Below are 72089 nucleotides of genomic sequence, written 5' to 3'. Positions count from 1 at the left end.
CTGTCTGTGTGAGCTTTGATCGTATTGCCAGTCCTAAGTCCGGATAAAAAAAGAGGATTGTGGTAGGTTGACAGCCAACGTAAAACTGATCAATTTAGATACTGTTGTTATTGACTTATTGTTTCTCGAATAATGACCAATTTATTCTTCTAGTATCTTCCTTTTGGAATTCCAGGCTTACACAAAACAATTGGAGCAAGAGGTGTTAGAGTTGAGGAACACTAACAATTGGCTGAAAAAGCAAAAGGTGACACACTCAAATTTTCTCGGACTTTACTAGTTTATTTGCTAAACTAGTGTTTTTAGGTATAAATATGGAATCGAATATTTAGTTTAATGTTTTGTGCTTAACTTCTTTTATCTATTTCCCATGTGTTGGGTACTTGGGTAAAGGGATCTATGCTTTTATTAAAGAATGAAAATAACTAGCGAAGTATAATCTTGTAAAGAGTAAAAGCAATTTGCATCTTTAAAAGTTCCGTTGTAAAGGCTAGAGAATATATTCTAGAGGCAGCCTCCCGTTCTGACTGTTTTATAATGAAGTAATGAGCTTTTGAACTACAAGATTGCATGGCAAAATAAAACCAAAAAACCGAAAAGAAAGTCGAACATTTATGATAGCAGTAGCTTTTATCTCTATGTTGTTGGATTTAAATTAAATAGAAAATAAGAAGAATTAACTCAAATAGCCATCCATCCAACCGATTAAATTAAAAATAGCCGGTGGAGGTATAATATATGTATAGTTCATGTATTATATGTGTATAATCGTATATAATTAATGTATAATCTATGTATTTGACTAAAAAAAGTAAACAGTAAATATGACCGGCTAATTGTTTAAAGATCTCATAGAATAATAATGTAAAAAAAATTATACATCAATATAATTTAACCATTATAACATGTTAATATTCAATTAATGTTTAATTAATGAATTTAAGTTATTATATATTGACGATTTAGAAAATATTTACGTAAGGTTCTTATAAAATAACTACAGATAAAACTTTTTTTCAAATTGTTGATAGTATATCTTGTTGTAGTTCTATGCAGAGTATTATTTCCTATTTGATCCATTTGAATTCCGTTTTCAAAGTCGTGATCGGATCTATCCACTAAAAGAATCTCTTCAGTACATTTCTTATGTAGTCGTGGATATTATATTGAATTTGAATCATATTTTGGATCAATCTATATTAAGTGACTGCCTCCATTTTGTTGTTGCTAGCAGATACCATTATTTTTAGTTTTGAATCTTCAAAATTATTACCTTAAAATTCAGGAATAGTGTAAAAAGTATTTTCTCTACCTAAATATATAAGTTAAATCCTTATTAAATAAAGTTACATATAATTATTTGTAGAATTAATCTAAATAGCCACCTACCTAATTATTTAAACTAAAATAGGCTATAAATATTAATATATGTATAATTCATGCATAATACGTGTATAGATTAATGTATAATTTATGTATATTGATTAGAAAAAGTAAACAGTGGATCCAGCCGGCTATTTCTGCAAAGATCTCTAATTATTTTACGTAATCTAATTGCTTAAATAGTTTTGAGAAAACTACCATCTATAGCCCCTCAAAATTTTAATAGCCCAGTTTTTGCCCTATGACTTAAAATGGCCCTCCTGCCCAAACATATTATATCTAATAGCCTGAAATGTCTAATTTGTATATTATTTGAATAGTGACAGCCTATTTTGTATATTTGTTGTATAGTGACAGTCTATTTTGTATATATTTTATATAGTGACAATCTATTTTGTATAGTGACAGTCTATTGTATATAAATTGTATAGTGGTAGTCTATTTAATATATTTTTGTATAGTGACAGTCTATTTTGTATATTTTTTGTATAGTGACAATCTATTTTTACCGAAAAAATACATAAATATCCATGTAAATATATACTAATGGTGGGCCTGAAATTATGATTCCCTTCAAAATCAACTAATGACATATATGTGAAAATTTATTTGGTGAAAACCAAAGGATTTCCCCAACAAAAAATGTTAGCCCAGAAAAAAATGAGGCATAATAGAGAGCTTGGGATTTTTATTCAAAGAGTGGTTGCCCCTCTATGTTTAGCCAATGATTTTCCTTTTCCACTTTTAAAACAAAATCAATAGCCCTTGAATTCCTAAAAATACGCACTACTATACAGTCATTTCTTCAGCATCAATCAACAACAACATCCATATCTCTCTTTCTCTGTCTCTGTTTCTGTGATTTTAGTTCCTCTTTTTTGCTACATAACAATTGAGGCAGTGATGATATTTTATCCGGATTCTGGGTTAACTGGATCGGGCATAGAGACTATCTGACCCGTATCTTGGCCTGGCAAATCACCAGACGGTCGGCGATTCAAAGGTTTTTACTTTGGATGCAATCGGTGATTTTGCAGCCATGGCATTGTCGCCTCTCTTTTCCGCGATCTGTCTTTGCAGATCTGATTTTTGGACTAGCCACTAAAATTACTTTTGTACTATAAAATGTATATTGTAATTTTAGGCTATCGAATATTATAAGTTTGGCCCGAGTGACTATAAATGAATTTTGCTTAAATAGTTTTATACTGTCAATGCACAATAACTCTATTTCGTTATGCTGAAGGAAATACCTTGACTGACTATTATCTATTGTTGTTAACAGGACTTGGAGAAACTTATGTGCTCAAATGTAGCTAATTCTGAGCCTAGATACCAACTCAGGAGAACCAGCTCAGCTACCTTCTGAGTCTCAATTTTCACACCAAAGGGCAAAGCCTTTCTATTTTTGATTTTATAAATCATATTTCTTTTATTTTTATCCTTATACATCATCCCTCTCAATTGTAATTTGATCTGAGTTGGCCAGCTTTTATGTATTTGTCTAAGAGCTGCATCTATCACTGCCCAACACTACCAATTTTACATAATATTCGGTCTGGAAAAATAGTGATCTTTGGTTCGTATCGTTTTAATTATTTATGATTTTAAAACAACATAGTATCGTAAAAGAAAGGAATATATCTAAGGGGTCTTGTTTTCTTTCAATTTCTTATCCTTACAATTAGAAAAAGAAATTACTACCAAAATGGAACCGAAGACATAATAGAAAAAATGCTTTCTTCTACCAAAGGAGCTTCACTTGGACTACTTTAATGATTTTTGGGATCTTTACACCAATAGCAAGTCAGATTCATTGTTTACTTTTCTTAGACAGTATCAATAAATTATATACAAATTATACATATATATACATTCACTAGTTATATTTAGTTTAAAAGATTGAGTGTGCGGCTATTTGGATTAACTCTTCATTATTTTTTTCAGCCATAAGACCGATAACCCAACCATGGAGAGGCTGCTATTTTTGCTCTCAAGCTATAATATTTGTCTTTTCTCTCTCCCACCACTCTATCTTTCTGGTTCTTTATTCTTTATTTTTTTCCCTTTTGTGAGGGGGTTCACAAAGTGAAGTTTTTATGCATAGTTGGGGCTTCAAATTAAATGAAAAGGTAAAAACGATGGGCCAACCCACTATTGGATCTCCCATTGGGAAATAAGTAGTAAGTCCAAAATTTACTTCAAAATCCACTATCCTCCTCATTGGGGAAAAATTAGAAATAATTCGATTTTGCTATGGTAATTGAAAAATAGTCACAGTTTTAAAAGTGATAAAAACTTATCCATTTTTTCATATAATGATAAAATCTGAACAAAAACACCCTTAAAAATCCGGAAAAATTCTAGCATAATATGCCGGAGTTCGAATTTTTGACATATGAGATTCCAGCATAATGTGCAGGAGTTTCAATATAATATACTGGAAGTTTGTACGCAGGAGCTCCATAATTTTGCATATTATGCTGGAACTTTTCATGTGCTGGAGTTCCAACATAATTTGCCGGAAGTTTATATGCAGGGGCTCCATAATCCAGCATATTATGCTAGAACTTTCCGTAGTGGCTATTTTTCAATGACTTTGCAAACGCTGACTATTTTTCAATTATCAGTCTGAAAACTGGCTAACCCGTGCTATTTACCTCGCTCCACTATGTTTGCGTGAATCCAAATGTTTAACACTATCTATTTTTCAAATACCCATTATCTTCAAATTTTTGAATTTTCTATCTTCGCTTTTTCTTATCTTTCTTTCCAACCATTTTTCTTCTTCTTTCTACCGTAGCATAATTTATCTAAAGGGAATGAATAATCTCTTTTTCACAGGTTTAAATGTTAAATGAAGTTGAGTTAAAGGGGTGTAGTGTATGGACCAAGTTAGTTTAAAGAGTTATCCATAATGATTTCAAGGCAACTGAGAGGGCATACATCATCACAATTATCTATCCATACGTTTTCTTAGAATGGAAATAGATGTGTTTATATATGTAGGGATAGTACAAAGACTTTTTGAATTATTAATTATTAGACGATTATTTATCTTATTTTTCACGTTAACAAGTCATATTTATTTACCTAGCTACTTTAGGGGTATGACCAATTTTTATGTACTATAGAATTGACTTTTAAATAATTTGATAGTGTAAGAAAATTACTTTTGTTATTAATGTATATAAATTAAATTCATGTACAAATTAAAAGAGCTTTAGTCTTGGGGAGCTCGGCATATTGGGGTCATCCCGATGATTAACCCTTTTGAGTTCTCTTAATATCAAAGCACCCTTAATAACATACAGTAGTACTAGTAGTATTTATTAACGTAGTCTGGGTCAAAGTAATCATACATATAACATAAAGTAGTACTAGTATTTAAGAGTCGTGGAAACAATCTCTTGTAGAAATGTAAAGTAAGACTGCGTACAATAGATCCTTATGATCCGGTCCTTCTCCAAACCCCGCGCATAACGAAAACTTAGTGCACCTGCCGTCCTTTTTTTTTGGGTCAAAATAATACCATAGTGGATACAAAAATCTTTACCTATCTTCAACAAACCCATATAATATAATCCGTACTTCAAATTTCAATATTTAAACTTGAATAAAATGTCCGAGGGATACAACTACAATTAAAAGATAGCTCAGGGACCAATGTAAAATTATCCTAAAAGTAATGGGTCGAGAAGTGGGACCAAGGGGTGGCAGCAGTAGGAACAAAGCATTAGATTCTGGTTCCTTATTTTCTCCGTTTAATCAAACCTTTGCGTATAACTCTCTTTGCAAATACCATTTTCTCTTTTCTTTCTCACACATCTTTCAGGTAACAGTTTTCTCACTCATTTTACTTTCCCAGAAAATGTTTTCTGTAGTATTCAACACCTAAACTTTTTTTTTCTCGCCATTTTCTTTACAGCTTTTACCCGAAAGCTTCTTTTGTTTGCAGAAGAAAGTAGGTTTCTCTTTTTGCCTTTGAATTTTTTTTCTTCGAATTTTCTTCGTAGATCTCAAGTTTAGAGTTGTATGACTTCCATTTTACATCAAGTACACATAATTAATATGCTTCATTTTACTCAATCCTCGTTTTTTGAATGTTGTCTTAGCAGTTCAAAACCTTAGTATATTTCTGGGTATGTTATGTTTACGATTTTCATCTCAAAAATTTCATCATTAGTATTGGTATATGGCTTTTTTAATTGTGAAAGATATTTATCTGAACGGTCAAGTCTTATATGATTGGCAGGTGTGGAAAGAAAAGTACAAGTGCCGTACAAATGGAGGTCATGCTTACCAACACTCTGCTAACGTGCGCTCTACCCACACTTTTAGCCTCCACCCAGGTTACTACTCCAGCTAAAATTAGCAGTTCGACTTGTGTTAATTCCTTGCAATTTTAACCTGGAAAAAACTTACACCCTGTGTTTTTATATGCTAATAATATTATCTTACTTTACCATAATCAGGTGTGAATTGAAATACAAAAACTTATTAATTAATGGTGGTTAAGTAATTACAAATTGTGTATACTCTCCGGTCTAAGCAATATTTGATTTTTTAACTTTTTTTAAAAAGTTGTCACCGGAGTAAAGAGCTTAGGAGTATTTGTTGTATTTTTAATAAACAAATTAAGGTTAATATGATCAATTTTATTATTAATTAATGTTAAAAAATAAATTTTTTAATATATGTAAAAATAGTCAAAAATCAATTAAAGTTGACGAGAGAGTGCATAAAATATCAAAATACACATTTATCTGATCAGTGAATAAGTATTTCCTGAGCTCTCTATCTATCTGTTCTTTTTTTATCTTACAATACAAGTATCTGAATGTTCATTGGTCGTGTGCTTCCAAAATATTTCATTTTGTGGAATTAGGAGGTTTTCTCTCTCAGAAATCTAATGGTTTTGCTTTTTTTTCTTTTCTTTTTTGTTTTGGATTAACCCCTCAACAAAATAATTTAGCTGTAGAAATTTTATTCTCAATAAGTAAAATTTCAGAAACTAAAGAGAAGGGTGCAAAATATCTAAAAGAGGAGTTATGGTGTAAGAAATAGTTTTTTTTTTTTTTTTTAGAGTGAAAATATGAGGAGGAAGTAGCATTTATTTTCTCGTACTCTTTTTAATGTTGTGAAGTTACTAACGTGCGCCTGTAGGGTACTGGTTTTCAGTGTCGGAACTGAAACAGAACGTTAATTTGGATTATATGCCATTTTGGGTTCCGGATTAGTTGATACAGCAGGGCCCCACTAAGAATTATATATTCTGCCACTGGCCAATTATGTTAGTTTTGCAGAATAGATGCTGCAACTACTGCCTCTTCACAGTGGACTAATAAAGTTTTTAATTACTAAATTGGTATATTTGGGGAATAAACAATTCTGGATGAGATTTTTGTAATCCTGGAAAAAGCCAAGTGAGCTTTATTTTAAATAAAAAGAAACATGTTGAGTAAAATATTGTTTTCAAACGAATTGAAAAAACATGCTTTTTCTAGGTTGACTCTTTCTTAAGAGAATAAGTATTATATCCGAATATGCTATCAAGATATGATTAATTTTATGTTTATAAATTTGACTGGCCTCACATTAACTAGCATTTCATACTTCGGCTGTAAATTGTACTACGAGGTTGTCCACTCTGAACTGGACCAACGGGCTTAATGGACTTGGACAGAAATTGCCCCTTCTATTATAATGGGCCCTAAAATTTTAGTCGTATACATTATGGGCTCATTTTATGTTGAAGAATTAACCAAAGTAGCCGTTCACCTAATTTCCTAAACTAAAAATAACCGGCGGATTTATAATATATATATAATTCATGTATAATATATATATAACTGTGTATAATCTATGTACACTGGCTAGAAAAAGTAAACAGTGAACCTGACCGGCTATCTATCTGTGTTATGTCATGAGATTGACAGGCAATCCATTTCTTCACTTTGTAGTATTCCTAGAATAGTCATGTAAGATGACTGTCTTTAAGTAATTCCAGGATGTTGCTGTGCCGCTGGTGGCAATTGAGACCAAAGTCAAGGGAGATCAAAGTAGAAATGATGGGCACAAAGTAGTTGATGCTGCTGAGGAAGGTGGAGATGGAGACAACAATGTTGAGAATGGGGATGGTGAATTTGAGGATGGTGAAGATGATCAATTTTCTGATGAAGGGATTCATGAAAACAATCCCAACAAAACCAATGGCAATGCCAAGAAGAGCAATGATGAAGAAGGTGAAGAAAATGGAGATGCAGAAGATGAAGAAGGTGATGGTGAAGGTCATGATGATGACGACAACAATGATGACGACGATGATAATGATAATGATGACGACGACGACGACGATGGAGAAGGACCAGACGAAGAAGAAGTTGTAGAGGAGGAGCCAGAAGATGATGAAGAAGAGGATGAAGAAGAAGAGACAATCCAGCCCCCAAAGAAAAGGAAGAAGTGATCGAAGTTTTGTGATCACTTTGAAGCATCTGAGTTTAGTTTTAACTTGAGAGGGAGAGTTACTTAATATGCTTTTCTATTACCTTTCATTTGATGTTTTAGAGAACTTTGAAGCTTTTAATCCCTCAAGGTAACTTGTTTTCCAGAGTACATATCTTAATCTGTCTTTCTTTACTTTAGAAGTCCATTGTCACTTCGGCTCTTGGTAATCTGCAATTCTAACGAAGTAATTTGGCGTGGTATAGCCATTTTTTTAATTGGTATTTACTTTTTAGTCAGTATTTTTAATGTTGAGCAAAAATAGCCACTACTCTATTAAAATTGATACGAAAAGTCGTTTTTACCCTTTTTTCATGAGTATTGTGTAAATACTAAGGACAAACCATGTCTTTAATATTTACGTTAAGGACACCATGTCCTTAATATTTACACAGTACTCATAAAGTTAAGGATACTATTTCCTTAACATTTACAATGCACACATGAAGTTAAGGACATCATGTTCTTAACATTTATACTACACATATGAAGTTAAGGACATGACGTCCTAAAGTTTAACAACAGAAGGTGCAAATACAAGTTAAGGATATTATGTCCTTAACATTTACACTCCACATATGAAGTTAAGGACATTATGTCCTAAAGTTTAACAATAGAAGTTGCAAATACAGGACACTTTGTCCTTAATATTTACACAACACTCAAGAAGTTAAGGACACCATATCCTTAATATTTGCACTCCACATATGAAGTTAAGGACATTATGTCCTAAAGTTTAACAATAGAAGTTGCAAATACAGGACACTTTGTCCTTAATATTTACACAACACTCATGAAGTTAAGGACACCATATCCTTAATATTTACTGCACATATGAAGTTAAGGACATGATGTCCTAAGGTTTAACAATAGAAGTTGCAAATACAGGACACTTTGTCCTTAATATTTACACAACACTCATGAAGTTAAGGACATCATGTCCTTAATATTTACACTGCACATATGAAGTTAAGGACATAATGTCCTAAAGTTTAACAGAAGTTGCAAATACAGAATACTTTGTCCTTAATATTTACACAACACTCATGAAGTTAAGGACACTATATCCTTAATATTTACACAGCACCCATGTCTAACAAAAGGGTATTTTTGTCCGGACGGGTAAAAATGTATTAAGCACTGGTTAGAGAGTAAATACATTTAAAACAGTGGCTAAAAAATAAAGACATCTCTAATTAGTGGCTATCTGTGCACTTCCCCGGTGCATCCCAATCTACACGTATGTGGGCCGCAATGACTAAAGGGCAAAATATAAAATTGGCTTGTCAATCGAAACTAATGATATTCGCTAGTTAAAAAGCGTATAAAATATGTACATATAAACAATATATATATAAACAATATATATATATATATATTGGCTATTATATATTTGGGAGCGACTAAATTTATATATTTCTCTTTGCAAAATGTCTCCCAACCCATTTTAAGTGTAAATTGGTCGACTTAGAACTTTCCTGCCGTTGGCTGTTAATATTAGTCCTATTTTCTTTAGCATCCACTTAATTTTTAAGTCAAGAATGAACAGTTCAGAAAAATCATATGTTACTGAAATTCTTCGACCGCATTCTCATTCAAAATTCATCAGACTTGGTGGGCAGCCTTCATCCATCTACAATAATACTATTAAATCCTTTCATTTTTTCACAAAAATTCACTTACGCTATTTTCATTGAGAATCACTGAGATACTTGATCAATTTTTAGATTTTGTATACAGTAGTTAACCAGCTGGCTTATGAGGTTACGTCATTTTTAGACAACTCAACAAGTTCCCCAATAATAATAACTGGAACAATGATGGAAAAAATACATTGACGAAATCCATCCATATATCTTTTTCAACTAAACGGTAACATTAAAAATGTTCAAGTATATCACAAACATCTTGGATAAGAAAGCTACATTTTTTACCCCTGCTTTAGGTACTGTTTTATTTGATTTAACATGGTCAAGACTAGTAATTAAAGTCATCTTCCCCTCCCACCCACCCCCACCACCCCATGACTATATCATGGGCCTTTACTTATGCTACCAACAACGCCTTAGAAAGTGCTGAGCGGTTACCTATAAAACTTGCTGCGGGAATAGCAGTTCAGTTTTGAGGTTTTAGCTTGTCTCGGAAATCTCCGGCTACCAGCCATAGAAGAGCTCCTTAGAGAATCAGGTTTTTACCACCTGATGACAAACAAATTTTGCGCCCCCAAGGCGGGGAAGGTTGGTGAGAGCTAAATAGAAAAGGATATCACCTGCATATTCATCTTCTAATCATGGGTGTTTGCTTGGATGCAAAGCCGTCACTCTTTCTAAAGCTGTATGAGAATATGGTAAGAGTAAAATAAAGATACTGTGGTTTCCATAAACAAAGCTAAAACCACGTTGACGCTATTTACAATTTGTGAATGTTAAACTTAGTTTGAAAACTTTACAAGCTTTTTCATCCAGGAGATTATTGTAGCTCAGAAGCATCCCTCCATCCTTGGATGTCTATGCAACACCAGAAAAAGAAAAGGAAAAAAGGAAGTAAAGTTATTTTATTATTACATCTGAAGAGGCAAAGAAGAAAATTTTCAGTGTAAAACAACAGGTATCTAAATGCTTTAGACATGCATAACTATGATGATGACTCGTGAGTCCAGCAGTTCTAATTTACTTAATACCCGTGATCAGTTCTAAACTTCCTACGGTGCCAAACAAAAAGGTCACCACTAAGATGTCTTGTATGGAAACAGCACCAAGCTAATATGAAGGACCAGAAAATTGAGTTGCAAGATTGTAAACTCAGAAATGAAGCCTGGATTAGGTTTTGCTAGTTTGGTATATATGTATTAGCAAATCACACAAGAAAGAAGACAATTCACAAATTTGTAGTCAGAATCAATCACTGATTAAGAATATATTTACCCCTAAATTTGAGAAAAATGAAAGAAACTCTATCAGGGTTTTAACTTGCACATTATGTGAATGTGGCAAAGTAGCTAAGTTTACCTTCATGAGCAATGGCTATAATTACAATGACGTAGCCATCCAAGAAGTGGCTCATTTCTTTGTTGCATCAATAAACATGGCCCGTGTCCAATGTTCAACGTCTTCAGTTTGTGATGGAGGAGGAGGAAAAGGAGGGTGCTCAATAAGATCCCAACCTTCAATTAAATTTTCATTCCTTCCTACATCAGATACTTCAGTGGCATAAATCAAACTAGCAGTAGAACTTGGAAGAGCATTGTCAAATGTATTTCTCTGCAAAGTTAAGAAAGAAGAGAAATCAAATGCAACAGCTTCATTGTAACTAATTACTTCCAAAATTTATTTACGAGAGAAAAACTAAAAAAGCATAGTTGTAACACATTATTAGGCCCAGTAGCAAAGAGTTTCATATAATTATGCACAGTTATAATAGTCACCAAAACATAAACCATCCACTAGTAAACAAAGCTGACACATCCTCTGAAATCCGCAGAAGCAATTCCAAAAGATTTTAAAGAGATTGTAGCTACAAGGTTTCTGGACTCTCTATTCTTTGCAGTTCTTACTAAATTATGTCCCCTAATAAATTTTTCTCATCAGGTTCTGAAAAATTATAAGAAAGCTTAATAAAACCAAGGCCTCTCAGTTGAAATCCAAGAGAGATTTATCTACCGTACATAAAACACTTCTTCAGCTAACTCAATTTGTTACAAATTAGTATACGTAAGCAAGAAAACTCCATAAAGATTTATAAGAATCGCCTAGGCGTATTTGAGTTATGCCAGATCCTGCTTATCATAGATATCTCTTCATTGCCGCATTACTGAGTTCGTTGCTCCCTAACATAAGGTCCTTTAATTTCTTTCAACAAACTACTGCATACATGTGAGAAAGCCAAAAAAAATGTAGACATCAATAGAAAAGGAGATGGGGTCAGCAAGAGTGGATAATGATGCATTTTACCCCTCACAAAAATTAGGCAATGGCATAATGCTCAACACAAACAAATATTAAATACAGAAAAGCTCAAGTCTTCTGCAGACATGAAACCAATACTAAAAACTATGCCTCTATACCAATACTGGCGCATGTTCACTCTATATATATTCATACAAATATTTTTAATGCCAATATATGTTATGCTGAACTGAATCCAAAGAAAGAAACTATACCAATACTGGCACATGTCCACTCTCCATCAAAGTGCTAGATGACCCGGCTGAATCTACATTCCAAACAGATTTGTTCAGTTGTTGGACTTGCTTGGATGCCCTACAAATTATAAAACCGAATCACTGAATACGGGCCACTGCTGGATAATCAGAGGTTTCAATGCCATGATAAGTAAATTTCTTTCATTATATAGTGCACAGATCTATAATTATGATACATAAATTAAGGAAATACGCACCTTGAACCAGACATTTTCAAAGAAAACACAGATCGAACTTCCTTTGAAGAAGAAAGTGTAGCCAACAATCTTGCAAATGTTTCGAAAGTAGAGGCTTCGGCAGGAACTTCTAAACATAATGTGTTGTAACAGTATGCAGTAATGCAGGCAACACTTTTCTTGAGAAGTGCTATGCCTTTCTGCAGATCCTTGTGTGATTCTATTGAGTGCAGGGAAGCAGAAGCATAGTTGAAACTACTACTACTAGAAGAATCCAACCGAGGTTTTCTATCAGATTCCATTGAGGTAACTCCAAAGTCACTTGAACTTCCAGAATTACTGCAACTTCTGTCGTACCATGAAGCTTCCCCGCCTGACGAGCAAAAGTTTTGGCGTGGAATAAAAAGTGGGTACTCGCCACTGCAATGCATGACTAACATCAGTAGGAAAGTTTTCATCTCTTTACGGCAGAAAAGGAACAATAAATTTCTACATTATAGTAAGAGAATACCTTCTAGATGACGGCCGGGCATCCCAGTAAGAATCTCGTTGCCATATTCGAGAACATGAACCCTAATGTAATGAACAAAGACACATGAGAAACTAAAAAAGATTGTTGTGCGTTCAAGATAAAACAAATATGTTATCCTAAGCCCATCTATGTACAGTGACTCTGGAAAAAAAGGCGACCTCACTCACTAAGGTCTGAAAGGCACCAGGAAATTACTTTTTGCTATTCCTCTGGCTCTGGCATAAAATAAATCGCAACATTTCTCTAATTAAAGATTTTTGTACTAAGACAGCTTTGACCAGTTCCATTAATGTACTCTCAAGCATTTGAGGCTAAACTATCAAAACAACGATAGAAGGCTGTTTGAGCATACCGCAAATCCTGAATTATGAAGTGCAGGAGCACATACGCAACGCACAACAAGGTTCAAAAGTTGCACCATATATCTGCTTTCAACCATCGAAAATAAAATCATTAGAATATATTATTATTGGCCAAAATGGCTATTCTACAAATAGACACGTAAAAAACGTTGGATAATTATATCAATCTACTCGGCATGTGGATCTGTATAAGCAGTGTTTCATTTCAATGACATACTACATAACTCAATTTGCTCTAGTAAATACTAGAATATTCTAAAATACACCAGATAAACGGTATCACTAGAAAAATGTAATGCACATGCATTTTCCATCTGGCTTTTGAAATGACTTTCTGTACACTTAAACCAGCAAGTAGCACTCTTGTTCATTTACTTGCAGATCACATAGTAACAAGCCCTTGGACCATAAGGGGATACAGTCAGTATTTCATCTTCCAGTAATCCTCTCCATAAAAGGATATCATCGGTTTTGCAATTTCTAGTTAATTTTTTGAGTTCTTGGGAAAGCCGTCTTCACTTCTTGTATAGCATAAAGCAACTTGAACCTTTACCAAAAGATCCTCAAATCCAGCCAAAAGACTTATCAACTATACTCCAATGCTTTGATAAAACCTTCCTGTAATTTTATTGGCGTGGCCCAGATAAACAACCCTCAACTCCAACCCAAAAAAAGCCCAAGTATACAAAGAAAATTTGAAAATATCACAGCATATTCAGAAGAACACCAAAACCTGAGAGTTTGAAAAAATAAATATATAGGAGCCTGACTGTAGCATCCAAAGCATAATTGCTAGCCTCATAGGGCTTATCAAAATTCCTTCCTACTTGAATGCAAAAACGCATAGGTGGCCAATAATCCACTTTGGTAGAAAAGCCATGGCACTCCAACTCATAGAGGCCAGAATTACTGGGCACTAATGTAAACATTGTTCAAAGAAAACTGCGCAAGATAATAATTGAGCAAAAAGAAAGGGAAACATCCAGATGAGATTATAAGAATAACAGAGCAAACTCATATTGTCACTTGAATAATGGCTCCGCAGATATCTACTCTTGAACGCCACACTCTATGTTCAGGAACTTAATGACTACACAGCTGGAAAAGTGAGTTATGTGATGAGCAAGCAAAAGAAATTACCCTAAAGAAGCACCCAGCTCATTAGATGGAACTGAATGAGGATCAAGTCCTCTTGGCAACCTTGCATTACAGATGCTATCATATTGGCCACTAGATGTGTCTTTTTTTTCTCCATCAACTATTACCTGCAACGCAAGATTTGTATGAAACACAAATGTGCTCCAAGTAGATAGTCAAACATATAACTATGAAGTTGAATTGTTGAAATAATCATCACGGGATTTGTGAGGTGCAATCCTCATTGAAGCCAATCGCAGGTTTCTTCCCAAAATTTCACTTCAAGTTCAAGAATATTAAGAGTTTGCTAATTTAAGAAAAAGAAGATGAAGAGCCTCACCAATTCAAAGGTAGTGATACACATATATAATAAGAAAAGCCTCTCGAAATGACTACCATATCAATATCCATCTTCCATAGTCTTTTTCAGGGACAAGATAATGTAATTCATTCCATTCTCTGTAGTTTGGATTGAGTAGTGTGTGCCACAATTATAAGCATATATAATTTCTCAAGACTTACACGACGTTGAGGGAATAACTTGCATATCTGTTTTACAACCACAGATTGTTTATGAAGAAGCTCAGAGGTAATTGCCATCTGTGGTTTCGAAAAAAGAGCATTAGTAACATGAAAATTTTGTAATAGGAGAGTTAGACAGAAGAATAATTCCTCACATGCCCAAGATTTTGAGTGCAGATGAGATTAGGATAAAACTTCTCAAGTTGTTCTGCACGATTTTTTTCCAACTGCAATTTGATTCAGTCATCAGTGGGCGGGTACATCCAACTATTCATACCAAAATGTGAAATATCAAAGAAAGACTCCAATATACCATGCTCGTCGCTGATCCTAGCAACTCATACTGAACTGTCAGATCATGAGACATCTTCTCGATTTTCGCCTTCCCTGTAAATACATGTATTAGTCTGCTCGCCAATAGGTTAAGATCTGCATCCAATTAAAATTGAACAGCTGCCATTAGTAATACAGGACCAAACACCTTGTGAAACTTGCTCTTTCTGTTGTCGAAGCTTTTCCTTTAATCTTGCCAATTTTTCATTCTGAAGCACCCTCCAACTAAGTTGATCATCGGCCTTACCCTGAAGATGACCGAAAGGTCCAAATCAAAATCATGAGATAAATAATGACCAGATGTCTCTTTTTCAGCTACAGGTATACCTTGTAACCAATTTTTTTTAACAAGTAATGGTAAGAATATACCTCATTACAGAATATAAGGGAACTTATATCAGTTTGGGATACTGAATATCTAAGATAGGTAGCATCAACTAGAAGGCAAATATAATGGTAGCTCATAACCCCTAAAGTAATCTGGAAATGGCCTATAGGCAGCAAGTCAAAGTACAATCATCCCGTCTAGCTTTCAGTTGGTTAACAAGACTTTGTTCGCATTTTTGTTAGAATATTATAGCAGCCCTGACATGCATCATACTACTCTCACTTTGCTTACTATATTCTTTTGTGCAAATTAAACGCCCAACTCTAATTAATTTTTCTATAAATGTCTATTCCATTCCAACACTAAATAAGTTTTATTTTAAAGAAAAATAGGAGTTCTCTAAAACTACGCTTTTTAAACTTCACATTTATATTTACATGGATGTACAAGTCCGAAACTAGGAAAAAAAGACTTTAAGAACACTGGATGGTGTGGAACTATCAACTACGACCCCTGTTAGAGCCTTCTATTTGACTAACATATTCTCTTTTAATCTTCCTTATACCTTCATTTCAAAGTTGGGACCTAATGTGTGTAACAATAACAGTTCCTTAAACCCAACAGATTCATATCGCTCATATGATCTTTTCATCGCCCCTAGACCTACATGAATGTCGAGTCTCTAATTTGCTCAAAAGCCCTCCAGACCATGGATTCCAAGAGATTACAAGAGAATATAGGTCTTTTGAGACATCTTCCCTCTATGTGATTTTATAATTTATTATATCTCGTCCTCTTCTCTTCACCTTCAATCATCATACTCTTGCACTATAAGATGGTACATATAGGTGTCTACATAGGCATGATTAAACTATCTCAAGCAATCTTATCTCATTTACTTTCTATTGGATATGACCATATCTCATCTTATCCATTCTTGTATGACCGCATTTACATCTTAACATTTGCATCTATACGACATTCATCTTGTGGATATGTTGAGCCTTACACGCCCAACATTCACTCCCACATAAATTAACAATCTTACAACTGTTCTACAGAACTTGTCTTTGATTTTGTTCATTGACTTCCTATTTTATAGCACTCCCATAACATTCCTCCATTTTAACCATCCTAAGTTAATCCTATGTATGAATTCTTCAACTACCATGCTGTTTTCCTTGATGTAATAAACAGTATGATTAGATTCTCGCTTGTGGTATGGATAACCTGATTCACAGAGAATTTCAAATGAACAAACTTAAACCTGCATTAGATCAAAAGGGAAGGCAACTTCTTGAACAAGGTAACAAAAGCATAAGTGACGTGTCAAAGTCCAAATTGAAACCATAACAAGAGAGAACTTCATCAGGGAGTAGGAAAACCTTAGCCAAGAGTACTTCACTTAATCGCCCATAGAGTGCATCCCTCCTGCCCTTCAGTGATTTTAACACAGTGCTGTACTCATTCAATCTGCCAAAAACACATCATCACTAGAATCAGAATCCTCTACAACCCACCCCCCAAAACCCCACCCACCCACTTCCTATTGCTTTTGTATTAGTATCCAATTGCTAATGGTAACTTTAAAATCAAGGACGGATTCAAGATGTGGAGGGCTCGGAAGCAGTGAATTTGATTCTTTTATACCAATTCCTAATGGATTTAAACACAAAAACATACATATACTCATATATACACACATTTATACACACACACACATACACATACATACACACACACACACACATAAAAGGCCTCAAACAGTGGCTTATGATGAAGCAACTGATTGTTATGTAGGTCTGCCCCTGTCCAAATACAGATATCCATCCACATCAATTGCATTGTACATGAAATTTCATCCACAGCCTCAACTGAATAAGTTATGAATAACAAAATAGCAGATTGTGAAATAATACTAGGAACTTCAATTTTTGGTTGTTTTTCTACTGTAGTTAAATATTTGAATTACCTGTAATTGACGCAAACAGGACAAATGGAAGGAAGATTTGAATTCTCACAAATACCACAGCAACTCGTTTTTCTCGTCATCTTCACTGTTTCCAATCCTAGTTTATCTACACACGATTTCCAGAAAACCAGTAACTACCAAAATTCAACAATTTGATACTTAAGTTTCAATATCAATTACTACAATTTTATATTGTGTCAAACAGAAAACGAACCAATAATTTAAGGAAAACTCACCGGGATTGTGGAAAATAAACTCATGAAAAAATCGAATAGCTGCAATAAATATTAATCAATTGTGAAGTGGATAAGAACAGGAGCTTAGTTTAGGGAATACAAATAGATGATTTTGGGGTCTCAAATAAGTCTTTGTCGCCGGAGCTCTGATCAGCTAAGGTTTTTAATTTTAAAATTAAAACTAGTGACCTGGTTCCTGGTATGGTAATAACTTTGAGTACAAGTATGAAATAAATTGACTAAGCGTTTTTGTTGTAAAACTCATTCATTTCACTAATTAATTTTTACAACGTCATTAGGATTTGGTTCACCTGGCAGTAAGTTTTGGCATAATTAATACAATGTTTGGATTTTGTTTGTGGCATTAAATTTACATTTATAATTTATGTACTTCCTCCAGTCCTTTTTAATAAGTTTCATGGTTACTAAAAAATAATTGATCTAAAATACTTTTCATTTTTAAAAAATCCAGATAAAAATATTATTTTTCATCTTTACCCTTACTCTAATAAATATTTAAAAATATTAATATGGTGAAAGGTGTGGTATTAAATTAAGATCAAAGAATAAATAATACTAGTAATTTAGTGAGATCCATAATAAATGTGAGAATACGAAGTGGTTGAGCAACATCCATAGGCTCTTGCTAGTATCCATGCCCACAAGATTCAATACACACTTGTTCCACCAAAAATTCTTAAAACCATAGATAAAATTCAACCAGATTTCATTTGGGGAACCACAAAGATGCATCTTCTTAGTTGGGATGTTATTACTAAAGGGGCCTAGGAATAAGAAAAGCAAGTAAAAAAATTGGCCTTGTTTAGAGATTACTAAACTATTCACTCCGTCCCTCCGTCTCATATTATGTGTCATGATTATTTTGTGTACGCCCTTTAAGAAAAAATAATTTTTAAATATTTTACCCTTATTAAATGTTTTCTCAATTTATGTGTTATCTCAATCAATAACATTTTTCATATTTTTACTAAATGTTAATGCAATTGATTTGCTTTATAGAATATACGAAGAGGCACCTAGGATAAAATTAACAAATCAGTAATGCAAACTCTTCCAACAGATAAATGGAATTCATCTTTCCTTCAAAAAAAATTCAAAAGTGATTTGAAAATTTTCCAACTAAAACTATTCTGGACCCAAAACATTCAACTTGAAAGTTACTTTAGTTCCATTTGAAAATTTAATATTCCACGCCTAAAATTTCCTATAAAAAAGAATGCTTCACTAAATTCTTGAAATGACCTTGGATCCAACACAAAGTCATCAATTTCCATTAATCCAAATAGATCCAAAATATGCTACTGAACTTCATTTTGCTAATGGTATTAGACCATAAATTCCTGATCTAAATATTACTACAGAAATTATTGCCGACAAAAATATTGAATCTACCTAACGAAAAGTTACAACGACTTCTGTGAATCAATTGTTTTTGAATTTAAATACAGAACCAAGTTACGAAGATGATACAGTACCATTTGGAGGTATGCAGTTATCACAAGATGAGCTATCACTGCAAGAGCCAAATATAAATATTGGTATGATCAAATAAATCTGGATGTGATATTTTCATTATTTATTTACCTTGGTAAGATCATTAATTTCATTCCCTTGAGTCATAAGAGGAAGTTCTCAAAACAATTACTGCAAGTAATTGAGTTCTGATGCTATATTTTCTTTTTTAAATGTAAACAGATGAAAATTTGGATGATAATGAAGAATTGTGAGGACGATCTGTTGAGGTTTTTGTTATTTAAGATGAAATAGTCTTAAAATGAGGGTGAATGGGAAATGGAGGAAAAATGAAATTTTTGAGTAAAATTTTAAGTTTCCCCCTCTTGACAATGAAACATTGTCCCATATTGGAAGAGGAAAAGATTTTTTGTGGGTATATATATAATTGTTCTTCTTGTAGCTCTTAAAGAGTTAAGAAGAAAGCAAGTCTCGCACCGTCGTCGTCGTCGCTCGCTCTGCTCCGGCTTCGGTCAAATGATTGATTGATTAATTTTTTGGACCAAATTAATTTGTTAATAGTAAATATTAACGTAAGATTATCCGCATTTGTAACGGATATGTTCCAATCCGTGTATTGACCACCAACTGCAATAGCAGCTGCCTAATGCTCTTCCCACAAACAAGCTAGTGCATGTTCCACCATGGAGGGTGGAGGGTCGTTCATCTTCAAAGCTGACTGCTATAAATATGTGCTGCTCCAAACTGAAAATGCTCAACTTTGGCTATACATTGCACTCCTTCCTATCAGCATTTTCATACGATTTTCTGAGTTTCTACTCATTTGTTCTGCATTGTTTTAACTTCAAACAAAGCAACTGTAAGTGTGATTTGCTACCGAACTTTGTGTTCGCTGAAACACTGGGGTTTGAAGTACCACTACACCAGTGTGTAATTCGTTCTATCCTGGGAGGAAATAATCCATAACCTTGGGTACTATGAGGGGATTAAATTCCTTAAGGAAACACTGTGAATTCAGTGGGCTCGAATTAATTACTGTTTCATTACGATAACTTATATTTCCCAGAATTATTATTTACAAATACAGCAATATTGGCGGGACTAGCACGATCAAGCTAGGCATAAATATATTTAAATAATGATGAAGGACGAGCATTATATGGAATGTTGATGTATCACATAGACGGACGAAAGTAAAAGATTGTGATCAGATTCCTTTTCATAAACGAACGAGGCGTTTTACCAAAAATCCCTAAGCCCTAAAAGAAAGGAAAAGAAAACCTTTCAGAAATCTCATCCTACAATACTAGATTTAGTACTCTATTTACATAATTGAAACATCACCTAAAATGGGGAAAATTGAGCCCCATTGCCATTAGTATATCCTATAATTATTCAAAATACTTACTATTCTTGTAAATCGTGATTAACAACAAGCTTATAATTTATATCAAGTTGGTAGTGTTTGTTGTTAAAAGAGTTATGCAGGCATAACTTGGTAATGAATTTTGATTACTTTAAGGTTCTATGCTCTCGAAGATTTCAGTCATCATATGAATATTAAGATGTCAATGTCCCACATTTCACGTGAGATTAAATTTTATTGACACTAAAACTAGGATTCCACTAGTTTTATACATTAGCATGCATGATCATTTAATTTAAAATTAAAATTTAAATATTCAAAAATTATACAAAAAGTACAAGTTACAATTCTTCTCATATATTAATATAAAAAGGAAACACATTTTAAAATATTTGTCAAAGTTCACATCATTTGACTCTCGAGAAGCGAAATATGACAATTAATTTGGAATATGGGGAGTAAGATGCTTGAGCAACTTTACTCATTTGGCAGTTATCTACTGTAATAAAGCATGGGGAAATAAAATTGCTACAACTTAGCTACATTGTCAAGCAATGAACGAATAAACTCTCGGACAAATTCATATAACTTTAAACACCATATAAATTCGTTGATGATAGTAATGAACTTCATCATAAACGATACATTTGTGTATAAAATTATCCTAAAGATGTAATTGAGCTTCAACAGGAAACAAGTTGTTCCGTAAGAGAAAGGCCATCAAGTCACTGTCCCAGAATACAGAAGCCTATCATACACAAAATTCAATGTTCTATACAACCAACGATAGCTCGTGCCTCTTTCAGCAACATCCAAGTGCGTCTGAACTAAAGTCTAGGATATTTAAACATTCAGGACTATAGACAACCCCGAGATAAGGACAGTTCATCGAAGTATTGAGATTGAACCTATCAGCTTTATGTTCAATTCTGCGATGCAATCATGTGGTCACTGCATCTGGAGCTGGGACATATGCTTACGGATGTTGATGGGCACGCTGATGAATCTGGCACTGGCAGCAGTCTCGTAGCTATTTAAAAGCAAACAAATGCTCACATGAAGTTATCTAGGATCAACTTCTTTAATTCCTCCATTTTCTGAATTATTTTAGGGTTCATCAAGTCTCTGGCTTCTTTTATAAGTGTGCCTTCTCTACTGAAATGATATGCATCCACCACTGTCCCAATCCAGTTGTATAGCTGCTCTGGGGTCCTGTAAGGAGTTAAAAGTGAATATGGAAAAGAAACCAAAAATGAAAGTGAAAGGCAAAGCCTCCAAAACATGTAAAATTTCAGAGTGATATACATCTGATAGAGAGGAAATGATCAAAATGGTCCTTAATGTATAGGGGTTGGATTATTTTGGTCCTTATTATATATCAAGTGATAGTAATAGTCCTTAATGTATACAAAAGATGTATGGTTTTAGTCCCAGCCCTAAAAACTAATGGTACAAAGCAAATATACTGTTAAACTTAGCTCCTCTCCTCTGCTGCTTTCTTTCACCGTTTTTCTGAAACAAATTTCTGTTAGCATCAAATTTGATAATCATCTAATCCCTCTTGCCCCCCTCCCCCAGGCTAGCTTGTTGGGGTGAGTATTATCCGAGTTTTGTCTTCTCTTGCAACACAAACTAATTCTAGTCTCAGATTCTTGATTTAACTTAGTGGGTTACCAAGTATTAAAATTTGCTTCACATCTACTCGCATTATATGCTTGAAATTTCTTCTACCAAATGCACTGGTTAACAGGCCATCTTCTTAAACTCAGGGGGACATGGTCTAAACACCCAGTTAAGAAATTTTCCCGGTCAAGTTCCTCGGCATAGAAACGATCACTCAGCCATTACACAATCGACTTGACTCAGTGTCATGTACTTTACTGAAATTTCTCCGTATTTTGCGACCCACTATGGGCTCGGCACTTTCATTCGCTTTCTTACTGAAATCAAGAATTAGTTCATGTCAAAAGTAGATATTGCTTTATTTTCTCAGTAGCTTTGAAAGAGTTTCAAGAGCGGGTTGTTCTCTTCAGCAATTTTTATTATAAAAATAAATAGACTTTGACAGAAATATGAATAGAAGGTTGGATTTTGAGGTGAGTTGGAACCTAGAAGAGTCTGCTGAATAATTTGAGTTGATGGACAGTAACATTTTCAACTACATGAACCACAATGAGATCGTTCATGGCTCTGGTGCTTCTTTTGTATAGGGAGCTCGATCGCTCTTTCTTTGCAATGCATGTAGAAATAAAAATTTGGATTTGTATGGCACGAATTAGTGGGAGAAGAAAGGGGTTTTTTGGAAGGGAAGTGATGAGAACACACCAACAGGGGGACTGTAAGACGATTCACTTTGATCTAATTTGCTTTCTACGCTAGCTGGAGTGTTTTCAAAGCTTTGTGAATGCTGAAAGAGAGAAGAAGAGGGGTCTGTCAGGCTTTTCTTTTGATGGGTCCAGAACCTCTAGGTTAAGTTTAACAGTATATTTGCTTTGTACCGTTAGTTTTTAGGGCTGGGACTAAAACCATACACCTTTTGTATACATTAAGGACTATTACTATCACTTGATATATAATAAGGACCAAAATAATCCAACCCCTATACATTAAGGACCATTTTGATCATTTCCTCTCTGATAGAAGTGCTTCGATGTCAAGGCAACGGGTTAAAGATAGAATGCTGCGAGAAATTCTACGTAAAGAGAACAATGATTAAATATTAGATTTAATACATACGTGTATAAGCAATCTACATCTTTCCCTTCAAGTTCTTCCCCCGGTGTGAAGGCGTCTTTCAAAGTGCACAGTCGCTCCTCAGGATCCTCAATTGTGAGTAGATATTTCAGAATTCTGATTTCTTTTGGCATAAGCCTCTGAAGATTTCCTCTTGCTGTCGTATACAAGTGATAAAGAACATCCTTTACCTGAAAAAGCCAGAAAAGATTTGAAAAGCCTAACCATTTGCATGTTAGAAAAATGAATTCCTCGTTGGTGAGACGGAGAAAGAGGAGGGGGGGGGGGGGGGGGCAGTGGTGAAATACCATACTTATAAAGAACTGCGTATGGCCTTGTGAAAGTTTCATCAAAACACTACAGATTGAAACATGAAGTCATGTAGTAACTTAGATAAGAACAGAACAGCCAAATGAATATTATCTTTTACCCCTACAGCTAGGTCTATCTGTCCTGAAATCCTAAGGCATAAAACTACCACATCTAAGTTGCAGACCCTGCTATACTACCTGTAAAATTCCAATAGTAACTTCAACATAAAGGCATTCCAACAATAAGTTCTCTTCAAATGCAAGATCAAATAAGCTACGTCACAAGAGTAACGCAGTTTGGTGCATGAGCTCACAGAAGCTACTAACTATGCACTATCTTAAGAGTTTAAAATGGACATAAGCATTTTAGTCAACTTGGAGAATAACAATCACTATTCCACTATACCGACATTTGCTAAACATCATCAGTAGCACTATTGTATAAAATAATGAGAGAAATTCCCATCATTCATATCAATTAGTCATAAATATTCTGTCCCCTTTGCCTCAAACTTCTTTGTTTCTATAGTCTCACAAGTGGAGAACCAAAGAAACTTCAGAGCTGAGAGGAAAAATTTCCAACAAAATCTCAAATAGCTCCAAAAAAAAAAAATTGTTTGGATATCACTAAAAATTGTGTCATTTCGAATACCATCACTTCGGTAAGCATCCCTCTTCTTAATTAAGTTAATGCTAAGACAAAGAAAAATTGCTGCAATAAGTGAGATGCGGATGTGTGTCTGAAGAAAAGAATGATCTTGCCTCATCTTTTGTCATGTCCGACTCCTTGGCTGCTGACCATGCTTTTGTAATCATGAGCACCAATGCTGAATCAAGTTGATTTTTCTGGGCCAGATCATCTATTTTCTTGCAAGCCGCATCCACTGACGGAGAATTTATTATATCTTGGAATTTCAACTCTGCGGCATTTAACGCTTCTATACTTTCAGTTGCCGTATCATAAGCTTGCACAGCTGCCAAACACGTATTCCCTAGTTTTGCCACAGCTAATTATTAAGAAAAAGGAAGATCTTGTCAGTGAAACCTATCAAATGCAGATAAATTATTATGAAAATCAAGGAAGTGATGTTTATTGAACTCGTGGATTTTAATTTCTAAATTTACAGTAAGAGAAACTTCATACTCCCAAAGTCAAAGGTTCTACAAAGCTTCTTCTATCTCATTAACCTATCAAATGCAGATAATTATTATGAAAATCAAGGAAGTGATGTTTATTGAACTCGTGGATTTTAATTTCTAAATTTACAGTAAGAGAAACTTCATACTCCCAAAGTCAAAGGTTCTACAAAGCTTCTTCTATCTCATTGTATATTATATTGTAGCATTTGTTTACCAAAGCAAAAAAGATTTTTTTAGTTGATATTATATTCACTTCTTTCGGTTGGAACTTTGGGGTAATTTCACATGTGGCAAGGTTGTGGGGAAGAGTAAACGAGTTGATATATGGGAAGCAACATTTCTAGAATGTATATATTGCAAAAGAGTGTCTTAATGCAAAAACTAAACTGAAAGTAGTCAGCAGTACGATCGCAAAAATTATAGGAAACAGAAGAACCACATTATTTATTTTCCAGGCAGAAGGTACCATTCTGTTCCGCTACATCATCATAATAGGATTCTGCTACGGTGTGAAGATGAGCAAAAAACTCTTTTGTAAAATCTTTACGACGCCTGGCAACAATATCACCAACCTCGGATGGTGACCGCCTGATTACCTCAAGAAGTTCATTATGCCTCTTAACATCATCATCGACCTAGAAAAGAAAGTTACTGGTTGAAGTTCAATAAAAAACATACCAAGCTCAAACAAAATCCAAAAACTGTATCTTAACACGAGAAAAATATTGCAAGAAATCCTCTAATAATCCTTAATCATCCTCAATCCTTTGACCTGTAATATGTAAATTGATCATAGAAGTTCACCTCAGCCCAATGTACTGCAATTAGCAGCAACTAGACAAAAAATAATTGACTAAGTTGAGTATTTATGATTCAACTGAGCCCTTGCTTGGACTTACTTAAAGAGGAACCTCACTAAATACAAAAGAATAAGGTCTGGTCTATCATGGAATTGAAACTATTCCAAGACGAGTTTGGCATAATTGGGTCTCTTTGGAAATTGAAAGCAGTTACTAAATCATGATCTGGCATGTAGAGAATGAAAACTTCATGCTCGCTAAGGAAGCTAGCTACCTCTCTCATCTTTCTTTGAAGCCTGAGTAGCTTGTGCTTCATTCCAGGATCACTCTCACTGTCTGCTCGGTTCTGACACCGGTTATAGAAGTGGGGTCGGATATTGTTCCATTCTTTACTGAATGCTAGTAATCTTCTCCAATCAGTAGGATTGGGCTTGTCAACCAAGAAGACCTCAATTAACTTGTCGCATACTCTGATCATTTTATTCTCATCCAACCCTTCAGAAGAATCTTTCCCGTCTTCTCCATTTTCCATATCAGTTTCTTGACTAGTAACTGAATCAGACAGCTTCACAGAGGGAATTTGCTCGTTAACAGCACCATTTGGTACTGCAGTTGTATCACCCATTACAGCGCCAAGACATGACAGTCGCAACCTCACTCCATTCAGAGATAAGACAGAACCTAAAAGTTTCACAGACATCATTATTATCCAAATGGCTTCACAGAACCAATAAGCAAATTCTACTACTCCTTCTATCCCATTTTATATGAAGTTTGACTACTCACAGCGTTTAAGCTGTTAATCTGACTTATTTATTATATTAGTGATAGTGGAAGGAAATTATTAAGGGCTCGTTAGTTGCAAATAATCTTACATAATTTTGCAAGTTGAAGTGTGTTTCATAAGTTTAGGAAAGAATTTGAACCCAGTGGCTCGAATGTATATTTCAACTCAAATAAAGTTTTCCCAACTTCCATTCACAAATGTGCAACTTTTGCGAACCTCTTTTTTTTTGCAACTATCCGAACACAACTTCAACTTCCGCAAAGTTTTTTCAACTTCAACTCGAATTTTGTCCAAGGGAATACTAATTACAAGTTCAAAAACTTAGTTTGACAGAAATAAATTACATCTAAGCTAAAATTTTAAATAGCTAGATGAATTAGAGTTCTGGAAGTTATATAAATAATATAAAATAACATTCGTAATAGAAATTTTTACGTGCATTTTTGGTACTCCTTTCAATGGAAAGAGTGTCAGGAGTAATTAGCTAACAGAAATCAATTGACAAATTCTCCAAGTTGCAGAAGCACAAAAAAAAAAACAGAGATAAAATAAATGGTAACATTTGGCAGAAATAAGTATCGGTGGCTGGAAGAAAGTTTCTTACCTACGGAATTAGCTCCGGCGAGGTGCAGTTGACGATGTCGTTGTCGTTGAATTGGATATTGGATAAGCGAAAGTGGCGGAAGAGGAGAGAAGTTTCTAGAAGTAGAAGTGGACGGCCGTACAGAGAAGGCATAGCAAGGGCTAATACAAGCTGCTAACTCCATTCAACAATACAATCCCCAGTTCCTTTTTCTGTTAGATATTTTAGGGTTTAAAAAATTTAGAGGGAATGCTCAACTTGCGTACAAGGAACAAGTTTTCCTAATAAGAAAGCAGGAGAAAGAACCAGAAAATGACCAAAACTACGGACGCCGTCTGTGGTATGTCATAATTCGTACAAATATATGTTCATGTTCCTATTAATAAGAGCTGCCTCCGGTTAGAAGAAAGCTGCATCCGGTTATTCGGGTCAAAAAGGGTAACTAAGAATAAAATGATTGTATTGGCTGGCAAACGGACTTAGAAGTTGTTTGGCTAAGATTATAAACGGATGAAACTAGCTTATAAGTACTTTTCGACTTATCTATGCATTTGGTAAAGTTAAAAGTGTTTATAAGTCAAGTGATTATAAGCCAGAAATAAATTAAAAGCCATAAACTGATCACCCCCACCTTATGGATTTTTAGTTCATAAGCACTTTAAGTTTGACCAAAATTTTTACTATTTTATCCCTAAAATATTCTTTTTCAAAACAAAACTGCTACATCGATACTCATTGTCTCACGTATTTTTTCAACCTAAATCCCACGTCTCTTCAGGTCTGCAATTCTCATTGGCTATTTGAGGTAAGCAAATTCTCTATTCCTTTGCATATTTGTATCTATGTGATTTTGTGTTAATTTTTGAACTGTATATAATAAACGATGACATATCAAATTTTTGGTGTATTGGTTTCAAAGGGTTGTGGTGATGAAGATAGTGTTTCTCTTCAAATATATTATCCTATTTAGATTTTTTGTTTTTACTGAGAAACTTTTGTAAATTTATTAATTACTATAATTTATGATTATATGCTTATCATAAAATAAATTATATTTATCATAAAAATTATCTTATTTAATTACAGTTGCATTTAAAATAAAATAATAAATATAATATTTTGTATTTGAATCGATATGGAATCTAAAATTTTGAAGAGATTACGCCCTTATAAGTGTAAACATTTCTAAGGTTATTCAAGTCATTTTAACAGAAAAGGAGCTTATCAACACTTTTTTATCAAATATTGCAGCAGTTTATTATCAATTTCAGCACTTGTATCCAAACATGTAACTTTTATTTATTAAATATATTTCAGCACTTAAAAATACTTTTCAGAATGTTTATCAGCTACTTCAAATCAGCTAATCCAAATGGGCTCTTACTGTAGCCACTAGTTAAAAATTAATGGGAAAAGGGCCAAATATAACCCTTTACTTTCATATATTGTTTACATTTAACCTCTGTTATACTGTCGGACCAAATTTACCCCTGTCGTTATACTATCTTTCCAAATTTACCCCTACAATCAGCAAACTTTTAAAAATACTCCTTGATCTGTTAAGTAATCCAAAATCTTCCAAATTTCTTTTATTTAAATCATTTGTTATTCTTCTTGGTCCACTATTTTTAAAAATTACTATTGATGTGAATGCTAAAGTTACTAGACTAAACAAATTATTCATAATTTTTGTTAATTATCAATGCACCCATTTCTCTTTTTGTAATAAATAAAATTGGTTTAAAATTTAATTTATTTTTCAATCATGTACACACTATAGAATTTAGTGGGTCTATTTATTGTGTATTATATGCAGCTGATCATCATATATGTACATGTATATTCAAATATATTTTGTCATTGCATGGTTAGTATAGAGTTCGAACGACTAACTTAAGAGTGCACAATGTGTAGGCATTTAATTAAAGTAAAGTTGAATTAGACAATGTAAAGTCTTTGAGGAACTTCAACTTCAATCACTAATACTTGCAAAGTTTTCATACATTTGATGCAACGAATTCATTAAAATTAGGATGTTGTAAATACTTTTAGAACTTAGAAAAGCTACCTAATTTAGATTTTTCAATTTATTATATTCTGTTTATTCGATTGTATTATTTAATATTTTTTTCTTTTATTTTTTTCTCTAATTCGGAAAGTAGGTAAATGCCAATTATTTCAAAAATAGTGGACCAAGAAGAACAATAAGTAATTTAAATAAAGTAAATTTGGGAGATTTTGGATTACTTAACAGATCAATGAGTATTTTTTAAAGTTCTGTGATTGTAAGGGTAAATTTGACCCTATAATATAATGATAGAGATAAATTTTGTCCGAAAATATAACGAAGGTTAAATGTAGATAATATATGAAAGTAAAAAAATATATTTGACCATTTTCCCAAAATTAATTTGGGTGTGCTGACCAATGAGCCTTGCATTAACTTTTTGCGGGTAACGTGAGTGTGATATGATCTTTTTTGTGAGTCCATTATTGTCCTTATCTTATTTATTAATTAAGTTGGTCCATGCAATATGGTAAATACAATGAACTTTATGGTCTTATGATATAATGCACTAGCTCTTTTGTAACATGGACCATGTTTGCCTCATTTATTTGGATGAATCCTAATTATTCAGATCTCATACATCAATTACTTTATTTTTAAAATCTGAATCGTAATTATTCGGATTTTAATCATTAAGTATATTTATTTATTTTTACTTCACAACCACTTAATGAGTCCGAATATGTCTGTATGATTAAGATCTATAATAAAGATTTAATTTCATTAAGATGTTATCATCCACATTTATTATTAATTGTTGTCATTACCTACCATTATCAACTACCATCACAACTATCCTTTACCATAGCCGCCACCACTACCACCACCCATCACCCTTACCACCATCATCCTCAACCATAATCACACACTCAACCAAAATCACTACCAACCATCGCCTCTAGTCGGCACTCACAAGCACCTTCGTTAGCCATCACCACGACCAACTACATTTATATATATTATTGATAGAATATTAGATTAATTAGTATTTTATTTAAATGTATGTTTATTAATTTTTAAATAAAGATAAATTCTATATATTCAGATGTTTAAAAAACAAACAGTCTTAATCATTTGGTATTCAGATCTTAAAACACATCTTAGTATTCGGATGTATATTCAGATTCAGACGTCTTAAAACATATTTTGATATTCAAATGTATATTCACATTCATACGTCTTAATTATAAAAAAAAAAAATGAGACCTAACTCTTCATTTGAGATATTGCTATCAATTTGCTCGGTTTGATAGACACGTTTCCTAATAAATATGGGTAACAGCAAAAGTTGAAGTATTTATTTTCTTGCTTCTTTTTATTGGGTTTCACTTGTTCTTATATTTGTAAGAGTATGAAAATATTTGCATTTCCAACTTAATAAAATAAAAATAAATGTAAATAATTTCAACGGAATATACTATTGCAAGAGCTTTTATGAAAATTTTCATAAAGTGAAGAAAAAGAAATAGTAAGGATTTTGAAAATTTTTACATAGTGAATTAAAGAAAAAAAGCTAGCAGATGCTTTACTTCATTCAGTTTTCAAAGAAAATGAATCATAAATAAAAAGAAGAGGAAAAAAAAAACGTAATTTGAGTAATTAAACTGACAGAAAATAAATTCAAATCACAATATATACATGAAGTTTTTTCCCAAGTTGTCAACCAATGCTTTGTTGTTGTGAAGAATTATTTGGAATTATTTTTAACGTAGCTGAACTAATTGTCTACATATAGAACTTAGTCTCATATTACTATTTCAAAAACTATATAGATTAGTTATAAGAAAAAGAAAAGTAATTGAAGCCTTTAGTTTCTTTGAAAATATCTTGTAGATATAAGCAACCTTTTTGGTTAAGAAATTGTTATATCATTTTTTGAGATTACTTATACACAAACTTTTACCATGGTTGAAATGAATAAAAAATATTCCATTCATAAAATTGTTAAAATGAGATCAGGAATCAATTTGGAAAAGGGAGATTATCATAAAATAGTATCGCAGAAGACTATTCCTCTTTTTTAACGTATTCACTAAAATTGAAAGGGGTTAGAGTATTACGGTTTCAATTTTTAATGTAATTTTATCTTTATTATTTTTTGTTGAGTTAGTAATTAATAAAGGTCATTATTATTAATATTATTTATCCGTAAAACGTTACAGTTGAATTTATATGTGGTTTTAGATAAGTGAATTAATTTGATCCTGAAATAAATAAATAATTGAAGAGTTACGCAATACTTAGCCTTAAGATATAGACGAAACAACAGAAGCAACAATTCCAGGAATAAGGTTTCCGGGCACAACAACAGAAGAATCGAGAAATCAGAAGATAAAATTGGATTGAGCTTTGTATAAAATATAGTATAAGTTTGCCGAAAAATTCCCCTCTTACAATGACAACTAAGCTCACTATTTATAGCTATGAAGAAAGTCTTAGGCTCGTGCCCTTCTTTAATGTCAATTATGAGGGACATTTATGAAGATGTAACCGTGAACATAAATGTCAAATTCCTTGTAACGGATAACTGCTCTTAATGCTATGAATATTCTCTGTTGAATGCTACCGGGAGAAGAGCATTTATTACATCTTTATGAGCATTATTCTTCCTAGTGACAAACGAAACAATTGTCTTCAGTCTTCAGTTATCTCTCTGTCTTGGGCTTCATGTATCCTTTCTCGGACGGCCACGTGTCATAACATATTTTACCCAATACAAATAGTCCATCTGCTTTCCGGTGACAAAACTTTGTGCTAGCGGGAAGTTGGTAGAAACACTTTTTGGTGGGAATTACTATAATTTCATCTGAAGGCTTCTGACAGTTGATTAGACGCATATCTCTCCGCATTTAATGCCCCGAACACGTGTCTTCCCATACATTTTTTGCCGATTATCGAGGTAATTCTGTCCATGAATTTAGCCGCTAAAACTTTTACTTATATGTATCAACTTTCACCCTTATATTTCATAATTGTTCGAACTCTCTTCATCTAACTTGCATATTGTTTCTTCGTCTTTTTTCTAATTCTCTTCAAAAAAAAACCCTTCTTTCCTACAATGGCTTCTTCTTCGAAATGTACCGGTTCCTCAAAAAACAAAAACAAAGCCGAGGAGTTTGCTCCTCCAACAGTGGGCTCCATCATCCCTAGAAGTCTTATTACCACAGAAGACTTCGAAGAGAAATTCCCTAATGCTAATTCTCGTACATGGGCCGTTAGCAGGTATCCTTCTTCTATATGTCCTTCGAGCATTCCTGCTGTGAAGGAAGACTGTCGCTGTCATGACTTAGAAATTATCGCATTTTATCTATCGGAGTGAGTCACCCTTCCCAATGAGGGTTTTACATATGTTTACACGTATCCCTTTACTTTGGGTATATTTTTTTTTAGCGGAGAGCTTGACTCCATGATTGCGGATTTTTGCCTCCGTTACTAGATGTGCTTGGCACAAGTAAGTCCTTCTGTGTGGAGGACGGTTGCTTGCCTTCGACGTTTGTTCCAGGAAACTGGAGAGGAATTATCCTTAGCTCACATGATGAATCTTTGTTCTCCCAAAATCTTCCGCGGGGAATGATAAATCTCTACAAGCGTGGCCACCATGTTTTATTGTCTAGCATGGATGATGACAACGATCGTCGGTGGATGGAATGATTCGTTGCAATTGCCACCGATGATATCATTCCAAAAACGACTTCATCCTTTCCAGCCGCTTGGAACCGCACTCGTAAGCTCTTTGTTTAGTATTTCCTTTGACTAAAAATTTTTTATGGTCATATTGATCCTTCATCCTTCGTTTGTTTCAGCAACTCGATGGGTCCCATATGTGATTGAAGATTTGTACCGGTGGGTACAAAAAATCTTGGATGTTACGACGTCCGAGATTCTTTTGTGGAAAGAACTGGCCCCTAAATATGGGTGGAAGGCCAAGAATCATGGTAATTCAAACCCATCTTATTTCAATTTTTCATGTAAAGAACTTTATTAATATCTTCTAACCTGTCTATGAAATTAGGTCTACCCGCATGCTCTGTTACTGTTCCCGAGGAGGATGTCTTGGCTGACCCTACTGATGCGGCGAGGCTGCTTCAGTAGGCGCTTACTCGAACAGGTGGATCCGGGCCTGCTTCGAGAGCAAATACTTCTTTTTGGAGTCCTCGACTGGAAGACAAATAACCAAAGAGAAGACGCTCTTATGCAGCCGGGGAAAAGAATAAAAGGGCGAGGACCGATGCCCCCGAGTCATCTCCAGTAGCGATGGTGACTGACCCTCATTCCGGGCCGGTCATAGACTCCGTGTTGATCGATGATGATGAAGAAGCTAGTGATGAGGGAGCTTCTCTACATAGAAGACGATGATCTTCATTATCTCAACAGGATGCTCAACCTGTTGAGAGAGTTACACCATCCGAGGACGATGTCTCGGTACTTTGGGGAGAATTTGATTTAGTAGATAATGTCGACTCCTATTTTTGGGCCCCAATTATTGTGTCCGGTACTGCGGAGTTGAGTACCGGACCCTTGTCGTCTTTGGTTTGCGAGCATCCAACAACCAGTACTACACTTGACGCAGCTTCTTCTCACTTTTCAACTCTATCAGCTTTATCTCCATCTTCACCAACACCAGCAACTGCTATATCATCTCCGTCGTCCGCGTCTGACCACGAAGAAGATGTTCCTCTTCCACAGTCCTCAATTCATGGGAATTTGGGGCAAAATTATGCTGCCCCTTCTGAAGATCCACAAAGGAGGAGGAACGTTACTCTTTCGGTCTCTACCGGATGCAACTTTCTATCCCGGACGGTGGAAATTGCTAATTATCTGAAGTCTTTGACTTCAGAGAAAGACTGGGAAAAGATTCAAGCACTCTCGGGAGAGTGTTTGTTGAACAACGTTATGCATAACACCGCATCGGTACGTTCATTTCTTCCTTTATTATTTCTTCTATTTTTGGATGTGAACTTCTCTTGAATTTTACCCTTATTTCTTTGTAGGCCAACTTTCTTGCTTCTGAGGGCCTTCAGAGGTTGATACATGAAAAAGAAGAGATTATCTGTGCACGCGATCAGCTTTTGGCAAAGCAAGAACAACATGTCGCTCGCCTTTCGGAACTGGAAGCCAAAGCTGTTGAGGTTGTTGTATTGGAAGCTTGTTTGCGGCAGAGTGAACAAGAAGTAGTAACCCTTAGCCAAGAGATTGGCCCTCTAAGGGTTAGATTTGACGAAGCCAGGGCCAAATGGGTTGAAGTCCATAACGACGTTCTTGCTGCAACCAAATGTGAGGCTGCCTCTACTGAAAGAGTGATTAACTTAGAGGCAGCCTTGAACTCCAAAATTGAAGAGCTTGCTGTAGTGGGAACGAGACATGCCCAGCTGGAAGAGAAGTACAAAAAAACTATCGAGCATAGTAGGCTATTTAGTTCAACTGTTCGCGACCTTGATGTCAGCCTCAAATCTGTTAGGTCTGCTTAGGAAAACCATTCTACCGAGGTAACCCAACTCAAAGAAGAACTCAAGCGTCGATCGACTTCCCTCGTTGATGAAAAAACTTATGTCATGTACAACATGAGGAGAAAAACCTTGGAAGAGGCCAAAGCTGGTGTCATTGATTTTGATGCCAAAATTGCTAAGGCCCGCGAACTTGAGTTAGCTGCTAAAAGTGAACTCCCATCGAGGTCTGATGCACCTGGTCCTTTTGGTTCCGGTTCCGAGTTTTCGGGAACTGAAGAAGAATCGGAGGATGATGATGCTGAAGGCCAAACTGGTGAAAATATTGAGCCATCAGTGGATCCATCTACTTCTTCCGAAGGCGCGGACACTTCTCTTCCTCATGGTTCCGGAGACAATGCAGTTTAGCTTTTCTTTTCTTTTTCCAGTTCTCCTATCTATGCCATTTTGTCATATTTTTGTAAATAAAAACATCTTTTGCTCAAGTATTGTTTGAGTCTTCTCATTGTTAGAATATTCATACAAGCCTTTAATCTTTGCATTTTCTTTAAGAATTTTGCACAAACTTTTTTGCATCTTATTATGTGAAACTTTTGTGTGTATTCTCCCCGAAAGCATATTTGGCTCCGGGCATCAGCCTTTTCCGTGAGAGCTTTGATAAGTATTTTCGCAAGTTTACTTTTTGCGTCCTTTTCGTGGCGGCTTCGGGTGTATTTTTTTCCGATGGTATTTTTGATTTCGGGCATAAATTCTTCCAGAACTAGCCCTTTACCATGAGGGTTTTTATAAGAGAGGACCCTTTTATGTTTACGGTGCTCTTGAAGCGGACGTCTCCTATTTTATTACGACACTAGCATTTAAAGTACTTGTTAATGACAAAGTTAATTCATCGTTCAGACAAGAAACAAGATAAAAATAAAATAATTTTATTTTATTCCTTCTATTTTCAAAAAATACATAAGCATTTGCTATGCTGAAAAGAAATTGCCATTACTTGTGGCTAACTTGTACAACTTGTTTCTACGGGGTTGTTCACACATTCCCCGGTCCCAATGATATAATTACATTTTCGGTTTTTTGTTCTCGGTCGATGTGGCAGTCATTGTTGTCGTATCCTCATTTCATTCCCCCCAAGTGTTCGAATGCGAATTGGAACACTAGAAGTCTTGTATCTTCGAAGATTTCACTAATGCATTGCTAGATAATCCTTGACTTGGTAACACACTTTACTTCCCCTTAGGAATTTATGCTATCGAGCGAAGAGCTATCTAACAACCCTCTAGTGGTTTGTGCTCGTGTATGATCAGATAACCTTTGCTCAATAGCAAACTTAACTTCCCGGTGGGAATTTGCTATAGAGTAAAAGATTATCTAACCATCCCCAAGTGGATCTCTTATTGTGTTCCTTTCTATTAAAGGTCTTATTGTTGCTGTCTTCGTAGTATGCTTTCTTTTGCTGCCTCATTAAAAACCTTGCTAGAAAGACCCAATTGGGACAAAAACTGAACGAAGGGAAAAATAGTGCAACACATACTTTCTGATCGGATAATATTGATCAGCAATAGTATCTTTCGCGGTGTATCGTGTTCCAATTGTTGGGCAACTTCTCTCCATTTTGGTTTTCCAACTCGTATGAACCTTTTTCGAAGATAGATGAAACCCGGTAGGGGCCTTCCCACGTTAGACCTAGCTTCCCCGTGTTGAGCTCCCGGGTATTGTGAGTTACTTTCCTTAGGATCAAGTCTCCTACTTTGAAATAACGGAGGTTGACTCTTCGATTATACCACTCCATTCTTTGCTTTTGAGCTGCCATTCTTACATATGCCAATTCCCTGCGTTCATCGAGCAGTTCCAAGTTGACAAGCATTGCTTCGTTGTTCGATTTTTCTTCTGCCTGGAAGTATCTCCAGGTCAGTTCCCCTACTTCCACTAGGATTAAAGCTTTTGCACTGTACACGAGGGAAAATGGGATTTCCCTTGTGCTCGACTTGGCCATAGTTTGGAATGCCCATAGAACTTCGGGTAATTCCTCGGGTCAATTTCCTTTAGTCGCTTCCAACCTTTTCTTGAGGCTTTGAATAATTACTTTGTTCGTCGACTCCGCTTGACCGTTTGCACTCGGATGATAAGGGGAAGATATGATCCTCTTTGTTTTCAGATCTTGGAGGAACTTTGTAACTTTTGCACCGATAAATTGTGGCCCATTGTCACATGCTATCTCTTTTGGTATTCCGAACCTGCAAATTATATTTTTCCACAAAAAATCCACCACTTCGCGTTCTCTGATTTTCTGATAAGGACCTGCTTCCACCCACTTAGAACAATAGTCAGATAAAATTAAAAAAAATCTTACCTTTCTGGGAGCCGGTGGTAATGGTCCGACGATGTCCATTCTCCATTTCATGAACGACCACTGAGATAGGACCGAATGCAAGGGTTCTGCTGGTTGATGCACTAGTGGCGCGTAACGTTGACACTTATCATATTGCCGTACGAAGTCCTTGGCGTCTTGTTCCATGCGGGGCCAGTAATATCCTGCCCTTATCAACTTCAACACCAAGGAATCTGCGCCCGAGTAGTTGCCGCATATCCCTTCGTGAACCTCTTTCGTGACATAGTTAGCTTCAGACGCTCCTAATCATCGAGCCAGCGGGGCTTGAAAATTTTTTCTATACAATTGGCCGACCTTGAATCTATATCGAGTTGCTTTGGCACGCAACGCTTGGGATATTTTGGGGTGTTTAGGTAGCTTCCCATGTTCGAGATAATAGATAATTTCATTCCTCGAGTCCCAGACTAGACTAGTTGAATTTGCCTCGTAGTAACCATTTGTATCCAGGACTGAGTTCGTCAGTTATACTATCGAGCCAGACTCCGATCCCTTTGTTTCTGTTGATGATCCTAGGTTTGCCAACGCGTCTGTTTCTACATTTTCTTCCCTTGGGATATGGGTAAATGACCACTTTCGGAATCGCGCAAGTAGAGCTTGAACCTTTACCACAAATTGTTGCATGTGCTCTTATTTGGTCTTGAAGATCCCGTAGACCTGATTTACCACCAGTTTTGAGTCACATTTGATTTCTATGACCTCGGAGTCAAGTCCCCAGGCCAACTCGAGTCCTGCATTCAAAGCTTCATATGCTGCTTCATTGTTAGTTAAGTGGACCGTCCTGGTGGCTTGCCTCAGGGTTTCCCCCGAAGGTCTGATTAAGACTATACCGAGCCCGGAACCTTTCACGTTGGAAGCTTCGTCATTAAATAAGGTCCAAACCCCTGATATCGATTCTGATATCATCATTGCTTCATTGGTTTCCTGAGGCAATAATCCCGAACTGAAATCGGCCGCTAAGTTAGCCAAGACTTGCGATTTAATTGCAGTCCTCAGCTTATATTCTATGTCAAACTCACTCATTTCGACGGCCCATTTGGCCAATCTACCTGAGAGCTCGAGTTTATGGAAGATATTTCGCAAAGGGAAAGTAGACACCATGGCTATCACGTGGCATTGGAAATAGGGCCTCAACTTTCGAGCGGCGACTACGAGAGCTAAGGCCAGTTTTCCAAAAGTGCGTAATGAGTTTATGCTCCCGCTAAAACTTTACTAACATAATAAATGAGAGATTGCGTACCTTCGCCTTCTCAGACTAAAACCGCACTTACCGCAACTTCCGAGACCGCGAGGTAAACCAACAACGTTTACCCTTCTTTTGGTTTTGAAAGCAATGGAGGGCTTGACAAGTACTTATTTAAATCCCTCAAAGCCTGCTGGCACTCCGAAGTCCATTCGAAATTATTTTTCTTTTTGAGCAATGCGAAGAAACGATGACACTTTTCTGACGATCGAGAAATGAATCTGCTCAAAGCTGTCAATATCCCCATAAGCCTTTGGACTTCCTTCACGCTTGTCAGTTGGTCCGGGATATCCTATATGGCCTTGATCTTATCATGGTTTACTTTAATCCCCCTTTGTGATACCATAAATCCCAGAAACTTACCAGAGCTGACCCCATACGCGTATTTCTCGGGATTAAGCTTCATATTATGCTTCCTTAAAATGTCGAAATCCTCTTGCAAATGTTTAAGATGATCACCTGCATTTGAAGACTTAACGAGCATATCGTTTATATAAACTTCCATAGTTTTTCCTATTTGATTTTCAAATATTTTGTTCACGAGTCGTTGATAAGTGGCTCCAGCGTTTTTCAAACCGAAGGGCATCACATTGTAACAATATATACCGAAACTCGTTATAAACAAAGTTTTTTCCTGATCTTCCGGGTTCATCTTAATTTAGTTGTACCCGGAATAAGCATCGAGGGAACTCATTAACTCGTGCCCGTCTGTGGCATCAATCATTTGGTCGATGTTTGACAGTGGGAATAAGTCTTTCGGGCACGCCTTATTAAGATCTTTATAATCTACGCACATGCGAAACTTATTGTTCTTTTTAAGATCTACTACTACATTAGCTAGCCAGTCTGGATATCTTACCTCCCGGATCGAACCAATATTAAGTACACGGGTTACCTCTTCTTTGACGAATATATTCCAAGCTTCGGCGATCGGGCGCTTCTTTTATCTTATCAGAGGTATGTTAGGATCCAAGCTTAACTTGTGTACGGCTACCTCTGTCGGGATACCTGTCATATCCTCATGCGACCATGCAAAATAATCAGCGTTAGATTTAAGGAATTTAATAAAGTCAGACCTGAGTTCCGAGTGCAGTCCTGTCCCCAGGTGGAATTTTCTTTCTAGGAATTCCTTGAACAATGCCACTTGCTCCAGCTCTTCCGTTGTGGACTTCGTCGCATCGGTCTCTTCTGAAACTTGGAAATATCTCGGCACCTGATTATCTTCCGACGCTTGGCTAATTTCATCTAGTTCAAGAGTAGGTATCGGGCCATGTAATTGCTATGCCACGTGTTCCCTTCCTTTGATACTGGAGACCAAAATTGCATTCATCTCCCTTGCCACCGATTGGTCACCCCTTATCTGCTTGATTCCCTAGGTGTTGGAAACTTCAGCAATTGATGGTATGTTGATGGTACAACTTTCATCTCGCGCAACCATGGCCTTCCCAGAATGGTGTTGTATCCCATATCACCATCTACCACTTTGAAAAGAGTTATTTTCATTACTACTTACGCATTTGTGAGTAATAAAATTTCTCCCTAAGTTGTCACACTTGCGAGGTTGAATCCGATGAGGAGCTTTGTGGCCGGAATAATGCTTCCGGTGAGTTTAGCTTTGCTCCAATACTCTCAATTGTATGATATTAGCTGAACTCCTTGGATCTACTAAAACATGTTTAATCTTAAAATCTAGCACATTTAAATAAATTACAATGCGTCATTGTATGGTAGCAACAATCTGTCTGCGTCCTCCTTCGTAAAAGTAATGTCGTCTTCCCGGATCCTTTTGCTATGCGTTATTGATATTTTTGTCTTCTTTGCTGCTGAAAAGGTAACCCCCTTAATCTCGTTCCCTCCGACGATCATGTTGATTGTTTGACGCAGGGGATATTCTCCCTCTTTCAAGGGGTTCATGTTGTCTCGGTTACGACCATAATTGTTCTTAGCTTGGTCACTCAAGAATTCTCTGAGGTGATCATTCTTTAGTAACGTTTCCACTTCCTCCCGGAGATGTCGACAGTCCCCTGTCCGGTGGCCATTCGTCCCGTGGTATTCACACCACAAGTTGGGATCCCTCTGGTTAGAATTAGATCTTATCGGTCTTATGAACCATGCTTCTTTTATGTTTCTCATGGCCAATACCAGTTCCACTATACTAACGTTGAAGTTGTATTCTGATAATTTGGGGTAGGAAGGATCCGTGATCCTGCTACTTCTTTATCTTATAATGATCGATTATTCCGACTGTGATCGGTTCTCATGTCGATTGCGAACCTATCCATTGTCCCAAAACCTCTTCTACGGCCTTCGGTTCGTTCGTAAGGCAAGAACCGGCCCCTCGAATTCCGCATGTCCGCGTCATAATCATCTTTTAATTTTTTCTTATTCTTTTCCCGTCCTTTGGTCGACGATGGAAAACCAATATGATCATTTTTATCCTTATTTTTTATTCATACTGGTTGTGGACGTCCGCCCAGGTCGTTGCTTGAAACTCGAGTAGGCTCTCTTTAAATTTCTGGGAAGCGTCTGAACTCCTCTGATTCAATCCTTTGGTGAACGCCTTAGCCGCCTATTCATACGGGGCAACTGGAAGAAACCTTCTCTAATTCTGGAATTGGGTAGCGAACTCTCGTAGCAGCTCGGACTCTCCTTGCGCTATCCTAAATATGTCAGTCTTTCGGGTCTTTACTTTTCTTGCCCCGACATGAGCCTTGATGAAAGAATCCGCAAGCATTTTGAAAGAATCTATGGAATGCTCAGGTAATAGTGAATACCACGTCAAGGCCCCCTCGTGAGGGTTTCTCCAAATTTCTTGAGCAACATAGATTCAATTTCACGAGGAGCTAAATCATTCCCTTTTATCGTTGTTGTGTAGGTGGTAATATGCTCATGGGGGTCTGAAGTTCTATCATACTTTGGCATTTCAGGCATTTTGAACCGCTTCGGGATTAACTCTAGTGCCACACTTGGCTTGTACGGCAATTGAGTACACTTCTTCGAGTCTGGGCCTTTCAGCACTGCTGGTGCGCCCGGGATCTAGTCCATACGGGCGTTTACCTCCCTCATGAACTGTAAAAGTTCATTCTTTAAAGAATCGTTCTCGTTGTTGAGACCGGATCCGTTCCCCCTACCCCACCAGAGCCAATTTCACCCCTAAGAGTGTTGTTGTCGATCATCCGCGTTGTTTGATTCGTGGGAATCCCGGGAGGAATCAGATCTCGTCTGTTTGCATTATTTGAAGCTCCCGACAGCTTGCTTCAAATCCGTCATAACTCTATCTTGTCGCGTGAGGTGGTCTAGAATGATCGCTTGTTGCTCTTGCAAGACCCTTACCGCGTCGACAACATGCTCTTCATCAGTGTCATCGGGAGTGGTTCCCCGAACTTATCGAGGATATTGCATGTCATGCACTGGTGTAGCGTCACTCCCTTTGTTATAGGTATCACTGATTGAGTCCTCGGAATGAGGCTGATCCCCTCAAATCTCGGGGTTGTGAATGTCGTTAACAGTGTTATCTGCCATTTCTTATGATTTTTTCAAAGAAAAACGATCTAAACACGTTAGTAAAAAATGCAAGGGTCAATTTAATTACACGACTATCTAGTCCCCACAGTGGGGGTCAAACTGTTTACCCGTAAAATAATATAGTTGAATTTATACGTGGTTTCTAGATAAGTGAATTAATTTGATCCTGAAATAAATAAATAATTGAAGAGTTACGCAATACTTAGCCTTAAGATATAGACGAAACAACAAAAGCAACAATTTCGGGAATAAGGTTTTCGGGCACAACAACAAAAGAATCAAGAAATGAGAAGATAAAATTGGATTGAGCTTTGTATAAAATATAGTATAAGTTTGCCAGAAAATTCCCCCTTACAATGACAACTGAGCTCACTATTTATAGTTATGAAGAAAGTCCTAGGGTCTTGCCTTTCTTTAATGTCAATTATGAGGGGCATTTATGAAGATGTAAAGGTGAACATAAATGTCAAATTCCTTGTAACGGATAACTGCTCTTAATGCTATGAATATTCTGTATTGAATGCCACCGGAAGAAGAGCATTTATCACATCTTTATGAGCATTATTCTTCCTGGTGACAAACGAAACAGTTGTCTTCAGTCTTCAGCCATCTCCCTGTCTTGAACTCCACGTATCCCTTTCTCGGACGGCCACATGTCATAACTTATTTTACATAATACAAATATTCTTTGACGAAGGAGCTATAATACCCTAAGTTTGACATAACGAATATTAGAAGCTGTAATTTATATACCTTATATTTTTCTTGATTGCCGGAATATATTTGTAGAAAAATTAACTAATTGATGTTGGATTAATTAGTTCATAAAAGAATCTTAGTATTATACTAAATGATACAACTTAATTTTTAGCTTCAAGAGAATTGTCGTAGATTACAATAGCATTTTTAAAGAGATTTTGTTTCATGAAAAGAATACAAAAGAAAAAAGCAAGACCCGGAAAAAGCAACAAAATATTACTCTATCGATTTTAACTTATATAAATGACCTAGTTGACTTGCCATAAAGGTTAAAAAAGTCTTCTGAAGCTTAAATATGCTACTCCATGTGTCCTTAAATATTTCATTAAGGGTACACTAAATAATTTATTGTTAAATTATTAGTACTAAATATAAAAAGATGTGATTCTTTTTTGAACTGATTAAAAAAAAAAGAATATTCATATAAATTAAGACGACAAGAGTATAACTTTTGTGTAACTATAGAAATTTTTGAAACTTATGGTCTTGTGATATCATTCGTATGTTTATAAAAAAAATTCATTAAAGTTAAAATGAAAAGTTAAAGTTAAATTTGTTTTAAATATAAAATATGTCATCTGTTTAAAATCAAGTAATAAAAAAACTTTGCTGCAACAATTATTTTATCAGATTTCTGATATTTATTCTCAAATAAAATGAGATATGTGTTAAGCTTGCGCTAGTGCTAGCATAGCACGGGCCAGCCTCTTACTAGTAGAATTATAATATCGAAATTGTTTTTATTAGATTTGATCTTTTGTATTCAAAATTAGTACAGCGTGTGATTAAAATAGGTTTTCTAACACTCTACTTTTTTAACCCCCCAAAAAGATTAATTACTGTTTACTTTAAAATATATATATTTTTCAATTTAGTTATTTAATTCATATACTACTAAAATTTCTTTTTTTATTTCACATATTATATTCTGCATGAATAAATATTACTCTCTTCGTCCACTTTTATTTGTCCACAATGGATAAGAAATAATAGATGAAATACATATTATCCATGGTCTAACAGACTTAATATAGATATGAGGGCTTTTTTCACTTTTAGCCCGCGCTAGAAACTATTTATATTCGGTAGCCGAAAAAATATATAAAATTTATATAATTTTTATATAACATACAAAATGTATATACATACAGATCAACTATACAATGTCATTTTTTCAAAATAGATTTGTGAAATGAGTAATTAATGATAAGGGTAAAATAAGAAAAAAAATATGATCTTCTCTTGATTTGTTAATTTTGACAAGTAAAAGTAAAAATAAATGTTAATTATGAACAATACATAAATGTTCACCCAATTTATGAACAATATTAATTATGCCAAAAAGACAAACAAGAATCAAACAATGTATTAACGATGCTAAGTTTAGAATAACTACCAACCAAGCGTCGCCGATGGTTGGAATAAATTTATTTCTCAGGTATTACAATAACTATAAAACATCCTCCAAACATGAAATTTTTGTTCATTTAACATCATTTCCCTGCTTCCCCACATCAATCTTCTACAAAAACAATTACTGTTCAATGTGAAATACGGCTCTTTATTCTCACTTGAAACTTTGAAGTCCAAAGCTATGACTTCACCAGAACTGAGACCTTATGCTCAAGTCTTTCCTATTAATTTAATCACCATCTATCTATCTCCTACATTTTTTTCTCTTTAATAGTGATTGTGCCGGGTCAGCTCTATTCCACTGAATACATGTTACCTTTTACCAGCACAAATACAGATAATTCTATCAATCACGAATTAGGTATATGGAAAGAAATCATTATTTTTTTTTTGTCGTTGCTAGAATTTGTACCTCGGTTTCCAAATAGTATAGTTACTTCATTGATTACTAAACCACTCTTTTGAGTGCATCTTTCTTTGCTTACTTTTGAAGAGGTGACTAATAATGTTATGTATTTGAAAAAAGCCTAAAACCAAAATAACACTCTACGACTTCTCATTTGCTTATGGGAAGATAGATAAAAGTAGAATGCAAAATTGCCTGGTACTCAACTGGACTGAAAAATGTCAAAAGAATTTACATGTAGAAACTTTAATAGTTGGACAAAAAGTCTAAAGTGCTAAATTGCTTACTTGGAGAACATTTTATGATTACTGTAATATTTTAGGAGTGAGTTTAGTCCAACCCGTAAACTTGAGGGATGGTTTTTATGGTCAGTAATGAATTCAGCTAAGTGTTGTGAAATGCATTCAGTTCCCTTAAAAACATAGCCATAAATTTATTCAAGAGAATGTTATCTCCTAAAACTGAAGTAACTATTGGGATATCAAACCCCTTGTTCTCAGGCCTGTCACCCAAAATCTTTAAAAAAGAATTGCATTTTACAAGATACTGTCATACATAACCACATCAGGCACGTGATAACACCAGGAATCCAGGATGAGAGATACAGGCAACAACCGAGCGAGCAGCGGAGAATGAAAAACTAGACATATGTTTCTGTTGATAACCTCCATAATCTGTAGAATACAATCATTTGAAAAGATTTGACTTCGCCAAATGGAAGTGCAAGAATCATTTGAAAAGTTCAACACTATCACGATGTTTTCTCAAGAATGACGCACCAATTTGATTTGTCATAGAATCTATCAACGAGAATGGCATTATCCAGACCAGACACCAACCTATCGAAGAACAGAACATGTCAACTAGTGCAGCTCATTGTTACAAATTGGTCAAACTTCTAATTTTGCGAAACTACATAACAGAGAAGTACTGCCTCATCTTGCCACTCCCCACCCCCCACCCCAAATACTCAAAAGCCTTTCCCTTCAGTCCATAAGGGGGTATGAAAGAAGCAATAAAAGAACTTCAGAAATGACTCAGAGACAAACAAGCACAACCTATTTTTACTTATCAAGAAAAGCTGATCAACTGGATTTGTTTTGTTTCATTCATTCATCTATATGCACGCACTTCAGTTTATTGGGAGAGAACAGTAACACGTCAAAATTACTTCTGAATAAGGATGAAAGAGACTCCTAGCATCGCCTATAATCAGATAATCAGAACTCTAAAACTCATTGCTCTTTTGAGGTCAATACAATTTCAAAAGCTCACATGTGACCTCCCAAATATCATATGTTTTTAAGAGATTCAAACTCTATGAACATATTATTGCCAGAGCATTGATTGTACACTAAATTTCTACTCAAAGAATGACACAAACTGTTTACACTTTCCTAGCCACAAAAAAAAAACATAATGGAACAATTGCGAGAAGTGTAACGACATTCAGTCATCATGTTATAGATTATAAAATTTAACAACCATGATATGCATTTGTTAACATATAGCGACTTGACAGAATGAAATCAGTCAAACAAGAAAATTAGGGGAAATTCTTTACTTTTCTTATATAAAATAGAAAAGGAATTACCTTTCAAGTTCACCTTCACTAAAAACATGGTAATATCTATTATACACCACAGAGCCCTTCTTATCATCTTTCTTTGCCAAACCACTAGCTAAGGCAACAGCTGAAGCCCCACTTACTTCAGCTCTATGATAAGGTAAGTGCCAAGGAACAAAGAATTCCTGTTGCTCTGCATAACCTTTTCCAGATCCAGTAAGCAAAGAACGGCCTTTATCCTGAGAGGTTGAGTCCATAACTTCATCTGATTTTACTTTTGAAGACTTTGCATGTAGGTCTTTCAACTGCTCCCCAGCACCATTTTCCTCTGCTTCTGGGATGCTTTCAAGGGTGCGAGGAGATGAAGGGTTGCGAACTCGAGGACTTCCTGGTCCTATCCACTCTGCTATATACCTTTGGTTAAGTGGTGTCCATTTTTCAACTAACGACGTATCTTCTTGTTCCCGGGCCCAGACAGTAATTAAAATACACCCACCCTTTTTAACAACACGGACGAGCTCCTCCACCGCTTTCCTCCTCCTATCTTCAGTACTTAAGTGATGCAACACAGCAATAGAAATCGCTGCATCACCATAACCAGTCCTATATGGTAGGTTCACAGCGTCTGCAACCAAAACTTCATGTCCTCTATCTGCACATATATTAATAAGAGCAGCACTAATGTCACAGCCAATAAAGAAACAATCAGGATTTAACCCCAAGTATTTCCCATTTCCACATCCAGCATCTAAGATGAGTGAACCGGGAGATAATGAGTTCAAGAAAGCTGACACTTTAGGCCACTTTGCAAACCGAGTGGAACTGAAATGGGGAGCAATGGCATCATAAACACCATGGACATACTTCTTTTCGATTTCTGGGGTTGATTGAACATTTGAAGAACATTTTGCTCTGACAGACACAGGACGTAGAACTGGAGCCTCTCCCACATATTCTGATGTAAGCAAACTCGAGGCATTATCAGTTACAACTTCTTTCATTGTACTAAAACTTCTTCTACTGAAAATATTACCAACTATAATAGTAGAGTTAATATATACTCCTTTGAAACAAAATGACCTTGCCGTTCCAACACCAAAGAGCATCAGCTACAGAAATAGTACATAACAATAATCTGTTCAGACAAACGAAGAAAAGCAATAGCAGCTGAGGTTCACAACAAAGAAATTTATCAACCAAGTAATCTTTCAATACATAAATGGAATATTTTCTTCACTCGGCTTACACTCTTAATATAATTAAAGCATCTTTCTTTCTTTTTGTTTCTTTTCATTTCTAAGTTTGAAACCTATACAAAAACATTCTAATCCATGGCATAATAACATTTAACTCAAAGGACCTACTGCATACACTAACAGTAACTAGGATAGGATTTAACCTAGCAATTCAGATTACAGTAATTAGGATTAGAAAAGGGTATTTCTCTAATAAATTGACTTAAAACTGTAACGAGAAAAGAAAATCCCTTTTAGTATATTAGGATTATTTGGTGGATGTATTGAAACTAAAGACTTAAGTCCCAAGAACTAGAACTCCTAATTCTATCATATATATTTGTCTTTAATGAAATAAACATACAAAAATCATTGAAAAAGTATTTGGGAAAAAGGGAATTTAGGGTTATTACACAGAAATAAAGAGAGAAATTAGGAACTTACACAGCTGGGGATATTGGTCAGAGAGGAGAAGAGCAAGTGGTGGTGGTAACTCAATCGATTTTGAAATTGGCGGGCGGGCCGAATATCCGCTACTTGGGCTTTTTAGTCTCAACTGGGTTGCTATTCTAAGCATCTGTCTTAATCTACTAACAATGGAAACCCTAATTCAATGATTTTAGTAATTTTTAGCAACGACTTGAATTATACATACATATTTTATTATTCTTTTTATGTCATCTCCATCATATTGTGACAATGATTATATTTTCATTTTTAATGGGGTCACAATTTGTTAGGTGGGGTTTGGGAATTTGTTTCATCCTCTTTTAAAAATGTTTGCAAAGTAAAACCTACTTAGAAAAAAAAAACTTTATATTTTATCATTTGTGTCTTTTTTTTTCTTTTTTTCTTTTTGCTGTTGCACATTCACAGAAGTTCCAAACTTTTTAAGTGTAAAAGCTGGTCTAATGTCATTTTCGTTAAATGAGTACTCCTACGGTCCTACTAAGTACTAATAAGTAGTTCAATGTCATTCTTGTTAAATAAGTCTACAACCGACAGATAACCAGAAAATGATAATGAAGTAATTGATTATCATCAGTTGAGGTTTCTTCCATATTTGGTTATCATGTTATAACATCGGTTAGTTTCAAAAAATAGATAAACAGCCCATCATTCTATCAGTTTTCGATGTTCTAGTTTCACACTTGATGACAACCGCTCTTTGTTTTCTATTATACTAACACTTGTCAAGCAACCACATACTGTGTAACGCCTAAATAAATAAATCAAACTGGAAACTTTTTAACTTAAACCTAGCAGCAGTATATACTAAAGATATAATTCTTCAAAGCTAGAATTTTGTATACGGTCGAAATAGATTTCGGCCTTCGTATGATTGATCGAGCTCGAAACATAATGGATCGAAGAAAGGCTTCGTAATATCAAGATGGGTTCCGAAGATGGTATAAACGAGTTTCGGATTTCAGGTATAGGTCAAACACCGAGTTCGAAGTCGTTATCGAGCTCGGGTACGAATCGAACTATGATGAGATGATCTCGAGCTTAAGAGGCAGAGGTCAACCGATACCGAGCTTGAATCATCATCTGATTCCGAGTCCACATCGAGCTCTAGAAGCAATACCGACCGGTATCGAAGCCAATCGAGTTCGAGCTCATAGACAAGAGCCGTTGCAAACAATCTCGGCGGAAACTAAGGAAAAACTGATTTATCATGGGTTCTCCACTATGTATTTTTAAATATATCTAAAGTAGGATCCTCCACTATAAAGAGGATGGCTACATTTTTGTACAGTGGAGTTTTTTAGTTTACATTGTAATTCAAACACCATTTTCTCATATAGAGAAGAGTTGTTCTTCTAAGCTTCATAAATTGGTTCAACCCGTTCATTCCTAAAAATCATCTTCTTTACAACCGTATTTATTTTGTACTATTTGCAATTCATATTTGATATTTCTATTTATCCTTGCGGTTTGTATTAAGCTATACCACATATCCTTAGAACTACGTACAAATTTAACTCTATCCGTTTTTCGGGTGAAACAGTTTGGCGCCCACTGTGGGGCTAAGGATAACAGTGGTTATTTGATACGAATCTACAAAAACACACCGTGTTGCGCTTGTTTCCGAAAGTATCTTGGATTTCGAATTAGCAACGGCTAATTACCAATCAAATGGCCTCACCTATCGACAACGAAGTCGGTCTTCAAGATGAGAACAACAACTTGACACCCGGTACCGAAAGACCACTTGTCAACGCCGTTGGAGCTTGAATCGAAGTGCCGATAGATATCAATTCGCATGTGGCCATTAAAGCGAACCTACATTCTGAACCTGAAAATAGCATTCATGGTGACGCTCGGTCTGCAGCCCGAGATACCCATAACGTCGAGGAAAACGACGTCAGCTTGCGTATGATTTTCGAAATGTTGCAAGCTCAACAGGCAACAATAACTCAGTTGCAGAGCCAAACCCAGCTACCGAGCAGGCCGAAGCCCAGTCCACTTCGAGAAATCGCCCACAGAACGGAGCCAACCATAGTGAGGTCAAATGAGCAAGAATCGGGGACTAATTCAGGAGTTGTTAAGATGTTCGAAGAACTGACAAAACGGATCGAAGAAAACAACAAAAAGGTGGAAGCATACAACTCCAGGGTTGATCAAATCCTAGGGGCACCCCCGATATTGAAAGGTTTAGATTCCAAAAAATTCGTACAAAAGCCTTTCCCCCAAGCGCGGCCCCTAAACCAATCCCAAAGAAGTTTCGCATGCTCGAAATTCCTAAGTATAATGGGACGACCGACCCCAACGAACATGTCACCTCTTACACATGTGCCATTAAAGAAAACGATCTAGAACATGATGAGATCAAATCTGTATTATTGAAAAAATTCAGTGAAACTCTGTCAAAGAGGGCAATGATATGTTATCATAATTTACCATCTAACTCTATTGATTCTTTTGCTATGCTTGTAGATTGCTTCGTAAAATCACATGCCGAGGCCATAAAGGCCGAGACTAGAAAGTCATACTTGTTCGAGGTAATACAAAAGGATAACGAGACGCTAAGGAAGTTCGTATCTCGTTTTCAAATGGAACGAATGGATCTGCCACCAGTCATAAACGATTGGGCTATTCAAGCTTTCACTCAAGGTCTAAACGAACGAAGCTCGATGGCTTCACGGCGGCTGAAGCATAATCTGATCAAGTACCCAGCTATTACTTAGACCGATGTGCACAATCGATATCAATCCAAAATAAGAGTCAAAGACGACCAGTTGGTTTCTAGGTCCGTTACTAAAAGAACTACCAACCAAAGGTCGACCAGAGACCGATACCGGTCATATAGCGAAAATCCTACAAGCTCGGTCTGATAAAATGGCAATCAACTACCAAGCAATTGGAACGTGTAATGCCTAAAACGATACTACTGCTAAGGCACCCCCCTCCCCCTCCCCCTTCAATCATATTTCGAAACTAACCCTTGCAAGTGTTCGACCAAAGATGGACAGATTATTCAACTCGAAGCCTTTAGGCCAGAGAGCATGGTTTTGTCCCAAATAGGTTTTTTGGCAAGATTTTTAATGAGACAACCATTGATCGTGCTAACCTAGAACAATTCAACAGTATCCGAGGCCTCCTTACAATCAACCTCGGATACTGGGGGGCATTGCCATTGAACATATCTGCGATGATTATCAAGTTCAGCGCAAAGGAAGTTACTTCGTTATTTCTTGGCAATAGTGTCTCGACATGAAAAATTGTAAGGGCCAAATGGTTAAACGAGCCATGCCCATATAGTTGGCCTGAGCCTTGACACAAAACATGAATACATGTATAATGATTTACAAAGAAAAATTTCTTCTTTACCAATATCTTATATCCTAGAAACAATCCTCTATTTTCGAGATCTATTATACTAAGCCTACTGGCTACTTTTATTTCGAGTTAGAGCAATCACTCACTCTACCATTACGCCTACGGGCTACATTACTTCGAGTTCGAATCATTCACTCGACTACTAAGCCTACGGGCTACTTTTATTTCGAGTTCGAGCAAGCACTCACTCGACCATTACGCCTACGGGGTTCATTACTTCGAGTTCGAATCATTCACTCGACTACTAAGTCTATGAGCTACTTTTATTTCAAGTTCGAGCAAGTACTCACTCGAACATTATGCCTATGGGCTACATTACGTCGAGTTCAAATCATTCACTCGACTACTAAGCCTACAAGCTACTTTTATTTCGAGTTCGAGCAAGCATTCACTCGACCATTACGCCTACGGGCTACATTACTTCGAGTTCGAATCATTCACTCGACTACTAAGCCTACATGCTACTTTTATTTCGAGTTCGAGCAAGCACTCACTCGACCATTACGCCTACGGGCTACATTACTTCGAGTTCGAATCATTCACTCGACTACTAAGCCTACATGCTACTTTTATTTCGAGTTCGAGCAAGCACTCACTCGACCATTATGCCTACGGGCTACATTACTTTCGAGTTCGAGTAAACACTCACTCGACCATTATGCCTACGGGCTACATTACTTCGAGTTTGAATCATTCACTTGACTACTAAGCCCACGAGCTACTTTTATTTCGAGTTCGAGCAAGCATTCACTCGACCATTATGCCTACGGGCCACATTACTTCGAGTAAGTTACTCATTACTTCGAGTTCAAATGAACACTCGACTGTTTAAGGCTGAAGACTGTTCGAGCTAAGGGGACTACCCACAAAGCCTGAAGGCAACAATGATCATAAAAAACTATCTATTTAGCTTAAAAGGCCATTTTGCTTCAAAAGGAAGAAAGATTTATATTTACAAATTTTTGTACAAAGGCAACTCAACCAAAAGGAAGTTCTTTATACAAAGACCGGAAGCAGTATCAAAAGAACGCAACAAACTACCCAAGGCCCTAAAAGGCACAATCTTCATCAGAGGCCGTGTTCTCGGTATCTTCCTCATCTTCAGACTCACCCGAGTCATCGGTGTCCTCCTCAGGAAAGGCCAACTTTCGAGCTTTGTTCTCCTCCGCCTTGGCGACTTCAATCTCGGCCCCAATATCGAAGCCCTGAGCTCTGACCTCCTCGAGAGCTTCTCTCCGAGCTTGCCATTTTGCATGTTCGACTATGCTCTTAGCTTTGGCTTGGCTAACCTCAACATCGATCCTGAACTGAGCCACTTTGGCATCGGCTCTTGTATTGGCCTCGATCACCTCAGATCTGGCCACTTCAAGTTCATTAGCCAAATCTGCTTTGTCTGAAGTAGCCAAATCCAACTGATGCTGAAGCTCTTTCATCTTTTTGATCAGCCCCGAAGCATTTTCTTTCGCAGATCAAAGTTGGGCATCAGACAGCTCCAACTGAGCTTGAACGACTTCCTTTTTCGAGGCAAGGATATCCATACATTTTTTAAATTCTTTTGCCTCGGCCAGTAGCGCATCTACCTATGAGTTAAGGCGTCCAATCTGCTCGATCCTCTGCCGAACCTGTAGAATCGGATCGTTAGTGGTTATCACTTTTTCATCTTCACTATCATGGAACATTCGGAATACCTGCTCAGCCATCTCCTCGTGTTCTTCTCGAGCTGCTGTCAAATTTGCTCGAAGTTTTTCACTAAGGAGCTTGTACGAATCACTCTTCTCAGTAAGACTCTGAAACTCGGCATCTTGCTCCTCCTGGATTCGAAGAAAGGCCTCGTGATGCAACACCGAAGCCTACAAACAGAAGGAGAAATGTTAGAATTACCTACAACTCTAAGTATAAAAGAAGCGGCAAAAATACCATCAGTGTTACCCGATTCAAAACATGTTAGGCCTCGTTGAAGAGACAAGCGGACCCCACCGCATTCATTACCGATTGATCTTCTTCGGTCACCAAGGACCGAAGGTAACTAGCAATTCCCACAGGGGGAGAAAAAATTCGGGTATCCTCAGGTACGGAGAGCACTATCTTCCGCCTACGATCGGGATCGACACTCGGGGCTGGGAATCGGTCCACCAGTTTGTGAACCGATGAAGGCTCGGTAGAACCCGACCATGATGCTTTTTTGGGTACCGGCATTCCACCAAAACCGGTAACCTCCTCTGAGGCACCTGACTCAAGCCCCTCCAGAAAACCGTGAATATCCGCCGACTCCTGAATGCCCTCACAGGACCAATTCTCCAACATGCTGGCCTCTCGAATCATGGCGTCCGAAATTTGAGGGGATCCGCAAATATCAACTATCCCGAACTCATCCTTTGAAATATCTTCTACTGCCCGAGAAGACCCACCCTCGGTATCCCTTTCAATCATCCTAGATCGAGAAGGGATAATCTCGGTTTCTTCTTATTCTGGGATTATGGCCAGGGTTCCCTAATTTGCTTCCACCAAATTGGAAGACTATTGAATCACAACATTAGCCCGTACACAGGCTAAATTGTCCTCTCCTTCTTCGGGCTCGTCCCTTAAATGGCGGACCACTTCCGAAGACATAACATCAGATCCCCATTCGGCTTTCGATATCTCTTAGCTGGTTTCTTCTTTTCCGAGCTCGGGGAGCCCGATACGCCTTTTCTCTTCCTTTCTTTTACCTGTTTCAGGGCAGGAACTTCTTTACCACCAGATGAGGGCCTCATGACTACATCTTTCCCGAGTCCTACAAAGGAGAAAATGGGAGATTTACCAGACAAACCAATAAAGAGACAAATCGATAAAAAGATTTACCATGACTGCGGGCCTTCCATCGGCCCTTTGATAATTCAACCCAAGCACACTTAGAGTACGGTCTTTGCAACACCAGACCTTCGACCCATTGTTTAAGATCCGGGATCGGTTCCGGCATCCGAGCTACGGCTGCGATAAGAAAAGAAAAATGGATCAACAAAATGAAAGGCAATCACAAAATCAAAACGGGCAAAGAGAAACGTTTACTCATAGCTCATATTCCATTTCTCGGGAAATGGCAAGTCATCGGCATGGATCAGGTCCGAGGTTTTGATTCGAACAAAACAACCCATCCAACCCCGATCCTAAGTCTCGTCTATGCTCGAGAATGGCTTTTGGTTGCTCGGCGAGCAAGATTGATCAACCCTCCTTGATAAAGTCATGGACTATAAAGGCGCATAAGATGATCGAGGGTGAATATACGCCCTTCGACCTTGCTCGAGAAAAATCGAAGAAGAATCACTATCCTCCAAAAGGAAGGGTGGATCTGGCCGAGGGTCACATCGTACCTCTTACAGAAGGCAACGATGACAGGGTCTAGAGGGCCCAACGTGAAAGGATAAGTGTAAACACTTAAGAACCCTTCGACGTGGGTAGTAATTGATTCATCAAGTGTTGGGATTACTACGGGTTTATTATCCCAGTTGCATTCTTGTATGAATTTCTCGACAACTTTCTCGGTAATTGAACATTGGTACCTCGACATCGGCTCACATCTACCCGGTATCGGAGAAGGCTTTTCAATTTTAAAATCGCCTACGGTCGAGCATCCTACCGAAGCGAATTCCTCAGGGCGGGGCTCTTTCACATCCTCGCCGCTGGCGGGTCGAGATGAAGAAGCGGTCTCTTTTTGCGGAACAATTTTAAACGTTTTTGCCATCTAAAAATTCCGTGAACAAAGAAAGGGAGTATTTGATGTTTTAAGAAAGAATTTGCAGTAAAATTCACAGATTTGCAGACGGAAAACTCAGAAAAAATTAAAAGGAACTTAGAAAATTTGGAGGTTGAAGACGTGAAAGTGATGAATGATGGAAGGAAGGGCTATTTATAGATTGAAGCAATGACAGTTCAATATCAGCGGTGGCCAACCACCGTCTGACACACATTAAATGCCTTGGTAAAACTGAACCGATGGGACATCTATCACTTACGTCATGGTCGGGATCAATGCAAATGTCAGCGTATATCTGATCGAGCTGTTGGAAAATCATATCATTTCTCGCCACATCCTTTCCCGAGAAACGAGGGGACTATCTCTATACGGTCGAAATAGATTTCGGCCTTCATATGATTGATCGAGGTCGAAACATAATGGATCGAAGAAAGGCTTCATAATATCAAGATGGGTTCCGAAGATGGTATGAACGAGCTTCATATTTCAGGTATAGGTCAAACACCGAGTTTGAAGTCGTTATCCTGCTCGGGTACGAATCGAACTATGATGAGATGATCTCGAGCTTAAGAGGCAGAGGTCAACCGATACCGAGCCTGAATCATCATCTGATTCCGAGTCTACATCGAGCTCTAGAAGCAATACCGACCGGCATCGAAGCCAATCGAGTTCGAGCTCACAGACAATAGCCGTTACAAACACACTAAGGGAGCACTAAGGGAGAGAATCTCGGCGAAAACTAGGGAAAAGTTGATTTATCATGGGTTCTCCACTATGTATTTTTGAATATATCTAAAGTAGGATCCTCCACTATAAAGAGGATGACTACATTTCTGTACAACGAAGTTTTTTAGTTTACATTGTAATTCAAGCACCATATTCTCATATAGAGAAGAGTTGTTCTTCTAAGCTTCATAAATTGGTTCAGCCCGTTCATTCCTAAAAATCTTCTTTACAACCGTGTTTACTTTGTACTCTTTGCAATCCCTATTTGATATTTCTATTTATCCTTCCGGTTTGTATTAAGCTATACCACATATCCTTAGAACTACGTACAAATTTAACTCTGTTTTTCGGGTAAAACAAATTTAAAGCTTATGAGTTCAAGATTTTGATCATTTTAAGTTACCGAATTTTAAATGAATAATTTGTATATATTCGATAGATTTAAGACAAATACAAGGTTTAAACCAAAATTACTGTTTTTGACCAAACCCGCAACACAAGAGCTAGCTCTGCCCCGTCTCCAACCAAATAGCTAAACTCAGAGAACAATATATGAGAATGCTTCAATAGAGCAATTGAATGGTTTACAAGAGGAGTTTTAACTTATATACATTGCCGGTATAAAAAAAATATTTATATTATCCGATCACCTAAATGAAAACTGCATGTAAAGTCAAGTAGCAAGTTACCACTATTACAATATATTAAAATTCACTGTTTCTTCTATTTTCCTTTATGGAGGAGGTTTTGGGGGGTGGGGGGGACAACACATGATTAATGACTCACATGACAATATATAAGTAGAAAACAATTGGGAACCAGCAGATATAAGATGTGTCTATTTTAAATTACTTCTGCTATTTATGAGGCAATTTTCCTAAGTCATCAGATTCCAGCTACAAGAGCCTATGAGAGGTTGGGTTGGAAGTTGGAACCAAAGAAACATGAAATTCTCTTATATATGACAATGAGATCATGTCAAATTTTCTTGCAACAGCATATCAGGAACTCTGAACAAGGTAGAATCTAGCGCTAGTGATTCAGTCCCCAGTCATAAGGCTGGTACACCACCTTCAACTGGCTGTTGGCGAGCAACTCTAGTAAAGCTTGAGATTCCGATGACTCCAAGTAATTTGCAGCGTGTTTCAATACTTCAACCTCGTTCTTTCCAAAATCAACACTAAACCTGAGCATTATCAATTGTATTAGCACTTCCTTAATATGGTGTTCTTGAAACTTTATGTTCTGAAACTCAAATTATAAGAGATCCACTGTCCAGAGCATTGCTGCATAGGTTTGATGTCTTCGAACCAGAGGTTCAACTGGGGATTACAGAAATTTAACAACTTACCATCTCAAGATTTTACTAACATATGCAACCTTGGTTGTAAGATCAACAATTAGTCCTCCAAATCTCAAGAAATCATGGGCAGCCTCCACGAGCTCTTTATCTATGTTTCCAGGTGAATAGCTTCGAAGAGCAGGCCCAGATCGCGTACCATTAACCAGAGCAAAATGAATAAGAGGCTCTGGATAAGGAAGAGCCACCTGAATGAAAGCCAGAGGTGAGTTATGAGGGATTAGACAGATAGTCATTCAAGAGACGGTACATAATAATTTTGAAAAGATTTCCAAATACAACCACTAATTGCTGCAGCTCCTACTCTATAACCACTTGTGCTATCAACATTTTCCACAAGTCATGGAAGCAAATACTTGAACTAGTATATATCAAGTCGAATTTATAAGCAGTCCGTTACAACAGCTGCTTCATGGTAAACCCACAAGAACAGAAACAGCAATTGGTTCTGAAGCAAGAACACTCTTAAGCACCAATATATGCAGCCAGCCCTCTCTAGATGAAGACTGGATGAAAAGCATTAGTTACATTATTTTCCTTCCAAAAAAGGTAACAGTTAGAAGCAGAAGACAGAATAAGTTATATTCTTTCTCTATCCGAGAAAAGCTCAAAATCTGTTACTCCAGTGTTTTGATAAGGAACAAATTGCTAATTGCTAGTTGCTAGTTGCTAGTTGCTAGAAGTACTTCATGTCTATGTATCGTTCCAATTTTATCTGATGTCCCCGAAAGGACTGCTAGTTGCTAGAAGTACTCCATGTACTAGAAACTTAACCAAATAAAGCACAATAAATTATAATAGAGTTGCCTATTGTCAAGGATCTCATCTATTAGTTGCTACTCCAGTTGTGGACCTTGCTATTTGTGCTAGCTACACTTTAGCTCATAATTAGATGGGGATAATGCTTGGCAATACAATAACTGGATCTAGTTAAAGGTACTGCAGTAAACATAGATGTCCAAGTTTTCCAAATTTTCATTTCAACCCACTTGCCTATTTTGGTTCAATGAAACAAGACAAGGAAAATGACACTAATTGACCCATTAAAATAAAGTACCCTTGTTTACTGAAAAAGATAGAAATTAGAAAATTTGCCTTCTACTTTTTATGCAATTTTAAGGGTCAAAATAAATGAGGGGAGAACCTCACCTCTCATCTTTAAAATCCCCTCCACCTTGATTTCCCCTTTTAACCATAACCTAACATACTAAAGTCTAATCTCATCAAATTAAAACTTCACATTTGGTCAACAAGAGGAAACTTATGGAAGACTATTTATTAGTTTGCCACCCATTCTAGGATACACTATGCTGAGTGATGTTACATTTTAGCCAAAGTAGGATTAAATAAAATGCCGTTTAAATTAAATTTGGTCTAAGAAGAACCAAATGAGAACTCAGTCACACAACAACCATATCCAGCCAGTTCCAAGAAACAAGTGGAGACCTAATCAGAGCTAGGTCTTCATGTCCGGAATTATTTAGCGGTGCTAGTGCAAAACCTAAAGCTTAATATGAATTGATTCACAGATTGACGCTAAAATACAAAAGCCTGAAAAGAAAACAGACAACAGACTTTCATTTTATCATCTGGATATGATCAAATGGAATATCCTACGGCTAAGAAGAGTAAATTACTGCCCGAACAAATGTCCAGTTCCACAATTCTACATATGCAGGAATCCAAAATGTAACACAGACAAAGTAAACACAGTCTTACCTTAAGACGTTTGTCGTTAACTCCAAATGGTTTGATTAGATTGTATGGTGGTCTCTGATTACCCCTTAAGATTCCATTCTGGATAGCTGATAGTGAATATGTGCACCCACCAATGACATATTTGAACTCCCCAAACAATTTTCTTCTCTCCATTGGTCCAGAGGGATGCCCCCAAACCAATATTGCATGAATGGCCATCATGTTGTAGAGATTAATAAAAAAGGCAAGCTTCTCCTCCCTAGGCATGTCTTTCAAGTTCACTCTTTGAAGCTCCTCAGTTATTCTCAAGTATCTAGAAGAGCATCATTCAGTCAATACCAAGACATACAAGTACCACAAGCATAGGTTACCCAAGTATAAACACACATATTAGATGGTATCCTATCAGTTTATGGCACCCCGAGAAACCAACCTTGCAAATTCCTCGCTGCCATGGATGCTTCTATAATCAACGTGCCTCCCATCTTCTGATGCATAAGCTTCAAAAATTGCACGAGACAAAAATCTCAACCTAGATGAAATTTCTATTATGGGTTTGGGCTTAACTTCTGTTAAACCCCTTGGGATGTTTTGACAGTGAGATACAAAGGGATCATCATCGAGGAAACGATACAAATGGTTGCCATCTTCAAACACATTTTCACTGGAAAATAAGGAACAGACAGAGCAGATGGATAAGATACTGAGATATAGCAGCCAAAAGCTCACACACGATGTAGAGATAGAAGAAAAGAATAATCAGACACTTACTCAAGTACATGTTGGAAGAAAAGATTGCTTTCAAGCTTCCTACCAAATTCAACAGCCTAAAGGACAAAAGCAATGAGAGAAAGTGTTAAGATCCACAGCACACAATGTTTTCAAAAGCGAAAAGCGCAAATAAGCAACAAGGTCCATGGGGCTGTTAAGCAGAAGGCAAGAAGCGAAGCACATGCTTGTTTGAAGTGAAAAGCACAATTTACTGAAAATACACATTCCCTAGCAAATACACATTTATAACTTTTAACATTAGATTGCAATTAAAATACCAATTCCAGCATATATGCATTTACGACTTATAACATCAGATTGTAATTTTTTTATTTATTTTGAGATGGTACCATAACATAAGATTGCAATTAAAATACTAATTTCAACATCTAGTATAAAATCATGACAATACTATCATGAATGAAGAAATTGATTAAATACTCAAGAACGCTGAAACTTACGTGGAGACTAGAGAGGAGAATCCTGGTACTTAAATAGCAAAAGGCCATTTCTTCATCCTTTTTCTCCTTTTCCTTGTCATCGTTTAAAGTCATACTCAAAGAATTAAAGTTTTGCACCTCACTGTCTGAAGCGATAAACTTTGGGAGCGCATCACTTCAGCCATGAAGCGATAACTCCTTCGGATTGCTGATTTGCTCCATCGCTTTAACTTTTAAGTGATGAAGAGATGACTTGTAATAGCACAGAACGCATCTACTGAAAGTGTGGACTCACTAAATGGGTTTCTTCATACTTCTTATGATTCTTTTGTATTTTGATTTCAACAGTAAATGCTCCAGTTTCTTATCAGAAAAATGTGAACATAGATACTCGCAGTCCACATATATTTCAATTAAAAGTAACGAAGGAAAAGTTTCAGGTCTAAAAGGGAAAATCACCTCAAATATGTGTGTGTGCGCGCGCGTAAAGTCAATGTACAATTTTGCAAGGTTTAACACAATGCATACATTGAACCAGTATGTTCCAGATTTCTATCCAATAATTTCTGGTCATGGAATGAACAGTGTTCTATAACGATATATAAAATACAATTCCAAGAACAGTTGAAGCCAACTATTTCTTTACACATAAGATTAGTATATATCATCAAGACGCAAGAAAAGAATGAGTTGTCGTCAGGAAAGGAAGTATTTGAATACAGTACATGAATAATTGTAAAGAGTAATGTCAACATGATTATTGAGTACTAATGTTACCATTCTCAAAAACATGATTATTGAGTACTAACCAGGTGAATTAACCAGATAATATATACAGTGATTTCAAGGAAAATTTTCACGGCTCGGCTGACCATGAAGAATAGAATAATTGTTATAGAGAAGAACAAGAACAAGACATGGAATATTATCTTCATACACCAAAATTGATAAACTATGATCTGTTGTGTATTTTAAGTACCCAATTCAAAGTCAAAGTAGACATGTATGCCATAATCCACATGTTGCGAAACTAAGCCATGGTGACCACATGCTGAAGTCAATATGCTGCCTTAGAAGATCCTCTAGGTTTAATTAGTTTGTTTTCAACTAATTTCAAGTAGTCTTAAGAATTGAAAAGAATAAAACAATAGAGTACCTCGCTTATAGAATATTACTAAGGAGCCAACAATTATATGCAAAACTTATTTTGATTCGGTTTTTTACCCATATTTTGGACCCGGCTTACCATAAGCTAATTTTTATGTAACTGGAAAAACTGACCTCTTCTCTTTCCAAGTACTGATCTTCGGACAGGAAATCCACAGCTTCTGATCCCAAGAAACAATTGGTGAATCTGCGCAGCTTATAAAACCGGTCCTTTACAACAATAGACTGTTTCATTTTCTTAACAATAATAGCTAGCTCATCAATGGACCCACTACTGGACAAATCATCTTCACCAGAAAGAGGTGGTAGAGGAGCTTCAAATGATGGTGCTTCATCAACAACATATTCAATCTTCTCCGAGAGCTTTCCAGACTCATCCAAGCTCTTTAACTCACTCCATCCACCCATTAAAACTTCATTAAAGAATACTAGAGGAACAGCAGAATCACCAGCAATTTTCTCCAGTTCCATCTTTCTACTAGGATACACATCAATGTTTACCTCAACGTATCCGAGTCTTTTCCTGTGTAGAAAAAGTCTTACCTCTCTACTTTCCTGGCATCCCAACCTTGTATACAATATAATCCGTCCCTTCATGTCTATTGGTAAAACTGCTTCTTGTGAGACCTCCTTCTCTTCTGTTATGTTTCCGGTATCATCACGTAAAATCCCAATTAAGCTGAGGGGATTCCACCGAGGTCGTTCTGCAGTTTTCTCTGACACGGCTTGCATTTCACATTCTTCTGATGCAGCAATGTTCTTCTCGTTGCATTTACTCTTATCTTCTTCATCGGTAACATCTTGACCATCATCACTTTTACCAGAAAGACGACGTAGAACAGTACTGACCGCAACTGTACTCTTTGATCTAACAAAGTTTGTAATAGCCACTGCTTTCTCAGGCCAAACAGATCCATGTGCCTCTAAGTCACGATGTACAGAACGGGCTGATAAACTCCTATTAACACCCATCCCAGGTTCTTCTGTTCCATCAAAGACAGGTTCTGCTTCCTCCTCATCAAGAGCTTCGTCAAGATTCTTGCTAGATTCCCCGAGACTTTTCAAGTCCCCTTTCACAGAATCAGCCTTCTTTTCATTCAAACCAGACATCTCTGGTTCAGAACTTTCCTCTCCACTATTAGCCGATTTCAGTTCCCCTGTGGAGAGAACTTGATTTAAGTCGGGTTTATCAATCTCGTTTTCATTAGCAAGTGAAGAACTTGGCGTGCTTTCACCAAAAGAATTCTCCTTTCCCTGCTCATTATTTGTATTAACCTGACTCTTCACAGCATTGCAATATAAAATAGAATTATCTTCGGAGATTTTCTTTTCCTGTTCATCTATTCGAGCATTCACCTTATCTGCCTCCCGCAGTTCGGCTGGTGTACTCCCTAAATTCCTCTGGCTAGAAACTTCATTTTTAAAGGGTTCGTTGTCAACAATTGGTTTAGTTTCTCCCTTTCCGGCAGCGGAATGATTGACTGCAGCTTCTGCAACAGCAACTTCTTTTTCCATGATGCGAATCTACTATCATGGGAATGCTTAACAACCACAGTGAGTTCCTAAATTTAGCAGCCGCCCGTAACTAACCAAATCAAAAAAAAAAATTGCAAGTTTCAAGAAATCTATAAAAAAAAAAAAACAGACAGGGGCAAATGTAGGATTTAAGATATGAATTCTAGCTTTGGCTCAAACTATGTGTATGAGCTACAAATCACCAAATATGTAGTACAAAAATTGAATTCAAAACCTAGTTACTAGCACTTGACATGATGACGTCGCTGTCCTAGAATCAAGAACTCATAAAGTTTAAATCTTGGATATTGCAACATATTAATCTCAGCAAGAAATTCGTGCGCAAAACTATCCACATAAACTTCCAGTAGCAAAACAGCGAAGAACAAACATAAAGGCCCTTGTAAAACTAATGTTTTCCACTAAAGTTAAAGTTTACTGTTTTCATCACTTACACTGTACTAGACATTCTACGCTACCTCATCTAAGAAAAACAATCTTCAATCTTCTAATAATCAAGATTAAAAACATTATTCAACTTAAATATTCTAGCATAAACAACTAATCAAAACCTCCGGAAAACGAGAATAAATAATAAAAAAAAAATAAGAGGAACACCTATCAACAGTAAAATTAATTTGGATAAGAAAAAGAATTAAGCATAAAATGATCAATTCACCAAATGATAAAAAAATAAGGAAGAAAAAATAATAATTAAATGTTTAATCTAAGACACATGCAGGGATAACACAGGAGGAAGATAGGAAAAAAAAAGGAAAAGAACTTACAGATCTGTAGAAACGATAAAATTGGGGAACAGAGAGAAAATGAAGGAAAATTTAAGGAGAAAGTTAGGGGGTAATAAATGTGAAATGTAAGAAAAATTAAGGACTTTGAATAGAAACCGTCGTCGTTAAGAAGGGAGGCTTTGATAGGAGAGAGATATGGGGAAGAAATTTTGACCGAGAAGCGGGAACTTCTTTTTATTGATTCAAGGATTGGTTTTTGCACATAAGGACCTTCATTCTTTTCCTAATTGTGTTTTATGGGGTAGGAAATTCTTTCTTTCTTTTTCGGGTCCTTTTGTTTGCTTCCGTATGTGATAAGGCACGATATAAGGCGACTTCAGCTTACCGAGGACATGACTCTTGATAAGAGGGTATGGAAATCGAAAATTAGGGTAGAAGAGTAATAGGTCGTCGTGTGTTTTTCTGATTTGTTCTAGGTTTATTAGGGCTAGCTAACTAGTACATTGTCTTCGATTCTTAGAATGCCAGTATTAGGATTGTTTTAGTACTATCTCCCGGTTCGATTTTTTAGTACCCTGTCGTGTTACTGCTTGTGGCTATTACTTTTGCTATTGCTATTGATACTGTTTTCTTTTATTTATTTTTTCTCCGGTCCTTACATTATTGATATCATTTTCATGGCCTTGTTGTTATTTATTTGTTCCTATTCTTCCTCTTGAGTCGAGTGCCTTTCGGAAACAGGCTCTCTATCCTTCAAGGTCTGGGTAAGGTATGCGTATACATTACCCTCTCTAGATCCTACTTGTAGAATCCCACTAGGTTGTTGTTGTTTGCTTCCGTTCTTGAGCAAATTTGGCACAAAACAAAGGAGTAGTTTGTTTTGGAAAACTATGTAATATGTTGAAGAGAGAGGGAGTGAGTATCTTTTAGATTTTTCGATGAGAAAAAAACAGGCGAAGCCTCTGAATTTATAATCAACGAGAATAAGTTTCAACAAGTGCAAAGATACTTGTTCATTTGACAAGGTGTCTATTCAACATAAATTATTTAAATTTTTGTTAAGTTTTATTTAGTCGCGAAATGACTGTTGGAAAAATAACTGTAAATTTTTTAAATTAAAATATTGCGTGGAAATATCAGAAAATAAATAAAAAAATAACAGAAAAGGAACATAAATCTAGTCCAAAATATATCAAACAAATTCGAAGCCGAGTAACGACTGTGCGAGGCTTGCTCTCTTTTCGACTCTTTAAGAGATAGAAGAAGTACTTCTCTATACATATATAAGCACAACAGTCTTGCTCATTTTCTATCCAATAATGGACAAAGTTTCTTTGTAAAAGAAACTAATTCAAAATTTTATTTTTCTTAATTTCTCATTCACACCTTTACTCAAAATCCAACAACGTAACTATATATGTCAATCAAGATTTATACAGAAAAAATATAGCTAGATTTTTTTTGCCTCCGATAGAATTTGCATCCTGATCTTCCATGATCTATTCCAAGTTCGTTGAGCGTTACGACACAACCATTTGGCGCACGACTAAAAAATCAGTATATATCTTGTAACACAACACATCCAAATTAATAATTTACTTGAAATGTACATTCAAATAAGTATTTGAATGTTTCTCTAATTCAAATTTTGAATTTAATGTTTTGTATATTCATGGCCAGACAAGTTTCTGCAGATTTTGTATTTACAAATACTAAAACAACATTGAGTGACTTTTAAATAAAAAGACAAAAACATATGAAATAAGTACTCCGTAGTATTAGTTTAACTTTCGTAGAACGAATGATTTTAAAATTGAATAAGATTTGTTTGTGCTTTACTTGTCAACAAGCCAACAGCGCGATGGCTATACAATGTAATCAAGGACAAAGTCAATCTCTTAATCTTGGGTTGAAAGTTTAGTCTAATTCAAGGAAAGATATGACATTAGAAAATATTGGGAAGCAGGTTACCTAATCGCTTTTTTTCTTATTTTTATTTTTGCATTCTTATATTATTTTTTTTTAAAAGTGTGTGGACAGTCGAAGATCACAATGATTTTATTTTAGATTAAGTAATTTGCACCCATAACTGATAAATGCGAAAAGTTTTGTACATTTTAAAAAGAGTAATCCATTTAGAATTCCAATAACACATTGGTCTAGTGATTATCAAAATTAAGGTAAACATGTTTATAGTATAAATATTGTAAATATCATCTTACTATAAGAAAATAAATTTCTTTTCAAACTATCCCTCTCCTAAGTGTATTGCTGGAAAAAAGTCATAATACATGGGTTGATAATATAATGACAGGTGGCATCATGGACAGATCTATGTAGGGGATTGGGGGTGGTACGCCACCCGGTCGCTAGAGTAAAATCGTATACATATACTAGTATTTTCCTCAAAATATTGAACATATAAAATGAGTGGCACCCCAAGTCAGAAAATGATTGAAGGTGTCACGGTTAAAGCATTGAAACTCCACAGAAAATGTCCAGGATCGAGACCTTGTTGTGGTCCTATTTGTTTTGTTGTTATCTTTTTCCCTTCCCTTTCTTTTTTTTATGCTCCTTCTTTTAATTTCTTCACCTATGTTATTTACTCTATTTGTACAATCTCCTTTTTATTATTTATTTAATTGTATATTTGCTTCCTTTTTTTTCTAGATCTTCAATTTATTTGAATGTGATTTTAATTATTTCCTCTTTTTATCCATCTAATATTATTTTATTAATTTTAGAAATTAGAGTGATGCATCAAAGACATAATATTAATGGAGCTATATGTAGATTGAAGTGGTGTATTTTCTAATTTAAAATTTTATTTTTTTAATATTTTTTAATCATATTAATCGAATTTAAAACTAGAGAATTAAATCAAATTGGACAGAACTTATTCGAGTTTGTGATCACATATTCATTTATGCATAAAATAATTTTAAATTGAATTGAATTGAATCAATTCAAAATGGACTGAACAAACCGAATTAATCAAAAATGGATCGAACCGACTAAATGTATACCCAAGTTCAATCTCTTCACTGTGGTCGGTTTGCATTAAAAATAGTGGCACCAGGGGCATTCGCAGAACTTTTGTAAGCGGTGTCAAAATTTATAAAAGAATGAGAATAATAACTTTAATTATCATACTTCTATACAAGAAATATGTTTAGTCTATTAGTTTTGTTGAGTCTTAAGTCAGAAAAAATCTTAAATTAAATTCTACTTCATCACAATTTTTAACCACATAAATTCTCTCAAATATTTGCAAAAAGGATGTTGTTAGTTGAGGTTCGAACCTCTGACCTCTTAGAGCAAAATCAAGCTGAAACCAATACGCCAAGAGACAACTTATGCCAAGTGGTGTCATTTTTTCCTACTTATCTGCTTCCTCACAGTATTAATACATATATTTAACAAAAAAATTCGACGAAGCAGTGTCGCGTGACACTGCTTCGATAAATGTGCATCCCTGTATGACACCCGTAACCATCAAATCCTGGATCCGCCTCTGGGTGGAATTCATATCGGGTCAATAAAAAAAGTTAATGAGGCATGGATAAAATATCCATGGTGTTTTATCAAAGGAAATACTATACCTAATAGCTGAGAAAGAAGAAATGAGCACGAGATGTATGAATACCATAAAATGGGAAGATTCATAAATCAGTTATAAATATGAAAAAAGAATCTGCATCAACCCTGAATATTTGTGATTACCTATTATTACCATAATCGTTACGAGTAGATTTAGTAACGGGCAATCAATGCAATTAATGTTAGTAAGGAGTGAGAATAAACTAAGGTAATTGTTACAACTATAATTCCTTATATAAGGACCCATACATTGTTTTGTACGATCATTTGAATATTCTCAAATATGCGCAATCAGTCTTTTACTTTTACTTGATTTAAAATTCCAATTTGTAATTCTGGGAGAAATCAACGATCTACAATAAGCTTTTTCCTTTATTTATCATTTCAATAGTATATTTTATTCTTGCATTTTTGGAAAAGTAAAGTAAATTTGGTTACTAGAATCCCATTTTTTTAAAATATTGGCTTTGACCACAAAAACTATTTTTTGGTTAAATAAATTAATTCCGTTAACGGAAACTCTGATAATCAGTTCACTTTCCAAATTTCATTTTTAGCAACAAAATATGTCTACTACTAACGAAATTGATCGGGTGGGTAAGAGAGGACAACAATGTGGAACTCCACCACACCACACCCACAACAACTCCGCAACGCTCACGAGAAAGCTCACCTGAAAGGTCTACTACTCGAACTGATGGGCAACAAGTAGGCGAGCAAGCCAACGAGCAAGATAATTTGAAGCAAATGATTGCACAACACATTAGTGATGCTTTGCGTGCTTTTGCAAGTGAGTTGCCCAATGTTGTGCAGACTCCTCCACCAGTAAATACAACTCTGAAAAATCCACATTCAGGGCTTGACAACTCAGGAAGTGGAGAAATACCATTTGAATCCAAAGACGGAGGATCAGATACACCAAATGATTTTAATTTACAAAGTTTGGTACTAACCTTGCAGAAACAGCTCGAAGAACAAAATGAGCGGATAGAATAGATACTTGATGTATCGCCAATAATCAAAGGAGTGGATATCGACAAATATTCACAACAGCCCTGAAATCCAAGTGCAACACCTTTATCAATTCCCAAGAAATTCAATATGCATGATATCCCAAAATATGATGGGACCTTTAACCCACGAGACCACGTTATCACATTCACCACTGGGTTAAAGGAAATGATTTAACCAAGCATAAAATTGAATCACTCTTGGTGAAAAGATTTGGTGAAACCCTCACGAAAGGGGCATTAACATGATACTCATTATTACCTGAAAATCCTATTGACTCTTTTGCTAAGCTTGCAGATTCATATATAGAAGCACATTCGCAAGCCAAAAAGGTAGAGAAGAGGATGGAAGATATCTTTAAAGTAAAACAGGAAAGCACGGAATTGCTCAGGGAACTTGTGGATAGATTCCAGCAGGAAAGGATGGTATTGCCACGAGTCCCTGATAACTGGGCAGTTATGGCATTGTCAAGTAACTTGAATGAAAAAAGTTCAGAAGCCATGGGAAGATTGAAAGAAAGTTTGCGGGAATTTCCTGCAACTACTTGGAATGACATGTACAACAGGTACAATACAAAGTTACGAATAGAAGAAGATACGGTCACCTAGCCAAAAGCAAAAGAAAGGCATGAACTAGGACGTCCTCCTTATGGTCAAGCTGAGGCCCCACTATGGGTGCTGCTGTTGCTCGTGCTCTAGGCTGAGCTCTGCCTCGGCCCTTACCCCTGGTAGTGGCTGTAACAGGAGGCTCTGGCTCCTGTCCGGCTGCAGACGTTGTGCGAGTTCTCACCATCTGCGAAAGAATAAGAGTAGAATGGTTCAAATTTCAATAATGGAAATAAACTGCACGATAGAGAAAGAAAGAAGTGAAAAATTCCTAAAGCCTTATAGCCTCTGAAATATAAGTATAGACGTCTCCGTACCGATCCTCCAAACTCTACTAATTTTTCTCATGACTCATGAGACCTAGGCAATTTAGTGCTTTGATACCAATTTGTCACGGCCCGGAATTTTCACCCTCGAGACTGTGATGACGCCTAACGTTTCACTTGCTAGGCCAGCCAATATTAGCTACATTCATTAGCCATTTTTTAACAATTTAAATCAAATGATAACAGTAAAGCTGAATAGTCTGAAATAAAGTGATAAAACTAATAAACAACGTAATCCAAATACAATCTCAGAACTGGTGTCACGAATACATGAGCGTCTAGAGTACTACAAATAATAGTCTAAATAAAAACATTATTGTATGAATCAAAATAAGATGATATAGAAGGGGAATTCAGGGTTACGGACGATGTATAATAATAATAATAATAATAATAATAATAATAATAATAATAATAATAATAATAATAATAATAATAATAATAATAATAATAATAATAATAATAATAATAATAATAATAATAATAATAATAATAATAATAATAATAATAATAATAATAATAATAATAATAATAATAATAATAATAATAATAATAATAATAATAATAATAATAATAATAATAATAATAATAATAATAATAATAATAATAATAATAATAATAATAATAATAATAATAATAATAATAATAATAATAATAATAATAATAATAATAATAATAATAATAATAATAATAATAATAAGAAAGCAGTTAACTCGCAAAAACAAACTCGAAATCCAAATATCAGAGAGCCCAGAATAACAAGTCTTATAAACTCATCTCAAATACTGAGGCAAATCCAATAGTCACAAACAAATACAACATAAACAATTCGTTGTGGCGCGCAACCCGATCCCACCATATCATAATTTGTCAATTTCATAATTTGTCCTTATTCCGCCATTCTAACTCATTACCTATAAATTTCCGTTACGGCCTGCAACTCGTTCCCCAAATAATTTCAATCAACAATAACAATTCAACAACCAAAATCTACAATAATTTCTACATCAAGAGAGTAAATGTACGAGGCGATGAAGAATCACATAGTGATCAAAAAATCTCTAACATCTCGAATGTCTCGACTTTACCAACTCATCGGTATCTACCAATTTAACAACTTATACAGGTGAAACTATGTTATAGAAGGCAGCAAATATTACAAAATTATAAGGCAAGTAAGGCATATGACAATTTAGAAATGCAAGTAAGGCAAGTAGAGACAAGTAGCAAATAAGCATGGGATCATGGAAGGGATGGAAAATTTAATAGAAGGATAACAAAATGACAAGTAACAACTATGGCATATAAGTCAAATAAGCATGTAGCAATTAAGGCACTAAACAAGGTATATCATGAAGTAACGAAGACATGGAAGCAAGAACCACAACGACGTATATACACTCGTCACCTCGCATATACGTCGTTTCCCACATAATTCACATAACATGTAGTTCAAGGTTTCCTAATTCCCTCAAATCAAGGTTAGACTTAACACTTACCTCACTCCGCGACTCAAGAAATCAATCAACCAAGACCTTTCCTTTCGAACAAGCCTCCAACCAATCAAATCTAGCAAATTATTGACTAAATGATTCAAAATAAGCTTTAGAAACTACCCACAAATGAAAGAGGTTCAATTTTGATCATTTTTAAAAAAGCCAACACAAGTCAAACCCATGCCCTCTTGGTCAAAACCTAAGATTCGAACCAAAACCTGATTACCCATTCACCATCGAGCCCGGTTATGTTGTTTGTTTCGAAATCCGATATCAATTCGAGGTTTAAATATCAATTTTATAAAAAATTTTAATTCTACCCAAATCCCTAATTTCTACCATAAAAATCCTAAATTTGATATTGAAATATCATAAAATGTAATGGGTAATTGAAAGAAAATGGATTCAAGTCACTTACCAATAAATTTGGGAAGAAAAGCCTCTTGAAAAATCGCCTCTAGAGTGTTTAGGGTTGAGAAATGCATGAAATGAGCTAAGTCTAGTTTTCCCCATCTTTTACCTAGTTGCAAATGTCGCAATTGCGATGTCTTTTTCTCATATGCGAGCTTCGCAAATGTGAGACAGAGGTCGCAAATGCGAATCATGTCTCAGAGCCACAGAAGTCGCAAATGCGACAATATGATTGCAAATGTGAAGTTCCCACCTTCTCAAATGCGACCACTACATTCATAATTGCAAATGAGTACAATTTTCCCACGCATCACAAATGCGCCCAAGTGATCGCAAATGAGATCCTGAGCTGTTCGTAATTGAGAACCATTTTCTCGCAAATGCGAGGTTACCCAATCCCAGGCCTTGCTCACAAATGCGAACTCTTGTTCGCAAAAGTGAGGCTCGTAATTGCGAGCCAAAACCTCGCAAACGTGAGATCTGCAGCAGATACCAGAATTGGTGTTGCACCAGCAATCCTAGCATTAGCCAAACTATGAATCAATCCCCAAAACGAATGAAATTTCAAAGTGAAGCTCAAGAACACTAGAATCACATTTAAGCATCCGAATCATGTCAAATCAATTTGAATTGAACCAAATTTTGCAGACAAATTTTAAATAGCAATATAGAACTATTCCAAGTTTCAACATCAAAATTCGAACACGTTAGTTATGAAGTCAACTTACTGTCAAACTTAGTAAATTCTCAAACTTTCAAAATGTTAGATTTCAGCAAAATAAGTCAAATCAAGTTAGGGACCTCTAATTTCAATTGCGGGCATACGTCCAAGCCCAGAATCACGATATGGACCTACCAAAATTGCCAAAATATCGATCTGAGGTCGCTTTCACAAAATATTGACCGTGGTCAACTCAAGTTATTTTTAAAGCCAAAATTCATGTTTCTTCAAAATTTTCACATAAAAGCTTTTCAAATAGTGACACGGACCACGCATGCAAACCCAGAAATATCAAACAAAGCTAACGAAGATCTCATAATACGGAATTAAAGGCTAATACTCAAAATGACCTATCAGGTCATCACATAATATGAGGGTGTGAATGTCGAGGATTAGGGTAGAAGGGTAGTAGGTAGTTAAGAGTTTCCTCCTTTCTTACCAGTAGTACTAGTAGCACGTATAAACTTTCCTATTTCTAAGATTTATATTACATCATGTTGTTTAGTCGGGGTGGGCGTAGTTTGGGCAAATCTTAAATCCAAACTGAAATCCGAATTTTTTAAATTTTTGGTTTGGATTTTCGGATTACGGATTGGATTTTGGATTTAACTTTTAAAATTTTTGGATTTAAAATTGGATATTGGATTTGATGCTACGGATTTTTGGATATCCGAAAATTTAAATTTTTTATACTTTATATTTAATCCATTATCCAATCCAAACTGCCAGAACGCCCACCCTCTATTGTTTAGTTTATTTCAGTTATCATATTCTCATGTGGTTACTATTTTGGTAATATTTATTCTTCCCCTCTCCCTTCTCCTCTCTCTTTATTTCTTTTTCTTCTTCTTTTTCTCCCTCTGCTTCTTATTATTATTCTTCCTCTTTTCCTCCTTCCTACCGTTCTGAGCTGAGGATCTATTAGAAATAGTATCTTTACCTTCAATAGGTAAGGATAAGGTATGCGT

General features: G+C 36.0%; 6 protein-coding genes across 17 annotated transcripts in view; 2 read left to right on the top strand and 4 right to left on the bottom strand.

Annotated features, from left to right (window-relative positions):
• Window positions 1-280, top strand: part of LOC107818674 (uncharacterized) — a 1102-nt gene extending 822 nt beyond the window's left edge. The window contains exon 2 of the mRNA XM_016644712.2: window positions 176-280. Within this exon, the coding sequence (XP_016500198.2) occupies window positions 176-280 (105 nt within the window). The remainder of the gene's footprint in view (window positions 1-175) is intronic.
• The window catches only part of LOC107818675 (uncharacterized), a 21422-nt gene extending 13334 nt beyond the window's left edge, over window positions 1-8088 (top strand). The window contains exons 2-4 of the mRNA XM_075226376.1: window positions 5198-5218; window positions 5639-5735; window positions 7394-8088. Coding sequence (XP_075082477.1) covers window positions 5670-5735; window positions 7394-7849 — 522 coding nt within the window. The 5' untranslated portion in view covers window positions 5198-5218; window positions 5639-5669 and the 3' untranslated portion in view covers window positions 7850-8088. The remainder of the gene's footprint in view (window positions 1-5197; window positions 5219-5638; window positions 5736-7393) is intronic.
• Window positions 8089-9717: 1629 nt separating this feature from the next.
• Window positions 9718-17903, bottom strand: LOC107784054 (uncharacterized). 7 transcript variants are annotated; one of them, XM_016605112.2, is made up of 15 exons: window positions 17687-17902; window positions 17451-17556; window positions 16864-16951; window positions 15299-15398; window positions 15131-15204; window positions 14973-15044; window positions 14818-14895; window positions 14299-14423; window positions 13149-13221; window positions 12776-12837; window positions 12286-12684; window positions 12047-12146; window positions 10896-11147; window positions 10337-10394; window positions 9718-10219 (listed from the first exon to the last, which is right to left on the bottom strand). In XM_016605112.2, exons 2-13 carry the CDS (start codon window positions 17528-17530, stop codon window positions 10947-10949), a joined length of 1452 nt encoding a protein of 483 aa, XP_016460598.2. In that variant the 5' UTR covers window positions 17531-17556; window positions 17687-17902; the 3' UTR covers window positions 9718-10219; window positions 10337-10394; window positions 10896-10946. The 7 variants fall into 7 exon arrangements, with proteins under 7 accessions (XP_016460598.2, XP_075082472.1, XP_016460599.2 ...); XM_075226371.1 differs by having other exon boundaries at window positions 9718-10085; XM_016605113.2 differs by lacking the exon at window positions 10337-10394 and having other exon boundaries at window positions 9718-10085.
• Window positions 17904-21104: 3201 nt separating this feature from the next.
• Window positions 21105-27371, bottom strand: LOC107784055 (uncharacterized protein At4g37920-like). Its single transcript, XM_075226370.1, has 6 exons — window positions 26922-27371; window positions 25805-26211; window positions 25197-25365; window positions 24353-24597; window positions 23283-23470; window positions 21105-21758 (listed from the first exon to the last, which is right to left on the bottom strand). The coding sequence occupies exons 1-6, from the start codon at window positions 27082-27084 to the stop codon at window positions 21599-21601; spliced, it is 1332 nt and encodes a 443-aa protein (XP_075082471.1). The 5' UTR covers window positions 27085-27371; the 3' UTR covers window positions 21105-21598.
• Window positions 27372-44555: 17184 nt separating this feature from the next.
• LOC107784057 (tRNA (carboxymethyluridine(34)-5-O)-methyltransferase) lies at window positions 44556-47533 on the bottom strand. Of its 5 annotated transcripts, none has more exons than XM_075226369.1 (4): window positions 47394-47533; window positions 45742-46823; window positions 44927-44986; window positions 44556-44821 (listed from the first exon to the last, which is right to left on the bottom strand). In XM_075226369.1, coding segments are annotated over exons 2-4 (1140 nt in total). In that variant the 5' UTR covers window positions 46821-46823; window positions 47394-47533; the 3' UTR covers window positions 44556-44820. The 5 variants fall into 5 exon arrangements, with proteins under 5 accessions (XP_075082470.1, XP_016460603.2, XP_016460604.2 ...); XM_016605117.2 differs by having other exon boundaries at window positions 45742-46849; window positions 47394-47531; XM_016605118.2 differs by lacking the exon at window positions 44927-44986 and having other exon boundaries at window positions 45742-46849; window positions 47394-47531.
• An 8553-nt stretch (window positions 47534-56086) lies between these two features.
• LOC107784058 (uncharacterized) lies at window positions 56087-63151 on the bottom strand. Of its 2 annotated transcripts, none has more exons than XM_016605119.2 (7): window positions 62991-63151; window positions 60802-62272; window positions 59081-59136; window positions 58743-58973; window positions 58331-58622; window positions 56603-56799; window positions 56087-56437 (listed from the first exon to the last, which is right to left on the bottom strand). In XM_016605119.2, exons 2-7 carry the CDS (start codon window positions 62200-62202, stop codon window positions 56284-56286), a joined length of 2331 nt encoding a protein of 776 aa, XP_016460605.2. In that variant the 5' UTR covers window positions 62203-62272; window positions 62991-63151; the 3' UTR covers window positions 56087-56283. The 2 variants fall into 2 exon arrangements, with proteins under 2 accessions (XP_016460605.2, XP_016460606.2); XM_016605120.2 differs by having other exon boundaries at window positions 60802-62249; window positions 62991-63148.
• Window positions 63152-72089: the final 8938 nt, after the last annotated feature.

This window comes from Nicotiana tabacum, chromosome 12 (genome assembly GCF_000715075.1).
Source record: "Nicotiana tabacum cultivar K326 chromosome 12, ASM71507v2, whole genome shotgun sequence".
In the NCBI taxonomy this organism is placed as follows: domain Eukaryota; kingdom Viridiplantae; phylum Streptophyta; class Magnoliopsida; order Solanales; family Solanaceae; genus Nicotiana; species Nicotiana tabacum.
This window is presented reverse-complemented; position numbering and strand designations above follow the sequence as displayed.

Bases quoted from the DNA above. Each gene is read 5' to 3' on its own strand.
- LOC107784054 (XM_016605111.2), bottom strand. From the start codon at position 17,530: ATGACGAGAAAAACGAGTTGCTGTGGTATTTGTGAGAATTCAAATCTT. The intron at 15,399-16,863 runs GTTTTCCTACTC...GGTCATCTTCAG, and splicing joins GTGAAGTACTCTTGGCTAAG to GGTAAGGCCGATGATCAACT. The intron at 11,148-12,046 runs GTATAGTTTCTT...TTAACTTTGCAG, and splicing joins GTGGACATGTGCCAGTATTG to AGAAATACATTTGACAATGC.
- LOC107784055 (XM_075226370.1), bottom strand. From the start codon at position 27,084: ATGGAGTTAGCAGCTTGTATTAGCCCTTGCTATGCCTTCTCTGTACGG. The intron at 25,366-25,804 runs GTAGCTAGCTTC...TTTCTTTTCTAG, and splicing joins TTCAAAGAAAGATGAGAGAG to GTCGATGATGATGTTAAGAG. The intron at 21,759-23,282 runs GTATGTATTAAA...AACTCCTTACAG, and splicing joins GATGTAGATTGCTTATACAC to GACCCCAGAGCAGCTATACA.
- LOC107784057 (XM_016605116.2), bottom strand. From the start codon at position 46,820: ATGCTCTTTGGTGTTGGAACGGCAAGGTCATTTTGTTTCAAAGGAGTA. The intron at 44,987-45,741 runs GTAATTCCTTTT...GTTCTTCGATAG, and splicing joins AGTGAAGGTGAACTTGAAAG to GTTGGTGTCTGGTCTGGATA.
- LOC107784058 (XM_016605119.2), bottom strand. From the start codon at position 62,202: ATGGAAAAAGAAGTTGCTGTTGCAGAAGCTGCAGTCAATCATTCCGCT. The intron at 58,974-59,080 runs GTAAGTGTCTGA...CTTATTTTCCAG, and splicing joins TTCTTCCAACATGTACTTGA to TGAAAATGTGTTTGAAGATG. The intron at 58,623-58,742 runs GTTGGTTTCTCG...ATGCTCTTCTAG, and splicing joins GGCAGCGAGGAATTTGCAAG to ATACTTGAGAATAACTGAGG.